The following is a 71,148-nucleotide window of genomic DNA, read 5'->3' as shown; positions in this document are numbered from 1 at the left end:
GGAAGGAGCCACTGAGAAAAGAGCTCCAGAAATCTGTACGGGGGTCTCCCTTAAGTCTTTGTCGAAATACTAATTTATGGCCCTGCCCAGGTAGCTCAGTTTGTTGGTAGCATTGTTCCAAGGCACCAAGGTTGAGGGTTTGATCCCCAGTCAGGGAATGCACAAAAAGCAACCAATGAATGCATAAATAGGTGAAACAACAAATCAATTTCTCTTTCAAATCAGTAAATAAAGATTTATTAAAGAAAAAATACTAAATTGTGTATGTGCATGGTAAAACTCTATGAATGTGGGTGAATAATTACTACCAGGGAGCTATAATTTCCAGAGTTTAGACCTTGCTGGCAGACATTCATATTCATGCTCCAACTGGCTAGAGTGAGAGGACTTGTTTAATACCTGGGGTATTCAGTAGAGACCTCAAAGGGGTCATAGTAGTGGGGCTAAAGTAGCCTTAGAGTAAAGGCTACTCTAAAGCTACCTTCATAAAGGTTAAAAATGGATAACACTGAACCATAAGTAACTTAACTGTCTGCCCGAACAAAACAAACTTCACTATTCTTTAAGAAAGGACACAAAATTTAAACTCTCCGCGATGGAACTTTTACAAAGTACAACACCCAATACAGTCCCCACTTGTGAATGCCCATGTGGAATGATGTTGGGCTTGTTGACTTGGCCAGTCCTGAGAGCTGAGATGAGAGTGCTGGTGCACCTTCCAGAGGAGGAGGGAGGGACCTACAAAGCAGCACCATGGACAGAGGCCTTATTAATTCATTTCTCAGGGTTCAGGCCAAGACAGGAAGATTCATTTGGAATTTTTGGCAGACAAATCCCTGAAGACGAAGATTTTGACACTCCAGGCTTCGGGAACCAAAGGACAGGGAAACTGAAGATCAGGAGGCTATCAGCCCTGATCTAGCTGGAGAGGATGACCATATGATTGCTCTCGCCTCCTCCCTGATCTTAGGGACTCACCCATCCCTAAACTCCATTTTGTCCCCACAGTGCTACCAGAGCACTCTTTCTACATCTTGAATCAGAGACCTTGGGGTTCTGATAAAGGATGGTTTTGGACAGTATATCTTGTTCCACTTTTGTTCAGATCCACGGTGTCATAGTTGTTCTGATGGAGTCTTGCTCTCCAGACAGATGAGAAATGGGGGACCTGCCCTAGTCACTTTCCTATTCCCCACCCCACCCCTATGGTTGAGACTGTTGAATGTGGCTCAGGACCTGCATATTGCCTTAGTCAAATTTCTCATAGTGACCCAGTTCCCTTTCTGATCAGTGGTTACCCTCACAACCTGTATGCCTGAACATTCTGGCCTTGACTTTGACTTTTTCTGAAAAGCCCTTATATACCTCTTTTACCTGGATAAATCCTGGGTGCTCTTCAATGCTCAGCTTAGGTGTTGTTGATTCTGAAAAGTCTTCCCTGATCTCTCCCGTGTTGCTTAGGTGTCTTTTCTTCCTCCTCTTCCTCTTCTGAATTGACACCAGTTGCACAAAATTGGATTATCTGTAATCTTGGCTCATGACACTGTCATCAGTAGTCCTTACACAAACTTCTTTCTCTCCTTCTCCCTTCTCCCTCCTTCTTCCCCTCCCTCCTTCCTTCCTCCCTGTCTCCCTCCCTCGCTTCCCTCTCTCTCTTTCACACACACACAAACTTACAACCTAACCCAAGAAGTAACATCAACAAAAATTACTTTTTTTGCCTAGTAATTTCTTTTTTAATATATTTTATTGATTATGCCATTACAGTTGTTCCATTCCCCCTCTTCATTCCCCTCCACCCTGCACACCCCTCCCCCACTGTTCCCCCCCTTTAGTTTATGACCATGTGTCTCAAGTTCTTTAGATTCTGTATCTCCCCTACTATTCTTGCCCTCCCCCCTATCTATTTTCTACCTACCGTCTATGCTACTTATTTTCTGTACCTTCTCCTTCTCCCACTCCCCTGTTGCTAACCCTCCATGTGATCTTCATTTCTATGGTTCTGCTCCTGATCTAGCTGTCCTCTTAGTTTGCTTTTGTTTTAGGTGTGGTTGTTGATGACTGTGAGTTTGCTGTCCTTTCACTGTTCATCTTTTTTATCTTTTTCTTAGGTAAGTCCCTTTAACATTTCATACAATAAGGGCTTGGTGATGATGAACTCCTTGAATTTGATCTTATCTGAGAAGCACTTTGTCTGCCCTTACATTCTAAATGAAAGCTTTGCTGGATAGATCAATCTTGGATGTAGGTCTTTGGTTTTCATGACTTGGAATACCTCTTTCCAGCCCCTTCTTGCCTGTGAGGTCTCTTTTGAGAAATTGGCTGACAGTCTGACGGGAACTCCTTTGTAGGTGACTGTCCCCTTAGCTCTTGCTGCTTCTAGGATTCTCTCCTTCATTTTAATCTTGGCTAATGTAATGATGATGTGCCTTGGTGTGTTCCTTCTTGGGTCCAACTTCTTTGGGACTCTCTGAGCTTCCTGGATTTTCTGCAAGTCAATTTCCTTTGTCAGATTGGGGAAATTCTCCTTTATTATTTGTTCAAATAAGTTTTCCACTTGTGGCTGTTCCTCTTCCTCTTCTGGCACCCCTATAATTCTGATGTTGGAACATTTAAAGATGTCCTGGAGGTTCCTAAGCCTCTCCTCATTTTTTTTGAATTCTTATTTCTACATTCTTTTCTGTTTGGTCATTTTTTTCTTCTTTCTGGTCCACTCCTTTGATATTATTCCCAGTTTCCTTTTCATTACTATTGGTTTCCTGTGCATTTCCCTTCATTTCAATTAGTTTAGCCTTCATATGTTCCTCTAATTTGTGACTAAAATCAACCAGTTCTGTGAGCATACTGATCACCAGTGTTTTGAACTGTGCATCTGAAAGTTTGGGTATATCTTCATCGCTTAGATTTATGGGCTCTGGGGCTCTAAGTTGTTCTTGAGCCATGTTTTGATCTGTTTGTGCCTGTTAGGTATGAGGAGCAGAGCCTCAGTTGTTCACCAGGCAGGGCCACCCAGGTCGTTGGTTTGTGACGCTGAAGGTGGGGGCGGGTCAGAGAGAGGCCACCCAGGTCACTGGTTTGTGATGCTGTGATGGGGTCAGGCAAAAAAGATCCCCCTACCCAGACGCACAGGCAGCCAAGGGCACAGATCCCAGGTGCGGGGTAGCAACGGGTGGACCCAGGGAAGGCAAGGGGTGGCTGGCTGACCGAGGTCCTGCATTTGCATGTAGATAAACCAGTGAAGAAGTGAGCATTGAGACAGACCATGCAGGCCCCGCCACAGGGCAGTGAGCTGACCATGGTCGCACATTTATGCGCAGATATACAGGAGGGGGGGCGGAGAGGACTGCCATTGATTCCTCTCTGACCCTGACCCCTACATACAGCATCACAAACCAGCGACCTGGGTGGCCCCACCCTGGTGAGCACCTAAGGCTCCTCTCCTCATATGTAACAGGCGTGAACAGATCAAAACATGCCTCAAGAAGAACTCAGAGCCCCAGAGCCCATAAATCTAAGCGATGAAGATATACCCAAACTTTCAGATGCACAGTTCAAAACACTGGTGATCAGTATGCTCACAGAACTGGTTGATTTTAGTCACAAATTAGAGGAACATATGAAGGCTAAACTAATTGAAATGAAGGGAAATGCACAGGAAACCAATAGTAATGAAAAGGAAACTGGGAATAAAATCAAGGGAGAGGACCAGAAGGAAGGAAAAAATGACCAAACAGAAAAGAATGTAGAAATAAGAATTCAAAAAAAATGAGGAGAGGCTTAGGAACCTCCAGGACATCTTTAAATGTTCCAACATCAGAATTATAGGGGTGCCAGAAGAGGAAGAGGAACAGCCACAAGTGGAAAACTTATTTGAACAAATAATAAAGGAGAATTTCCCCAATCTGACAAAGGAAATTGACTTGCAGAAAATCCAGGAAGCTCAGAGAGTCCCAAAGAAGTTGGACCCAAGAAGGAACACACCAAGGCACATCATCATTACATTAGCCAAGATTAAAATGAAGGAGAGAATCCTAGAAGCAGCAAGAGATAAGGGGACAGTCACCTACAAAGGAGTTCCCATCAGACTGTCAGCCGATTTCTCAAAAGAGACCTCATAGGCAAGAAGGGGCTGGAAAGAAGTATTCCAAGTCATGAAAACCAAAGACCTACATCCAAGATTGATCTATCCAGCAAAGCTTTCATTTAGAATGTAAGGGCAGATAAAGTGCTTCTCAGATAAGGTCAAGTTCAAGGAGTTCATCATCCCCAAGCCCTTATTGTATGAAATGTTAAAGGGACTTACCTAAGAAAAAGAAGATAAAAAAGATGAACAGTGAAAGGGCAGCAAACTCACAGTTATTAAGAACCACACCTAAAACAAAAGCAAACTAAGAGGACAGCTAGATCAGGAGCAGAACCATAGAAATGAAGATCACATGGAGGGTTAGCAACAGGGGAGTGGGAGAAGGAGAAGGTACAGAAAATAAGTAGCATAGACGGTAGGTAGAAAATAGATAGGGGAGAGGGTAAGAATAGTAGGGGAAATATAGAATCTAAAGAACTTGAGATACGAGGTCATAAACTAAAGGGGGGGTAGTGGGGGAGGGATGTGCAGGGTGGAGGGGAATGAAGGGGGGAATAGAACAAATGTAATGGCATAATCAATAAAATAAAAAAATATTAAAAAAACCAAATTGTAACATGGGCTGTAGTTCAATTTTGCTGCTATACATAAAATATTTTTTTGTGCAAATATGTCACAATTTATCCATTTTTCTGTCAATGGCATTAGAGTTGTTTCCATTATTTTTCTATTATAAACAGTACTGTTAAAAACATTATTGTATATGCCTCCTGGTGTGTGTCTCCTTGAACACACTCACACTTACACACACAGACATATATATTTTGAAGAGTACTTTCTAGGTTATAGAGTATATAAAAATTCAACTTTACAAACTAATACTAAATTGTTTTTCAGAATGGTTGCGCCAATTACCACTCCCACTGATGTATACTAAAATGAACAACTTACATTTTCTAATATATGTTATTGTTAGACTTTTTAATCTTTGTAAATGAAATAGGGGAAATTGGAATATCATTGTAGTCTTTTTAAAATTGTATTTTATTGATAAGGGTATTACAGTTGTCTCAGTTTTTTCCCCTTTGTTGTCCCTCTACTCAGCACCCCACCTGTAGCCCTTGGGCAAACCCCACACCATTGTTCATGTCCATGGGTCATGCATATAAGTCCTTTGGCTACTCCATTCCTATGCTGTACTTTACCTACCCATGGATATTCTGTAACTACCTATTTGTGATTATTAATTCCTTCACCTTTTTTTTCCATCCCCCTGATGCTCCTCCCATTAGGCAACCATCAAAATGTTCTCTGTATCTATGATTCTGTTTCTATTCTGCTTGTTTATTTTGTTTTTTTTTTAGATTCAATCGTTGATGGATACATATTTGTTTCCATTTTATTGTTCTCCTTTTCCCTTTTCTTCTTCTTCTTCCTCTTCTTCTTCTTCTTCCTCCTCCTCCACTTCTTCTTCTTCTTCTTCTTCTTCTTCTTCTTCTTCTTCTTCTTCTTTCTTCTTTCTTCTTTCTTCTTTCTTCTTTCTTCTTTCTTCTTTCTTCTTTCTTCTTCAAAGGAGAACTTTTAACATTTCATATAATGCTGGTTTGGTGGTGATGGACTCCTTTAGCCTTTTCTTGTCTGAAAAGCTCTTTATCTGTCCTTCAATTCTAAATGATAGTTTTGCTGGGTAGAGTAATCTTGGTTGTAGGTCTTTGCTTTCCATTACTCTGAACATTTTTTTGCCAACCCCTTCTAGCCTGCAAAGTTTCTCTTGAGGAATCAGCTGACAGTCTTGTGGGGGCTCCCTTGTAGGTAACTAACTGCTTTTCTTTTGCTGCTTTTAAGATTCTCTCTTTGTATTTAACCATTGGCATTTTAATTATTTTGTGTCTAGGGGTGGGCCTCTTTGGGTTCATCTTGTCTGGGACCATCTGTGCTTCCTGGACTTGCATGTCTAATTCAAGTCATTGAATTAGAAAATTTTCTGTCATTATTTTTTTAAATAGGTTTCTAATTTCTTGCACTCTTCTTCTACTTTTGGTGCCCTAATGGTATGAATGTTGGTACGCTTGAAGTTGTCCCAGAGGCTCCTTACATTATCCTCATTTTTATGGATTCCTTTTTCTTCTTACTGTTTCCATTGGGTGTTTTTTGCTTTTTTATATTCCAAGTCACTGATTTGATTCTCAGTTTCATCCACTCTACTGTTCATTCCCTGTAACTGTTTCTTAATTTTAATTAGTGTATTCTTCATCTCTGACTGTTCTTTTTTATGGACTCCATGCCTTTTTATTTATGCTGTTGAAATTCTCATTAAGTTCCTTGAGCATTCTTATAACAAGTGTTTTGAACTTGGCATTAGATAGATTACTTACCTCTGTTTTGTTTAGTTCTTTTTTTTTTTTTTTTTTTTTTTAGTTTTGATCTGTTTTTTCACTTGGGCCATGTTTCTTAGTCTGCCCATTTTGGCAGCCTCCCTGTGTTTGTTTCTATGACTGCTATGACTCTCTGTCTTGGTAGTGTGGCCCAATGTCATAGCTGTCCTGAAGGGTCCAGTGGCACTATAACCAGGCAGCCTGGAGTCCAGCTGCTTGCCACCTTGTACCAACATAACACGAAGATCTGTGGGGAAGGAAATAAATGTTTATTAATGGAATTCCCAATTTGAGGGGGCTGGGGATATTTCTTCTTTGAGCTAGTCTCAACCATAAAGCACAGAAAACCAGCCCCCCTATTTCCCAAGTTGGCAGCCACACATCCCCCCAGCTTATCTGACCTTTTGGAGTCCCAAGGTGGTGGTTACATGAATGGCTCTCCACCTCTGCAGCTCCAGGCTCTATCTCTCTCTTTGGTGCCAGAGTCACCATCACCCTGCAGCAGCTTTCTCTCACTCTCCAGGTCTGGGGTACACTGCCAGATCACTCCAAATCATTGTGCAGGGGAAGCTCAATCTGTGGGGCCCCAGCACCTGAGGCTGCCTGTGCTTCTGATGTTGAAGAATGCTCCTGGAGTTGAGCCATGCTCCCAGCTCATGCGTTCCTGGTCTCTGTGTGCTGCTCTCAGCAGGAGAGAATGGAAGCAAGTCCAGGACTCATGAGTTGTGCTGCACAGCATCCCAAAGGCTGGCTTCTGGTGGGTCTTGCATCCCAGCATGGGACCCTGCCCCTGGGAGATGCTTCTGACTCTACAAGGCCTAAGCTCTGAATTGGCTAAGCATCTGCTGGTCCTGCCAGCACTCTTGGATGTGCAGGGCAAAGCAAAAGAGTCCAAGGCTTCCGCTTGCATTCTGTTTTACAGCCTCCTCCCCAAATTCTGCTGGTTATGGGAGTGTCCAGCTTTTCAACCAATGTGGGCCACAACAGCCAAGTTTGTCTTTGCCCCTTTAATGGCTACCATGTTACATAAATGGACAAAGTCTCCAGTCATGCGTAGGATCACTGGATCTCAGTGTGTGTGTGTGGGGTGTCTGGCCCCCATACCTCCCAAGGTGCTGTGCAGCCTGTGCCAGGAGCTGCATTGATTATTTACAGTAGCCCGAGGCAGTAGCCTCCCAGTGCCTCTCCCTTCTGGGAAGGCAGGGCTGCTTGGTTGTCTAGGCAACACATGCTGGCTGGTTTACGTTGCCTTTGGGCAATCTTCCTTCTTTGGAAGATCCTCCCTTTGGAGAAGGTAGGCTGCTTCAATCTGCTGCCTTGGTATCTCTTCTCACCCCTTGCCTTCTCCTGGTGGGAGGGAGGAGCAGCCTCTTGTGCCAGATTGGGGTTCCCCAGATTGCGGTCTCACCTGGTCTCTAGCAATCTGGTCAGACCCCCTGTTATAGCACAGCCCCCCTTATTATCCCAGCTGGGTACTTGAGTTGTGCCTTCTGTGTGGACTGTGTATGTTCTCCTGTTGTAGTTGAGCCTTGATTGCTGCTGGCACATCCAAGGTCAGCCACTGCCTGTGTTCTGTCTGGAGTCACACAGCATAAGCTACAAAATGATCTTCAGATGGCTGCTACTTGTGCTGGGCTTGGAGGTGCCCAGGTGAGATCAAGCTGTGAACAAAAAGGCCAGATGCTGCTTGTTTGAGATAATTTAGGAAAATCTCAACCATGGGCCAAACCAAGCCATTCATAAGGAAAAGCCACTAGAAACAGGTTGGGTGGGCCCACAGTTGAATGGGGAGGGGCCTCAGGGGATCACCAGGGTGGGGTAAACAGTGAGAGCCAGGTTGATGGAGACTCAGATATGGTGCCAGCCTGCTGGCTTTGTGGGAAGAGGGCTCAGAAAAAGAACAATGGCCTCTGCCAGCACTTCTGTCTGAGAGAGTGTCCAACAAAATGTCTGTAGGTTTTGGGGCCTTGGAAAAATTTTCCTGGTAATCTGGGGTATTACCCGGGATACCTCTTATGGTCATATTTTAAAAATATTTTATTTATTTATTTTTAAAGAGAGGGGAAGAGAGGGAGAGAGAGAGAGAGAGAGAGAGAGAAACATCAATGTAAGGGAGAAACTTCAATGTGTGAGAGAAAAACATCAATTGGCTGCTTCTCTCACATGCCCTAACCAGGTACCAAACCCAAAATGTAGGCATGAGCCCTGACCAAGAATCCAACTGGTGACCTTTTGCTCTGCAGGACAACACCCAACCAACTGTGTCACACTGACCTGGGCCAACTTATGGTGGTTGAACAAGGTTAGCAAGGTGAAGCCAAATCAAAGCTTTGGAGGTGAGCACAACTCCCTCAGGTGCTTGTCCAGGAATTCCAGTGAGAGGGCATTAGAAAGTATAGCTAGGGCTTGAGAGTCTTACCTGAATCCAGGTGGGTTTATATTCAGAGACAGTCGTGGGTTTAGCCAGCTGCCTTTAGTGACTTCGTTCCACATTTTCCTGTTCACTGCTTTGGGGGAGATGGGAGTGAGGAGCAGAAAGAAGGATTTTGCAAAGAGATGCAAAGATGAAAGGCCTGCAGGTCATCCTGGACCTGGGTTTAGCCTCTGCCTTTCAGGGCTGAACAGCTGGGTCCTGGGAACAAGCTAATGGTAGCGGCAGGTCTTTCCTTGACTCCTCCAGACACACAGTCCCCATCCCATTCCACCCACATTTGCCTGAAGCGAGACAGTCTCTCCCACCAGAATGGAGCTCCTGAGGGGCAGGGCCAGCTTCTAGTATCTTCCTGGCATCCCCAGCTCCCAACATGGTGAGGAAGGGGCATTGTCCATTAGCTAATTAGTTGTTGGCCATTAACACTTGTGGTGTAGCTCAGGTTTTCTAAAACTTCCACAGATGTGATCTCATTAGGGATTCACAGCAATAGTGCAAAACATGGCAGGGATCATCACCCCATTTTATAGCCAAGGAAACAGGCTGAGAGAGGTGTTGATGTATCCAACCCTCCATGTGTTTGGTGAGTGGCCGTCTACATGCTACACTGTACCTGCAGCTTCTGGAGGGATTCCCACTGAGGCTGGTGTCTTCCCACTGTGGGACGCTCAGTACAGGGTGGTTTCTGCCCTAGGTGGGGAGACAGGGAGCTCTGTCTGGTCTACAATTCTGTGAATCTCTTCCCAGTGGACTCTGCCTATTTTAGCCAGCAGAGGGAAGAATCGAAAACAGAACTTTGTAAAGCCCAGGACTCACTTGGGTTCATCCTCATTTTTTGTCAGAGCCTTAGCAGAGTTCTAAGCAGCTATAATGATGGCCATTTACTGAACACTTAGCATGTGCCACAATTATATATATATATATATAAAATATATAATATCTAATCTTTGAAACAACTATGCATGGAAGCAATAGCCATACATCCCCATTTTCCAGCCAGAGAAACTGGTCATTTTCCTGAGGCCATGGAGTTAGGAAATGGTATACTAGATATTTGAACCAGGTCTGCTTGCTCCAAAGGATTGGTGCATCAACCTTAGCAGGCCCAGGACAAATGTCTGCAGAATGAACTTGCTGAGTGTAGTTAAGGCAGGGTCCTGCCACTCCCAGGGACCCTGCTTCTCCCAGCCCTCTTACTTCTTTGAGTCAATACCACATGGAGCTGAGGGCAGATCGCACTTCAGGAGGAAATCTTCTTGCTCCTGGCTTTTACTTCCTGATCTGTCACTGCCTGATGTCTCCCAGGTGCTTCCTCTCTCTCTCTCTTCTTTCTGACACTGTCTTCAGTCCTTAATTTCCATCATGATGTCACAAAAAATGAGCTGGGGGCTGGAGTCTGGAACATTGGACCAGGCTGGATCCTGACCTCTGGTCTTGCCGATTGTCCTGGCCTTGCTGTTGCTAGTCCTGCATCCAGGGGACCCTCAATGGCCTCAGCCCTATTATAAGCCTCCATCCCCTCTTGTCAGCCCTCCTCACTGCTCTCCCACCCTCCAGCCTTTCCTAGCTCCTCACATTACTCCTCATTACTCCTCACGTCAGAGCCAGAGTAGGCCCCAGTTTCCTTCAAACCTCCCAGTGTTCCCAATGGCCTCTATGGCATGATCTGGGCCTGGCCTCCCTTTACAGCCTCTTCCTTGTCTTCCCCACCCTCATGCCCATGCCCAGGCTTTCACCCATATCTGGCCTGCTGCCCCTGCCTCTGTGCCCTTGGCCTCCCACATTACTTCCTTTGCTAAGGAATACTTATTTGTCTTTCCAGACAAAGCTCTAGTGACACCTCTTCTGGGAAGCTTCCATGACCCCTCTTCTTTTCCACCAGAGCTACAACAAATTCTTCCTCCATTCCCCTTCCTGCAATTCCAACACCAGAAACCCCTGACCATCCCAGTTTGTTTTGTGTCTTTCACTGTCAGTCATCTGTGAGTTCTGGGATGACAGGAACCATGTCAGAGATAGCTCTGTGTCCCAGCCCTCAGCCATGGGCTCAGCACACAGCAGTACCTCAGTGTGTGAACTTGACCTCAGATGGTCTTGCTGCTCAGGCCCATGGCTTCAGGCTCCACTGCTCTGATCTCCTCTGAGGTTACAGGAAAACTGTGCAATATGGTATCAAGAACAAGCAGTGTCCCTGCTCTGGTCAGGTGACCCCTTCTTCCAGATACCCTTCTGTAATTAGGGCACATCTCCCACTGCATCCCACCATGGCCCGATGGAGACCCTGCCTTTGAGTTCTGCCTTGTCATAAGCTTTGAGGCACAGTCCCTGATGTTTTCTTCCCCAGTGACTCTCCTCTCCAAAGGTCTGTTCCCAGTTCTTATAAAGTCCCTGTGCAGTTCCTAGTTTTCCACATTACTCGTCCCCATTTATCAAAAGAGAAAAGAGAAGGTGAGGTTGGAGACAGTAGAGAGTGGTGGTGCAGACAGGGAGGAATACAGTAGTCTGCCTTACCTGTGGGAACATGTTCCGTGACCCCAAGTGGATGCCTGGTGCCATAGTGGTACTGAACCCTGAGATACTCATGCTATTTTCTTATATACATACATATATGGTAAAGTTTAATTTATAAATAGGGCAAGTAAGACATTAACAATAACTCATAACAAAATAGAACAATTATGACAATATACTGTAATAAAAGTGATATAAATATGGCATCTCAAAGAACCTTATTGTACTACACATACAGTGGGAATACACTGGACCCGGGATGGCTCATGTCCTGGACAGGACACAGAGGAGTGGTGCAGAATTTCATCACACTACTCAGAATGACATGCACAGCATGCAATTTAAAACTTATGAATTTGTTTTATGAGAATTTCTCATAAACTTATGAAAATTTCTGGAGTTTTTCATTTAATAGTTTTGGGCCTCGTTTGACCACTGGTAACTGACACCTTGGAAAGCAAAACCGTGGATAAGGGGGGACTGCTGTGCCTTATATTCTAAGGCTTCACTTCTCATGAAGTGACAAGCATGGGTTAAGCGGAAGTAATTCCTCCTGTTCCGGGTGTGCTGCAGGGGAGAGGACCATTGCTTTACTGCCAGAATCCTCAGCATCTTCCTAGGGAGTGCCCTTAGAGACAGCCAGAGAGGGCAAGCCCTCTGCCCTTTTCTTTCTTTCTTTTTTGTCTTCTTTTGGCAGAACCAGCTTCACATCTTAAGCTCATGTCTTGTCCTCTCCACTCACAGACATGTTTGCAATACATGTGGTCTGATTGGTTTATTGTTAGACACTAATCATGGTGTGGAGGGATTCATTTTTCAATTTATCTGGCAATTGTGGTTGCCTGGCTTAGTTTTGGCATTGTAATCATGGAGGAAATATTACCCCCCTCTGGGGTGTCCAGATGAGTCTGTGTCAGTTCCAAGTCAATTCCAGATGCTCCTTCCCAAGTCTGGAAATTGCTGTACCTTCTCTTGTAGTAATGTTTCCTTAAGCATCATAAAGTTGACACATCCATCAGACAAGAAGCAAGTGTGGCCATGCCATGGAACCTGAAACCCTCAACCATTCCAAATGCCCTGGGTACTCACCCAATAATACTATCTGATGCCCAGGGCAGAGGGTGGCAAGTTTACTCTCCACTGATGGAGACAAGTAGATGAAGTGTTGTCGATTCTTTGGTTTCCTCAAAGTCCTCTAACCTCTGAGGTCACCCTGCCCTTTCCTACTCAAATAGAATCATCAGGGACCCACTTCCACACATTATAAGAAAACTACCATGTCCCTCACAGTCAATGTTCCAGAGATTCTCAGAGGCATGCATTTCTCCTGAGGACCTCTTGGTCTTTGTGTTGGTTTTAAACATGTCTGCAGATTTTGTGATACTCTCCCTATCAAGAGGTGGAGTCTAACTCTCCTCCCCTGAACTTATGGGTGGGACTTAGTGATTCATTCCTGGTAAACAGAATGAGGTGGAGGTGATCCTCCTGGGCGCCTGAGGCTGGATCCTATAACATCTTGGCATTTCTCTCAGGCTGTCTCTCTGGAAGCTTGGTTTTGGAAGGGAGCTGCTGTGTTGTGAGGAAGCCCAGGCCCCTCAGAGAGGCCACATGTCATGTTCTGGCCAACAGCCCCAGCTGAAGTCCAGGGGTCATATGAATGGCATGTGAGTGAGGAAGCCCTTAAAAGGACTTGAACCTCACTTACTGCCTGACTGACACCACTCTATGTAACTGGTGGTGCTGTCCTCTTTCTAGGCTGTTAGGTTCTATACACATCATTGACTTTCTTCCTTCAACCTCAAGTAGCATAACAGATGCAAGGCTAATGTGTGTGGTGGGTGATATTGAAGACTAGGGGCTGCAGAGGGGAGCTGTATCAAACCAGACAAATGAGGACTTAAACTTGAGTTGTATTGAACTCACTTTGACCAATTTCACAGGTTGTCCATACCATGGGGTATTTTTGCTGGTCCTGGCCACCCTTGGCCTGAAGCTTTCTGCCATCTTCTTGGGCCTTTCTGTCTGCCCCAACCCCATCCTCCTCTCCCTCTTCATTTATATTAATTCTTGTTTTCATAAAAGCCACCCAGCAAAGAAATAAAATGTTATTTCCCTACATTTAACATTATTTACTGTATCCAACATTCTCCCTATACAGCAGGCAGAAAGGCTCTCACCTCAGTCACTTTAGGGTCTCCTGTTCCCTCTGCCAGGTGTGTGCCAAGGTCTATGAGTCACTGTAATGCTACTGAGGCTGGGTGTGGGGTGTCTGTTCTCACAGCCATACCCAGACCTGTTAGTGGTTCTGTTTCATGCTTACTGTCAGAAGAACATGGGTTTTGCTTCTGCGTCTTCCCTCATTACCAACCATAAGGTCTCCCCAGGTTCAGCTCCTTCCCAGCCACGCCTGAACGCTACCTGGGTGCACAAACACTCATTTGCTCCTGTGCTGTGAGGGTGTTAAGGCCCATCAGCCTAGAAGCATCATGCTGCTCCTTCCTCACCACCTTTCCAGAGCCACATGGGCATTTTTGTTTCCGTGGGCTTGACCCTGGAGAGATGGGTGTCCTTTTCAGTTCTCTGAGTCCTCAGCACAGGTAACACAAGGTCCTTTGTCAGGGACTCATCAGAGTCATCTCTTCCCCATGACTTTGTTCCTCATTCAGTTCAGTTCTGGTCTCAGCTGTGGGAGAGTTGCTCTGGTCGATCATGTGTTTCTCCATAATGATGGTTTATGTTATAGAGTGTGTGCTCCAAATCCTTCAAAGGTTAGGCTTTTGAAGTTTAAAAGCCCTTATTTTTGCAACTCAAGGACTGGGCTTTTGAATCTCCAAATCAAGAAGTTAACTCTGATTGCTAAGAGCTGCAGGTCGAGCTTCCTGAGTGTGGATTGGGAAGGGAGGAGACTTGGAGGGAAAGCAGAGGAGTGCACAGAGATAGCAGACTACTGGGAAGTAGCATCTTACACTGAGATTGAAAGTGTCTTTGTCCACTCAGCTTGCATCTAACCTGTATCCAGGAGAATTTCATCAAGGTATACTTTTTATGTTTTTTCTCCAATCTAAAACATATTCGTTCCCTGAGAACTCTTTTAACTTTTTCCCAAGCCAAGACTGCAGATAACTCTTAAATATAGCACTTTCCCTCTTCCTGTTATATAATTATAAAACTGTGTAACCAGAGCTATGGTGGAAGCCAGCACTGGGGACCTAGGGCAGAGTATAGAAAGAGACTGGTTGCAGTGTGCACCATGGAAGACTTCCTGGAAGAAATGACATGTGAGCTGGCAAGAGCATTCCAAGAAGAGAGAACAACACAGAAGCACTGCAGAGGTTGTCCTGGGGACAATAAGCAGGAGATGTGGAGGGACCTACAGGGTGCAGGCAGGGAGGGAACACCAGAGCGACCTGAATGAATCAGGTTGTGCCAGGTCTGGGTGGCCAATAGTTTGGTTTCCATCCAATCCTTGGGTAAGGGCTGCAATTTCATTGGCAGCTTCTAGACAAGGCAGTGCCATGATTCAAATAGTTTTCTCTGTGTTCCATCTCCTGTTATTTGCTCATTCCACTCTCCCCCTCTGAAGGAGCCAGTGCCATTCTCTTCCTTGTATGGGGAGGGTTTCTGGTCTTGCTCAGTCTCTGCATCTTATCTACTTCCCTTTACTTCAAAACCCTGCCTCTCCTGGCATCTTCATTACACCTACCCTGAATTTGCAACTGTGAATATCACTGTTCTTCTACCTCCAGGTCCCTGCCTTTTGTTCCCTCCCTTGAAATATCCTTCCCCTTTTCTGTGTCTGGTTATCTCTTACTTATCCTTCAAACCTGGGCTCTGTAGCTGCTTCCCCATATTGTGTTAAGCCTTCTGCCCACAGATGTTCCTGATCTGTGTGTTCTCTGGTGCCTCAGAGGGGGTTCTGGCCTAATACTGGGCCTGTAGGCTCAGCCCCAGCCCATGTCTCCCTAGGGGAAGGTGGCTGAGTTGTTTACTGTGGTGGATTTTTTTGGCAGAGGGACCATGGAGGTAGGTAGCTGTGGGCAGTGTTCTCATGCTCTGCATCCTGCTTCTACCGCAAGGTTCAGGGCCATAGTATGCAATAGAATTAATGGGTAAATAATTAGACAACTACAAGTGAGATGTGGCCCCAGGGAGGGGAGCCAAACCTTGGTCTGGGTTCTGGGGCCCTAACTTTGGTCCCACAGTCACAAGATCTAGGCCCCCACTTAGAACTGGGAAGGATTTGCTATGAGACCCTGGCAAGTTGTTTCCTTCTCCTGAGCCTTAGTTTCCTTATTTATAAAATAAAAGGGTCTCACTAGGTGGTCTGTCTCTGGGGCCTTCACAGCGAATATTCCTGAGTACCATGCTGAGTCTGCTGGTGTTCCTGGGATAGACCAGACTCCATTGCTGCCCTCAAGCAGCACACAGTTTTGGTGGGACTGGGGCGGGGGTGGAAGCAGACACACTGCAATGCTCCTAACACAGTGGCAATATGGAAAGAGTGGGCTTTGTGGTCAGACTGAGGTGGGAAAGTCTGGGCTGAGTCATCTCGAGCAACTGTCTTTAATGTTCCTGAGCCTCAGTTTCCCCTTTGGTAAAATGAGGGTGATAATTTCTGTTTATGGGGGTTGTGTTACCAAGGTCACATGAAAAAAAAATCAGCTCTAGCTGGCTGGTTCAGTTGTTTGGAGTGCTGTCCTATGTACAAAAAAATTTTAGGGTTACCCTGCTGATGTGGCTCAGTGGATTGAGCAGCAGCCTGAGAACAGAAAGGCCATTCATTGGGCACATGCCTGGGTTGTGGGTGGGGTCCCCAGTTGGGCGTGTGTGAGAGGCAACCACACATTGACGTTTCTCTCCTTTTCTTTCTCCCTCCTTTCCCCTCTCTCTAAAAATAAATAAATAAAATCTTCAAAAACCTTTTTTTTTTTCACGGTCGATTCCTGGGCAGGGCACATACCTATGTTTTCAGTTTGATTCCCGTTTGGGGCAGGTATGGGAGGCAACCAGTTGGTGTTTCTCTGTCACATCAGTGTTTCTCTCTCTCTCTCTCTCTCTCTCTCAAATCAGTAAACATATCCTCAGGTGAGGATTAAAAAAAAAACCCCCAACATGTCTAAAGAACTTGGCGCTCCTGGCATTATTGCAGGAATTGCAATCATCAAGAGAAGCCTGTGGGGGGGTCTCAGAAGGGAGGGGTTCACTCTGCTAGGGTTGAGCAGGTCCTCCCAGCACACCAGCGCTGGCCACAGGACCCAGTTTTCTATCCTAGCTGGCGTAGTGCTCACTGACTCTGCCCTCCCTGCTCTGGCTGACTCTGCTCTCCTTCAGTTCCCCCAGTATGCTGGGTCCCAGCCCTTCCCTATGTCCTTTATGACTGTTCCCAGGCCTCTCTGGAAGGCCACCATATCCTACTCAACTCTCCTACTTGGGGCCACTGCCCCTCTGCCCGCAAAGTGTCTCCTCCTGCCTGAGAAGGATCCACCAGTGTCCTTCTTGTTCCCCTTTGTATCCCAACCCCACTTCGTGCCCCTTCTCCCCTGGGCACAACCAACCATGCACTGAAGTTCTCCCCTCCTTCATGCTTGGCACCTGGGTCCACCACTTATGACCCCTCTGTCCTGCATTCTTAACCTTGTTTTCTACCAGCAACTTCTCTTTGGCATTAAAAATGCTCAGTCTCCCCACCTTAAGAGTCAAGCACTCTCAGGGGTTTACTGTTGACCTTCACTGTTTACTTTCCTCACCTCCCACTCCCTCCTTCATCCACTGTGTTCTGTGGTCTAGTCTCTGAGTATTTCCCTGACATGTCTCTGGCCCAGGTCAGCAAGGCACTGCCCACCTTTCATCCCTGCTCAATCCACAGGACCTTTGACTGAGCATGTCTCTTTTCGTCAACCCACTTAGCTTCCCATCAGCAGGCCTGAGAGCCCCTCTGTGTTTGTTGGCCCCAGAAATGGAAACGTCCCCAGGGTAGGGCAGGAGGCTGAGCAGGGAGCCAAGGTACTGAGTGAACTCTCCAAAGGTTTTGGAAGCTGTCCTAATCCTAAATAATATTTAATCAGTTGAGTCTACCCACAGGGTGGTGTTAGTGTAACCTGAGCCAGGCCACTTGATCACTTGCCCTGACCTGCTCCTGCCCCAGTGTTCTGCCCCACCTTTGTCTCTGTTGTTCTGCAGACTCACCATGATGTTTTGAGATGTGGTTGTCCTTGCTAGAGATGGGGCCACCCTTAGGCCTATATTTTGTGAAGTGAAGCTCTGTTCCCTGAATTAGAGAGGAAAGAGTTTCTGAGGATATTGATTTAACCCCTTTTCCTATGCCCCAATGTCTGTAACCCCAAGTCTGCTTGCTCACTTCCTGTGTTGGGGAGCTCACCATCTCATAGCTCAGAGGTATCTGCCTGGCAGGCTGGTTGTGTAATAGGCCTGGCATGGTAAGAGCTCTGTAACAGTGAATTCCTATTGTCTTGTTCCTTCCCTCTCTCCAGGCAGTGCTTCCTGCATGTGGGAGAGTTTTTCCCCTGCAGTGGGTCTGATACCATGCCTTTTTGCTGAGTCCCTGCAGTTGGCTTCCCACTTCCATATGGCCCAGGAGAAGCCCAATGAAAGATCCACTCAGCTTCATGGAGCACCTTCTTTCTATGCACATGGAAATGAAATTTGAGTATGTGATGTTCACAGGTACATTGGCTGGAATAGGTAGTATGTTTTGGAGGTTGAGTGGGGATACCTAGAATACTTGTTTTCTGCACTTACATTAGAAGTACTTTGCTTTTCACTTAAATTATACTTTTGAAGGACATGTTTGTGGGTGACTCTTGGAGACTTTTCAGCATTGCAGGTGGGCTAAGATGCCCTAGTTGCTTCTCGGGCACTGTCATCTAAAGTATCTTCAGTGTGCACTGAAGGGTTCCCCACACTGCCCCTTTCAGAGGGTGCAACATTGCCCCCTCCACTGCCCTTTCCCGTGGGGTCATATCATCTTTCTCCCACTTTGTTTAGTATTTTCTCATCTTTATTTCTACAAAAGGTTTTTTTTTTTCAGTTTTTGTATGTTTATTTTGCTTTTCTTTCTTGCTTTCCTTTAGATTAATTGAACATTTCCTCTCATTTCTCAGCTACAAGTTTAAAATTTGTTAAATTAGGTTCTTAAGTGGTTCCCTAGACATTTTAATATGTATACTTTACATATCAAAGTTCACAGTTAAATTAAAGTGAAAACTTTCCCCTGCTGAATAATTCAATGTCCTTTGAACACTCTTACCTTCTCCTCCTTCTGCCCACATATTATTACTATAAATTAGTTTTTTAAAACATGTCAAAGACCTTATGATTATTATTTTATGCAGCCAATGTTTATTTACACTTACTCATGTGTCTGCTGCTCTCACTCATTATGGCTACTCAGACCTTCCTTGTGGGATTTACTTTCCTCAGCTGTGAAGTATATTTTTTCAACTTTTTTCAGGTAGAGTCTGCTGGTGAGAAACTCTCAGCTTTTCCTTGTCTGAAAACATCTTTATTTCCTCCTCATTTTTGGAAGATTATTTGTCAGGGTGTACAAACCTAGGTTGAAAGTTATTTTTTCTTAGGCTTTGAAGATAGTAACCTACATCTTTTGGCTTCAAGGTTGCTGTAGAGTAGAAAGTCTTTAATTGTCTTCCTTTCTTGGTCGTCACCTTCGTCCTTGCTATTCTGCAGACTCACCATGATGTTTTGAGATGTGGATTTTTTCACTTATCCCATGTAGAATTTATTATCTTCTTCATCCTAAAAAGTTATTGTCTTTCATCAGCCCTACAAATTCCCACTCATTAATAACTAAAAAATAATTTCCTCAAATTATCTCTCCTGCGAGCTCTCTCTTTTCCTATTGTAGAATTCTGATCAAGTATAAGTTAGACCATTTCACTAATATCTCCCTGTTTGTATTGCTTATATTTTTAATCTTTAACAAGTTTATTTAAGCTTAATGGAGTCGTGTAGGTAAGGAGCACATAGCAAGGAGATGGCAGGGACCAGGCACCCTAAGCGCCATCTATCCCAGGATGTTGGGAACCATTCTGACTCGTTTCAGGAATTGTAACTAACTCCCATGACTAAGGATGAGCAAGCAACCTCTGGAATGCAAGCCACAGGAGACAAAGCTTGTCTCTGGTAGTGAACGCTGCCTCAGTTTCCTCCCCTTGCCTCCAAAGCATGGTTGATGTTGATGATGGGTACGACCCCTCAGAGTGAGGGGCAACCTAAGCCAGACTTGATCACTTGGGAAGTCATCATGGAAGGACTCAGGGGGCTGCAACAAAGAGGAAACAATGAACCCTTGCCCCCCAGGTATGTGACATAGCCTGAGTCCCCATGTCCTCTGGGAGAAGTGCTTCCTGGCTCTAATCCAGTTAAGCCTGAAAACCTGATGGGGAGTGGGTGCCGCTCCTTTCCTTGCTAGAACAGTATCTGGGGAGAAATAGGACATAAGAAAGAATTCCTAAAAATCCTGTGGAACCTGCTTTGGTAGGAGTGTTTTCATTCATATATTTAGGGTCGAGCAGGAAATGAGTATGTTGCCCAAAGTTTCTACAAACCCCCTTTCCTGACAGACCCTGACTCAGACTAAGCCCTCAGATTTCTTTGAAATGTTATCTACAGTTTCAGCCTTGCTTCCCTTTATTCCTGTGTATTACAACCCAATAAAAGCCCCAGGAGGAAGGGGCTCTAGACCTTTTTCCTCTGAGAAACTGGCCACCTCTCCTCCCCAAGCAGATCATGTCTTGGTAGTGTTTACTTTTCTGTGGAAAATGGCACAACTTGAGGGCAAAGTTACCCCCTCACCAGAGTTAGCCTCCACAATGTTTGCTCTTTGTTTCATTTTATGAGGTGCCAATATTTTTTAAATAGGGTACATGATATAAGAGAAAAATGAGGCTGTCTGTGTAGAATTCCAGAGGTCTGGCAGCCTGGGTTGCAGGGAACTGAGAGAGTGATCATCAGCCATGAAGGTGGGAGTCAGGATGGGGCATTGTTCCCTGTGCTACTGGAGACAGAGCACACTGGTGGAGGGTTCTCCCATGCCAAATAACACTGCCAGGGCTTCATGGCTGAGAGAGCCATTTTTGTTCCTTAGTGCTGGCCTGTCAACTCTAGTCAACAATCCCTCCCCAATAACAAACTGGAACCTTCCCTGCTTTGGGCACTGTGGGTTGCTGGTACTTGTTGAGCTGGCAGCAGTGGGTCAGAAGTCTGGCTTGCCTTCCTGGATATTGCCTAAATGGAGCAAGGTTGGCTTCTGGGCCTCCTGATCCCACTCTGCCCTACCCACATTCCACAGCCAGAGCCTCCTCCGTCCACCTGTACTTACCTAGGCATAGGTACAATACAACCCAGGAGCAGCTGGGATTATGCTAAGGCAACTCTATCTCAGTGAAACAGGTTATCTGGAAGGCAAAGAAACCCCAGAATCTAGGCTAGAGGTTATCTCACCTATTCTTCTCTTATTGATCATTGCTCATCAAAAACAGCTATGTGAATATTTAGTTTAATTATACTGAACACCCCATGTGGAAGGTGGGTGCTTTATACATGATAACTTCTTTAATTTTCCAAAAAACCTTATGAAGTAGATACTAATATAACCTGTGATGCACAGGTTAGCAGCAGAGATTTAGAGAGTTTAAGAAACTCGTCCTGGATTAAGTGTGTATCTCAGGACAGCTATGTCCACTTACCACTTTCTAGGCTGGCCTTACATCCTCTCAAGTGAATCCTCAGTGGTTTTTGACAGGAGCCGGTGGTCCCTCATCAGGTGAGAAACTCTCTCAGGTTCACCCCAAACACTCCATGATTCCATCAGGCTCAGTCCACACTAACAAATAAACTTACCATAAACTATGGAAGTCTACTGATAGACATACTCGGACCTGCATGACTTGCATTTTTTTTACTGATTGTTTTTAGAGAGAAAGAGGAAGGGAGGAAGACAGAGAGAGAGCACCACTGATTTCTTTTTTCCTTTATTTATGCATTCATTGGTTGTTTCTTGCATGTGCCCTGCCTGGGTATCAAAACCCAGACCTTGGTGTGCTGGGATGACCCTCTAAGCACCTGCAGTACTGAACCAGCACCTTGCATGACTTGCACATAAATGGAGCACTCCATGACCTATGCACAGGAATGCATGGAAACACAAATGTGCGATTTCGGAATTCTCTTGGGTTTCCTTTTGTTGTACTGCCACCTTGCTTTCTCTGCCTCTGGGAGAACCGGGTAGGGTGTTTCCCCAGTAGGGGATTTGGAGGCCATGTTGGCATTGTACCACTCTCTGAGTCAGCACCTGAAATCTGAGTTCAGAGACCAGAGTTCCACGTCCGCCTTTTTTCTGGTTTGCCCCCTGGCATCTCCATGCCAGGTCCAACCTCTGCTCTTCTCTGCCCTGCTGGGAGGCTGATTGCTGCATGATGGCTCCCCAGGCTCCCTTTTTCTCTCCCTGTGCTTGAGTTTGGATGAAAGGAGACACCACTAAGAGCTTGGTTGGTGGGAGGGGAATGGGGCTGAGACATTTCTTCTCTGCTTCTTCCCTCTCCAGAATCACTTCTCTGGCAATATTTGCCCCTGCTAGACTTCAGGAATGCTGTCTTCTCCTTTTTTTCCCCTTCAGCTTAGTAATGTCAATGGGTTTTCTGCTGTTGCCAGTCTCTGGAAGCTACACCATACCTTGTTTGATTCCTTAGTTCTGTTATCTCTCTAGAAAGAGCCCTGCATTCGTGTCCTTTCATCTGAAATATCTGCAGTGAATTGTTTCCTGTGGGATCCTGACTGTCACAACCCAGGACAGGAGGGAGAAATAGCAGACTCTCTCCAGGCAAGGTTAGGGCCTGGGAAAACCTTCTTCTTTATCAGACTTTGGGCTGGGCAATTGAGGGTTACACCTGCCTCACTGTGGGGCTTTGGAGAATTCCCTGACCTTCTCTGGGCCCAAGTGGCTTGTTCCATCAATCCAGGAGGGACTGAATTTGATGATCCTCCTCATCACCCTGAAAGTAGTATGGTACATTCTTTCCTGTCAAGTTTGTAGTATGGTCTTGTGATGAAGTTGGCCCTTTTCTGACCCAGAATGTCTCTTCTGGAGCTAGAACCTAGTTTGTGACAGTGCCTCTCAAAAAGGAGACTGAAAGCATCATATGCCTGGCATTTGTGGAAGCCTCCCAGTGGCCCATATTGAAAGGGAAAGTAGAAAGTTTCCTTTGAGCCTCAGGTTCATTACCCAGAACATGGTATAGGGTGAGTATGTATGACTGCTTCATTTGGGTTAAATGAGGCTTCATTGTGTAGAAGCCTCCTGAAACAACAAGGTGCTTATATGAAAAGGCAGTTGTTATGCCAGCGATTTTACCAAGGAACTAAGGCATGATATTCCTTGTGGGATTTCTCTGAAGCCTGCTACGTGGTTTCTCTCCAGCTGTTTTGAGATTAATCAGCCAGGCTGTTTGTGCTGTTGTCTGTGACTTCAGGGGCTGATTTCTCTTCCTTATGAAGCTCCACCCTCTAGAATGTTGCTGCTGGTTTGGCTGGGGGCAGGATCAGGCAAGGTGCCAGCATGTAGAGTATAAGTGAACCAGAAAGGAGCAGGAGGAGCCTGGGTGGCTGCAATTCCAGCTATGGGGCCTGTATTACTCTACCTGAGTTTCTGTCGCCTGTGCCTGTGGGCTTCTGGACTGATCTTGGTCTTAGGCTTCCTCAAGCTCATTCATCTGCTGATGCGGAGGCAGTTTCTCACCAGGGCTCTGGACAGCTTCCCAGGGCCCCCCACTCACTGGCTCTTTGGGCATGCCCTCGAGGTATGTGGACAGTGATATGAAGAGGGAGGGGTAGAAAAAGGAAATGGCCTCTTTTTCTTCAGAGAACTCATCCCAGTCTCCTGGGGGCCAAGGCATGAGACCCTTACTAGGGCAGGGAAATGATATCCTGGGAGCCATGGTTTCCATTCAACTTTGCCACCCAGTCTTCCTCCTCAATCCACCTTCTTTGCTGTCCTTGCAGGGGGCAATTTAAAGTTGGAGCCCAAGAAGGCCACAGACTCCTTTCCATCATTTTGAGATCCAAGGTTGAAACAAAAGTCCTGCTAAGTGCTTGGTGATAACATCGGGGCAAAAATCCTGGACAGTCTGATAAAATTAGGCAATCTTGTTTAAAGCGTAATCAACATTCTCTTTGTTCTGTGCAATGTATAGATTTCAATTTTATGGTAGAGAATTATGAAGTGAAGGCAGAGATGAGTACTGTCACCCAAAGAACACGCAGGACATCTAAGCTGTTAGTGTTATTAAAGGTGGGGTTCTCCTGGCCATGGCTAAGGGCTCACTCAGGAATTGTGACATCTTCTTGGGTTCATAATCTCACTTGCTCTGCCCAGTCACTTCAGGGTGGAAAGGCCACCTTAACACCCATTGTCAGGAACACCTCTTAGCTCCCTACCTTCGTGGGGATCTAGACCAGAGGTTTCTGCACACAGGGAAAGGAATTCGTGCACTGGAACCAACCAGGAGAGTAGATTCCTTGTCCTAAAGTACCTGGAGTACTACTTAGCATATTGCCAGTAGAAGCCTGAATTAACAAACTTCCATGGGGGTATTGCTCCTCTGCCAGGTTTGGGAGCCCAGGTGTGGATGCCAGAGATTAAGGCTCAGAGAGAGGCATAATTACTTCTTCTACCTCCTGAGTACCTTCCCTGATTCAGAGTGTGGGGAATTGCTTCTCTTCCATGATTGATGCTGGAAATGAACTTGATTTTCAGATGAGGATTGCCCAGGCTTGTTCTTGCCCCCACATAATCTCCTCCCTCAGGAAGTCCAGGTAACTTTGGAGACACCCAGGAAAGGAAAGAATGCATGAGAAAGGTGAATCAGACCCAGGCTCTGCTCTGAAGAAGCTTACTGTGTAAAGGGGAAAGCTGAGACCAGAGCCTTCCCTGCCCCAGATTGGGTTAAGTGACTAACCAGGAGTTTGGATGAGCCTCTTGTTCTTGTCTGCATCAGCACTTGTCTCACTGGGGTGTCGTTTTCTGTTTATTTGTTCATCTTTCCCAATATTGACATAGAGATCTGGTCTGATTCACTCCTGTACCCTCAGGGTTTAGCACAAAGCCTGGCACAGAGTAGGCATCATTGCATGAACAAACATTGGATGGTGGAGAGTAGGGAGGGCTATTGGTAGAGGAGAGAGAGTGATGGAGAAGACAAGTGGAGGAACCAGGAGGTGTTTGGGATAGTCTTTGCTAAGTACAAAAGGAGGTGATGGAAAGGTTGAGGTAGGGCCCTAATGCTGCCATAAGAGGCATTTGGGAGACCTTTAATCTCTATTCTCTCACAACCCCTCCACTTTCTCTTGCCTCCAGTGAAGCTGGGTTTTCTAGGATGGGCACCTTGCTCCCCTACCCTCACATCAGAGTTTGCTCTTTTTCACCCCCAAATTCCACCTTCCCACTCTCCTTCCACCCACTATAAGCCACCTTGAGAGTATGTGGCAGGTCTGGAACATGGCTTAGCTCTGGCTATTGCCTCCAGCACAAGTATGTGAAGGGTCTTGGCACCCAGGAAGGGCATGGAGGGGTTGATGATCTCTGACACTTCTGAAGTTACCTGGGGATCTGTGGCCGGCTCAACAAGTCTGCAGTCCCGTTGAACTTAGCACCTCTTCTCTGGTTGGATCCATGATGCAGCTTTAGAAATAAGAAGGAGAGAGGAGTGATTATTTTCCCTAATTTGTATATGTGAAAACTGAGTCTCAGAGAGGGCAAGGAATTTGTCTGTGTTCATGTTGCAGCTCAGGAATTGACTTGAGGGTAGACTCAGAACTCCTGCCTTTTCATTCAGGATAAAATCAGGCCATAAAAAGTGACTGCAGCCCTGGCTCAATTGGGCGAAGCATTGGACCGCACACTGAAAAGTGTTGCAGGTTGGATTCTTCTTTAGGGCACATACCTAGGTTGCAAGTTCAATCTCCAGTCAGGGCATGTATTGGAGGCAGAAAACTGATGATTTTTCTCTCACATCAATGTTCCTCTCTCTCTAAGCATCAGCAAACCTATCCTTGGGTGAGGATAAAACAAAGCGATTCCTAGTCCAAGTGGTAATGGCAGTAGGAAAGGAGGAGAATGCCTTGAGGTAGATGGAAGGTCCTGGGGCAGGGAGGAAGTGTCCATGAAAATTAACTTTTCTCTTCTTGGTCTTAGGTGTAGCCTAGATGTTCAGAAGCATTTAACTGTCATGCTTCTTAATTCTCAAAATGTGTTTCCTGGAGGCTGGTTTATGTCCTGCCCTATTCCTCTAGGGTTTTGCCCATTGCACTCAGGGGGCCTGGGAGGACTTTGCACATAATGAGATCTCAGTTAAATTATTGGCCTGAGGTTTAGACCCCTAGAATGGACCCACAAATCTGACTTGTGTGTTGGGGTTGGGAGAGGGAATGCCAGTTGCCTGCCCAGGAAAGACCATCCCTTGAAACTCCATGGAGACATCCTGACCTCAGCCCAGCAAAGAAGGGCATGAAAGTGGCATCTGGCCATGTTTTCAGGGCAAAGGCACTGGCAATCAAAGAACTGAGGACACAGGTCTTACTTCAAAACCTGCCCGTTCAAGGGGGAGATTGGTCCCCACAGCATCCCATTAGACCTGTGAGGCCAGGGGTGGGGTACTGTGTGGTTGGACCACACTGCACTTTTCTACGAGGGCACAGATATGCAGAGGGATCAGGCTGCCTGTGGGCAGACCAAAGGGTGGGTGACCAGCTGTGTGTCTTAGAAGAGCTGGCCAGGCAGCCAAGTGAACCCCCAGACAGAGGACACCCCAGGGCATTGAATGGGGCTGCAGTTTCAGTAGCGAGGTCAGGTGCTGAGGGCTCCCCTCACTTCAACTAGATTCCTGGGGCAATCAAGAGCATGTAGGAGAAAGCTGGGGTTAGGGAGGCAAGGGCTGGATCAAGCTGTGGACATGGTCAGCATGAGGTCAGGGCCTCCTGTCCTGCGTGGGGATGACACAGAGGGGCAGTCTCATGACTGAGGAGGAAGGGAGTGGGCTGAGATGAAGCAGGTCAGTCCAGGGCTCCTTCCACCCTTGAGATCCTGTGAGTCTGGCTTTTCTGTGACTTAAGCTTGTCTCCGCCCCTGTCCAATAGATCTTCATTGACTGGGGAGGGATGGAGAGGAGACCAGCTGTCATGGTGATTAGATATTAAGTTGGGAAAGAAACCCCAGGAGGTCAGGTGGAAAAATGAGACACTCAGGATGAAGGGGGCATTTCTAAAAATAAGATAAACTTTTTAAGTGTGTGCCCCAGGGCAGTAAGACACTTAACAATGACCTTACCTCAGCCCCCTGGGTTAAACTCAGGATGGAATTCCAAGGCAATGAGTGAGAAGATCAATGGGGAGGTTTCACGTGACTGTCCAGAGGGTCTGGGAGGAGAAGAGCCCCAGAGAAGGCAAAAAGATGGGTGGCTGGAGACAAAAGTAGCCATGTCACATGTCCAGGGCCCTTGGGGAAAATGGCTTGGGTAAGGCATTATCAGATGCTCAGTGTCCTTCAAGGTTGTTTCCTGGCACAAGTGGATTTGTTGCATGGGTAAGGATCATGCAAGGGAACTTTATTGAAGAAAAAGCAGGGCCAGCACTTGCACAGACCTCAACATGATTTGCATATCCTAGGATTTTGCAGCGCACAATTCATGCACCCGAACACAGCAGCCCTGACAAACTTCACTGGCAGTAGGGAACCTGGGGGCATTCACCCGAGAGAGTAATACTAACCTACAAGCAATAAGCAAATCAATTCTCATCTGAACCTCAGTTTTCTCATCTGTAAAATGGGAGCAATTATCCATTCTGCATGAGGCAGTCTGTCAATTTAGTTACATATTACCAGATATATAGGAGATACTGAATGCATATCTGTTCCCTTCCATTTCCTATTTCAAGAGATAGAATGCAGCCCCGACTGGTGAGGCTGAGTTGGTTGGGTGTCTTTTACAAAGCAAAAGGGGACTGTTCCCATTCCCAGGCAGGGGCCCTGCCTGGGTTGGGGGCCGTTTGCATATGATGCATATGATAGGGAACAAACTGATGTTTCTCCCTCACATCAGTGTGTCTTTTTTTCTCTTTCTCTCCCTTTTTTCATCTCTACAACGTAAATAAATCTAATATTTAAAAAAAACAGAGAATGTAGAAATAAGCAGCAAATGTGGATTAGCCAGAGCAGGCATGTAGAGTCAGCTGGGAAAAACAAATAAACGTCTGCAATGCCATTTGAGCAAGACTTCGACCTGGTTTCTCATGAGACTGACTAATCCCAGACCAGTGTCCACATTAGGCAGATGCTTTGTGGACATCTGCCTAATGTGGAGTGCTGTCTCCACTCCTTTCTCGTCTTCCTCTTTTTCAGTTCCTCTATTCAGTGTATTTGTTCCCCACGCACTTTATCAAGTATGTGGTGTTTCTGAGGCTCTGTGCCGATCTCCACAGTGACCCAGACATGCCACAGATGTGATCTGTGCCCTTGAAACTCACAACCCAGAGGGGAGTCAGGGGTCCTGGGTGTGAATCGCACTTTTATTGCTAACTAACCATGTGTCAGAGCTTCCCTGCCTCATCTATGAAGTGAGAATTATGATAGTGTCTGTCTTGTAGGACTTTCTGAGGATTTAATGAAAGAATGTGTATATCAGGATTAGTTCAGTGTCTGACAACTTTAAACACTCAATGAATACCAATATGAACATTTAAAATATTTTTGGTCATGCAAGCAAGGAATTATAACAGCAAGCAGAGCATGGGTAAGGTAGTAACAGTGCTGGAGATGCCCAGAGGAGGCAGATTTCACTCAGTCGAGGATACAGAGGTTCCTGGAGCAGGGCATTCAAGCTGGATGTCAAGGAACAGGCAGTACTCAGCTAGAGGGTATATGTGGAGCAAGGAATGGTATCAGCAAAGACACAGACACGATGCCACACCCTAGGAGACCATCTTAGTTTTAGACATTCAGACACGCAAGGCTGCCCTAGACCCAGTTAGCATCAGACATCTCTGAGGATATGGGCATCTTGCCAGCAAGGGCACTTCAGGCATTCCTCACAACATCCACATCAGCCATCAGCCATCCACCTGCTCCTAAGGGGCTGGCCAGGGGCAGGGAAATGAGACTCACGTTAGGGGGATGTATGTCCACCTTGTCTTAGAATCCGCAAGCCCTGCAAACACTCACTGACTATCCCAGGGTTCCTGCAAGAGCCATGCACTTACTCTCAGGAAAATCTAAAGCCTGTGTTTCTATCAAGTGTCTATTGCTCACTCATGGTTCTTCCTAGTCTGGATCTTATTTACCAAACAAAGTTCATTTTTGTTATAGCCATGTTGCCTCGCAACACAGTTGACATCCTACAGGTATCAAGTGTCCAATAAAACAAAGTTAGAGAGTGTAAACTAAGGTCAGCATCCATGTGACAGGGGACAAGTTTTGGTTAGTCCTTTACCCATAGGTGGAATTAACTTAGGGCAGGTTCAGAGCACATTCTTCAGTGCAGCTGGGTGCATTTGGGAGTAGGAGGTTTTGGGAGATGCTGGGAGAAAGCTTGGAGGAAGAATTTGGGGAGAGGTGGGCTTGAAGGGGAGGTAACTACTTGTTGAGGGCTTGGCTTGTGCAGAATCTCACTCAAGGTCCTTTCATGCATATTTTATCCCTTCATGACTTCTCTAGTGCTGAAGAAATCCTATCAGCTAAGTATCATCACCCCCACTTTCCAGATGAGGAGGGTAAGATTCAGAGAGCCTAAAGAACTTGCCCAAATTAATGCATCTAGACAACAGAGGTACGATTTTCTGAGGATTAAATGAAAGAATTTGAGTACAACCTGGTTGTATTCAAACCAGGTTGTCAAACTCTGATGATTGCTGGCCATGGAGTAAACGTTCCTGGTCTCCATCCCACTTCCCTTACAAGTATGTGATCCTTGGCCAGAAGTCTCAGATCTCTGTACTTTGGGCTTCTCTTCCCTCAAATGGGGCTTCATAGAATTATTGTAACCATTGGATGAGGCCAAGATGTATGGTGCTGAGAAGAAGGCCTGGCACAAGCACTTAATAAGCATTAGGTGTTCTTCCTCCCAAATGATGAAGCTCAGACTTCATTCTGAGACCCATGGGTAGGTCACTGAAGGGTCTGAAAAACCCTGTCAGAATACAGAAAAATGGATAAATACACAATAGTATATTGATATAGTGGAATGGTATGTAATTATATAAAAAAATTGACAGTTAAATGCACTAGTTTCAAAATTAAGACAAAACATGTTAATTTATCATAAGGCAGGTCTGGGAAGGCATTTATATTATACTATATATTTACATGAACACCTCTGGGTGCATAGGTATGGTTAGAAAAACTCCCAGAAGGCACACACCATCCTTGGAATGATCTCTCCCACCTCAACTCAGGCCACTGTGTCACTGTGAGGCAGCTGCTGGAAGATCCACACTTTTTCCCACCCCAGAGCCTCTATACTTGCTGTTGCCTCAACTTGGAACTTCCTTCTCTTTCTCTTCACATGGCCAGCCTCTGATCATACTTCAGGTTTCACCTTAAATGTCATCTGCAAGAAGAAGCCATGTGAATCACTGTAATCTAAGAAGGTTCCCCTGTTAGTCTCTCATAGTACAGTGCTTATTTCCTTCTTAGAAGTTACTATCATCCCCATGATTTTACTTAACTATTTACACGTCTTGTCAGTCTTCCCTACAGAATGAAAGGGCAGGGCCATGTCTGTCTCAGTCTCTTGAGACACCTAGACAATGCCTTGCAGGTAGTAGGTCCTCAATAAAAATGTATCAAATGACTCAACAGGATGCAATCATGGTGGTTTCCCTTTAGAACAACAACCTTGGATTATCTTCCTAATGAAAAGTTTTAATGCTGAAAACAAATCTCTGGCGGCAGTGTAGATAGAGTGTTAGTGGCAGGCACCAGTGGCCATAAGATGGACATATTGGGGTTGCTGAGCCAACCCAAGTGCAATAAGAGAGTGGCTGGACAGAAAGCAGTGGCTCTGTGGCTGAAGAGGAAATGGAACCAGCCAGGGATAGAACTGGGTGACAGGTTGGAAAAGGAAGAGGGATGGATACTCCCTGGGCCTTCCTGTGCAGGCTGAGGGACTCATTGTGGCTGGTAATGCTGGGTTCCTGACTGACCAGCCCTTCTGTCACCATTACAGATCCAGCAGATGGGGAGCCTGGACAAGATAGTGTCCTGGGCCCACGAGTTTCCCTATGCCCACCCACTCTGGTATGGACAGTTCCTTGGCTTCCTGAACATCTATGAGCCTGAATATGCCAAAGCCGTGTACAGTCGAGGGGGTGAGCATTCTTAGGAGAGGGCGGGACATATTGAGAGCAAAGGGATCATGCTGCTATGTGGGGAGAAGTCTTGGCCTGCAACCTACATCTGGGCAACTGAGATTCACATCCTCTTTATCAATTAGTCATTTTTGGAAATCCCCCAGTCCAGTCTTCTCTGTCTCCTACAGACCCTAAGGCCTCAGATGTTTATGACTTTTTGCTCCCTTGGATTGGTGAGTGGTCACCCTCTGTGCCCCTGGTTCTGGGTGATAAGATTCTTTTCTGCCCTGTTCCCACTCAGTCAGTTATCCAGGGAAGTGAGGGCCCAGGTACCTGATCCTTCTGGGTGTATCTCCCACCTAGGACAGGTAGGGCAATGGTGTGGGAAATGTATGAGTGTGGGGAACAGTTTCTTGGAGAAATTGGTTCTAGAGTTGATCCTTGGAGATATTGCAGGTGGTGCTGTCCAAGGCAAGGGCTTGAGGAAAGCCCTTGGGTCATGGAGCCAAGGCTGGTATCACCAGAGCCTGTGTGGCTGGGAGGTAGAGCTGGTTTGGGGTGTGAGGTTGGGTGGGGGAGGACCAGGGTAAGGTTGGGTGAGACAGGTCTGCTTAGCCTTGGACTGCCAGAGATGGAGCAGAGCTGTGTGCACTGACTAGTCCTCCCTCTCCCATCCCTTTCCCAGGGAAAGGCCTGTTGGTCCTCCAGGGGCCCAAGTGGTTCCAGCACCGCAAACTGCTCACACCTGGTTTCCATTATGACGTGCTGAAGCCCTACCTGACAGTGTTTGCTGAATCCACGAACGCCATGCTCGTGAGCTCCGTGTCCCAAGATCTTGGAGGTGGTGGCTGCCAGCCAGCCACTTTGAGCACAGCTTTCCCTGGGGGAGGACAGTGAGGGGAATCACTGAGGCCCTGAGGTCCTTCCTTCTTGTAGCAGTGCAAGCCCCCTGACACCACATGCCTGATGGGAGCTGACTAGGTTTGGAGTCCAAGTGGCCAGGCATCCCTGGCCCTTTTCTGCTCCAGGAGACCCAGGCATTCTCCACAGACCAACGGGCCTCTGAGGGACCCAATGGGGCTCCTACTGGAGCAGATTTGGGGGATGCCTGTTTGGAAATACAAAGAAGGCCATTCATGTCTAAAAAGTGTCTCCTCACTATCTACAACAACTACCTGAGACAGTGCCATCGGCAACTCTTCCTTTAAAAGGGATGTCAGGGGTAAGGGTCAGGCTCCACATCTCAGGCCCAGATAATCTGCAGAGGTTATACAGGGTTTCCTTGCCCTTGTAGAGCACTCGTCTGTCACATTACTGCAGGCCTGACTTATACACACACTGTGTTGGGAAGCTCACTACCTCTTGGCCCATCAATTCCCTTATATACAGGCAGCCTTGACAGGGAAGAAGTGTCTGTGCATCTTGTGGAAGGCCTGCCTCCTGGTCCTGCCCTCTGAGCCTGAAGCCCTGCCTACCCCCACCCCACAGTCCAGCAGGACAGAGGGCAGGCCAGGGACTGGGTGCCTGGGACAGGCTGCCTCATGGCCCCACCACATTACTTACCCTCTCTGGGCTCCAGGACAAGTGGGAAGAAAAGGCTTGTGAGAATAAGAGCTTTGACATTTTTGGTGATGTGGGCCACATGGCGCTGGAAACACTCATGAAGTGCACCTTTGGCAAAGGACACAGCGGGCTGAGCCACAGGTCAGAGGGCACTTGAGGCACCTAGTCCCAACCCTGGCCACCTCAGAGGGGAGACTTGGCAGGATTCCTGGGCCCTGGTCTGTGAGGAGACAGGGTCTTGCCTTAGGGAACCCCTGCTGGGGGGACTGGGACTTGCCCAAGGCAGGGAGACAGATTCTGGCTTAATGGCAGAGAGAGGAAAGCAGAAAGTGCTGACTTGGGGCTGGATTCCTGGTATGAAGCAGTGAGGGGCTGTGCTGTGGATCAGGGTCTGAGCATCCCTCCCCCTCCATCTCTTTGTAGGGACAGTAACTCCTATGAGGCAGTCAAGGATCTCACTCTGCTGATACAGCAGCGCGTCGAGTCCTTCCAGTACCATAATGACTTCATCTACAGGCTTACTGCACATGGTCGTCGCTTCCTGCGGGCCTGCCAGGTGGCCCATGAGCACACAGGTGGGCCTTTCCCTTTTGGCCCACCCATAGGAAGTCAGGACTCTAATGTCACTCCTTTGAGCCAGTCTGGGACACTGCCATTGTAGAACTTCTATTCCCCTGTGGGCAGAGGATGGGTCCAAGGGTAGTGACATCTTGTACTCCTGGCCTAGACCAAGTTATCCAGGAATGGAAGGCAGCCCTGCAAGACAAGAAGGAACAGGAGAAGATCCAGAACCAGAGGCACCTGGATTTCCTGGACATTCTCCTGGGGGCTCGGGTGAGTGCACAGTTCCCACCCCTTCCTGTGAATGGGTTCAACTGGGGTGTTCAGGCCACCCTCAGGGGCAGGGATCACTGCACAGCAGCAGGGTGGTTAAGGATTTTCCTCTTCTTTCTCCAGCAAATATGGCCTATTCTTTGTCCATGACACATCAGGAAAGGCTCATAGGTGGGATGGTGCAGAGTGTGGCTGGCTGTGGCTGTGGGGGGAGATATAGTAGCAGGAATCCTGGTAACAAGCCAGACAGCCCGTTCTTAGACTAATTCCAGATGTCTAAGACTCTGAAGAGTCTCAGTGCCCTAAATTTTAGAATCAAAGACTTTGTTCATTCACCCATTTATTCATTCATTTACTCACACAGTCCATTGACTCACAGAGCCCTTTCCTGGGTTTGTTCCTGTGGTAGAGATGCAGAAGAGGAGAAAGACTTGGCACTTCTCTCCAGATGTTTAGTCTAGTGGACAGGACAGGAGGTGGATGCTGACAAAATGTCTCCCTGTGTCTGGTGGTATTCTGTGTGCTAAAGGAGCAGAGTCAAGAGTCCATGCTGGGAAATGTCACAGGTCACTTGGCCAGAGGATCGGGCATGAGTCCTAAAGTAGGTGGCATGCAAGCTGAGTTTGGGAGATCAGATAGCAATCTGGGAGAAGGTCCTAGCCTCCAATCTGAAACAGAGCTTTCTCTACCTCCCTTGGACCTTCATTTTACAATTGCTGTTATGAGTACTTCTTCATCCCCACCCCAAATGCCTTGTCTATTATGCCTATCCTAACCCAGGATGAAAGTGGGAGCAAGTTGATGGATGCAGAGCTCCGGGCTGAGGTGGACACATTCATGTTTGAAGGACATGACACCACCACCAGTGGCATCTCCTGGTTCCTCTACTGCATGGCCCTATACCCGGAGCACCAGCATCGTTGCCGGGAGGAGGTGTGTCAGATCCTCGAGGACAGGGACACCTTCCAGTGGTGAGTGGCTATGGGTAGCCCAGGCTGTCCTGCTCAGCTCAGGGGAAAGGCTGTGCCGATGTTTTCTGGTGTCATCCCTGATGACACAGTACCATCTTGGACATAGGTGAGAACAGCAACCACTATCCTGTTACCTCCAGTATAAGAGGATGCACTTCTGAGGCCATTCTTTCACAATAGAGCCTTTTTAGATGTCAGTAATGTAGAGAAGGTGATGAACAGATGGCTGATTTCTTGTGTTGACTCTGATGGTAGAACCTGAGTACCCTTCTGGCCTTCTGGACAGAGCAGGGAATGCTGGGAGTCAAAGAGGTAGAAACTGAAGATGAACAGATTTGATAAAGCCAAAGGAGCTAATCTGCCTGTCTTCAAGTGGCCATGTGCAGCCTCCAGACCCACTGGTGAAGGAGGAAAAGCTGTTTTCCAAACTCCATCACTCAGAAACTTCGAATTTTTCTGTCATTTGGTTCACATTTCACTTGTTACCACAACACCACTGATGGTGACCTTTTTTTGCAGCAGGCTCTCTAGGAACCTTCCACAGCTTTGCCCTCACACCTCTGTCTCCCTGCCTTCTCCCTTCTCATCAGAACCTGGGCTAGGTACCTGGTAGGGGTGCAGAAAATGCTCAGTTGGGGAGAGAAAGTTTGGATGCATTTAAGGGAGATCCACATACATCCAGGGTCTAATATTTGGAGGATGAAGTCTCTGTAACTTATTTTTACGGGATGAATGTTGGCAGTCTTCCACAGTGTCCAGCCAGGTGGTAGGTACTTTCAGGTGTGTGGGTGAGAAGAAGAGGAGGAGGAGGAGCCAAATTGCTGTCCTTGGTAGTTTTTAGAGAGATTAAGTCACATAACTGAAATGCGAGAGAAATCTAAAGAATGAGTGACAACATGTTGCAGGCTGACCAATCAGAAGAGGTAAGGCTAAAGTTGGCTTTCTAAGGAGGGGTGAACTCTAATGAAGGGAGAGAGCCAGGAATTCTAAAGTGGGTAACCACATAAACAGGCCTGGAGGGAGGGAGCTGAAATACTGGGTTGGTCAAAATGTGTGTTTGTTTATTTGTTTCCTGTAAGATGCCTCTAGTAACACTTAATTTTCTTTAAATTTGTTTGAACGGATTATGTTAGATTGTATTGTGACAGCTGTCATATGAGCATGCAGTATAAAAACATCAAAATTGGTGAATTTTTTGTGTAGTCATTTTAATATTAAAGATGGAAGAAAATATGCAATGGTGTTTGGCATAGTATGCTTTATTATTTCAAGAAAGGTAAAAATGCAACTGAAATGCAAAAAAAATTGTGCAGTGTACAGAGAAGGTGCTGTGGCTGATCAAACATGTCAAAAGTGGTTTGAGAAGTTTCATGCTGCAGATTTCTCACTGGACAATGCTCCATGGTCAGGTAGACCAGTTGAAGTTGATAGCAATAAAATTGAGAAATTAATTGAGAACAATCCACATTATGCCTCGTGGGAGATAGCCAACATACTCAAAATAGCCAAAGCAATAAAGTTATTGGTGAAAAAATGTGTCTTCTATTTTATGGAAAAGGCTAAAGGGGCTTTTTGGCCAACCCAATATTTATTTTATTTTCACTTCATTCTATCTAGAACTTGAAGCAACTTAATGGATTCAATAAAACAACAAAGCACAAGTGGAAAAAAAAAGGACTTGAAGGGGAAAACCTAGGGGCTACAGAATAAGGTGTTGCCTAGTAGTTATAGTTGGACCTCACATTTGGGTGTGAACTTCCTAGTGGCAAATGGGAACAGAGAAATTATATATATACATACATATACATATATATATATGTATATGTATATATATTTATCTATTTACCTGAGCTTGTCATTGCTCATGTGTTTATTACTGTACTCAGCAATGACTATTAGCCACTTTTCCTTTTCATTCCAGCTCCACAGGGGAAAACTAACAGACACTAAGGGACTGTCTCTTGTGGGGCTTCTCTGGGGCTCTCAGAGACACAGGAGTGACCTTGTCTCTGATGGCTGGGTGCACTCACATGTCTAGGGTCCTGTGCTTTTCCTTCCTAGCAGTGAGGATGGGGGAAGGATGAAGAAAAGTGGAGTCAGAGTCCCTGGCATGAGTGGCCACCCTAGTGCAGTCTCCTGAGCACCTGGTGCATTTGTGTTTCTGTGAGCCTTGGGTGTGTGATAGTGGTGAAGGGGAAGTGGAGGCTGGAGCCTGTCTTCCCGCAGTACCCGGTTGCTGCCCATCTTCAGAAAAGTCTGGTTGTGTTACCAGCAGGGATGATCTTGCCAAGATGACCTACTTGACCCTGTGCATCAAGGAGAGCCTCCGCCTCTACCCGCCTTTGCCTCAGGTGTCCCGCCAGCTCAGCAAGCCTGTCACGTTTGTGGATGGCCGCTCTCTACCTGCAGGTGGGAGAGGATGCATTTGGGGCTGGAACTGGAGTCTTTGAGGATGTTTCTCTGACACTCTCTGTGCCTTTGGCTGAGTCTTTGCGTCCATGGCAAAGAACTCATGCTTGGTGCTGGCCTGGGTCCAATCCTGGCTCTATAACATGGGTAAACCCCTTTACCGCTAAATTCTTTTTCTTCTTTAAAATGGGTCTGAGGCAAATGGTGTTGGGAGAACTGGACAGCTACGTGCAAAAAAATGAAACTTGAGCACCAACTTACACCATACACCAAAATAAATTCAAGGTGGATAAAAGACTTAAATATGACACCATTAAAGTCCTAGAGGAGAACATTGGCAAGAAAATCTCAGATATTCCACGCAGCAACATTTTTACGGATATGTGCCCTAGAGCAAGGAATATAAAGGAAAGAATAAACAAATGGGATCTCATCAAAATAAAAAGCTTCTGCATGGCTAAAGAAAACAGTATTAAATTAAAAAGACAACCAACTGTATGGGAAAACATATTTGCCAATGATACCTCAGACAAAGGTTTAATCTCCAAAATATACAAAGAACTTACACGACTCCACTCTAGGAAGACATCGAACCCAATTAAAAAATGGGAAAAGGACTTGAACAGACACTTCTCTAAAGAGGACATACAGAATATCCAGAGACACATGAAGAGATGCTCAATATCGTTAGCTATCAGAGAGATGCAAATTAAAACCACAATGAGATACCACTTTACACCAGTCAGGATGGCTATAATAGACAAAGCAACAAACAACAAATGTTGGAGAGGGTGTGGGGAAAAGGGGACCTTAGTTCACTGTTGGTGGGATTGTAGACTGGTACAACCATTATGGAAAACAGTATGGAATTTTCTCAGAAAAATAAAAATTGACCTGCCTTTTGACCCAGCAATTCCACTGCTAGGATTATACCCCAAGAATCCTAAAACATCAATTTCAAAGAACCTATGCACCACAATGTTCATAGCAGCACAATTTACAATAGCCAAGAGTTGGAAGCAACCTAGGTGCCCATCAGTAAATGAATGGATCCAAAAATTGTGGTACATATACACCATGGAATTTTATGCAGCAGAGAGAAAGAAGGAACTACTACCTTTTGCAACAACATGGATGGAACTGGAAAGCATTATGCTGAGTGAAATAGGCCAGGCATTGAAGGACAAATACCATATGATCTCACCTTTGACAGGAAGCTAAAGAATAAAACAAACAAGCAAACAGAATAAAAACAAAGACGCTGAAATAGAGAACAAGTGGGCAGCGACCAGAGGGGAGAGGGAAGGGAACTTAAGGGGAAAAAAGGGGGAGGGATTTTGAGGAACAAGTATGAAAGACACAGAGATGAGGACTGGGGGGGGGGAATGGGAGGGAGAGGGGAGACCGGGCGGTGGGGTGGGGTGGGATGGGAGAAATAGATAAAAAAAATGTACTTGAAAAGTAACTAAATAAAATTAAAAAAAAAAGAATTTGAAAAAATAAAAATAAAAATAAAAATAAAATGGGTCTGAGGAAAGACCTGCCTTACAAGGTTGCTTCCTGGAGTAAATTATCAGGGATGTCTTGTATCACCATGCAAGTTGTTCCCTGAACAACTTCAGGAAGCATCATTCACATAGACTATGATGTGTGCAGTGCTAACCTGTGCAACTCCATGAGGGAGCTTCATAAAGAAAGTTCAACTCCATATCTGGCACATGGTCCACATGCAATGACAGGTAGCTGTCACTATTGATAGCATAATGCTATGAATAACTTCTTTTAACAGTCAATTCACTGAGAGCCAAAAGCGTGTAATGGTCCTTGTGTGTCCCGCCTTGTGGTGGGTGTGAGTTCAGTCCCTTTTTGTTCCATTCCACAAATGTCTGTGTCTGATGCTGTGCCCAGTGCTGACCTATAGGAAGTAGGCATGATGATAAGCAAAAGCACTTGATGTGTTGAGAGTTGTCATGAACCTTCTGTCACTAGCTGTGCTAAGGCAGAGGCTGGTGTCCAGTTAGGCAGACATGACGGGACCCGGGCCTTGTAAGGAGGTGGGCCTGGCTTCCCAGGACCACCTGGCTACCTTCGCCCTGCTCTGCCCACAGGAAGCCTGGTCTCTTTGCACATCTATGCCCTCCATAGGAACAGCGCAGTGTGGCCTGACCCTGAGGTATCCCATTCCTGAGGTTGGAGGTCAGAGGGGGAGGGAGGCTGTGGGGAGTCAGCCTCCCTTTGTACCTGGTGTGTATTTAAGCCTGGCCTGTCCCCTCAGGTCTTTGACCCCCTGCGCTTTTCACCTGAGAATGTGGCAGGACGCCACCCCTTTGCCTTCATACCCTTCTCTGCTGGGCCCAGGTAAGGAGAAGCCCCACATGTCCAGCCCCTCGGGACTGAGGAGGTGGGGTGGAGGATGTCTTGGGGGAGGCATCACTTTGGGGAACTGTGTGATGAGGGGGGGCCATGCTGGGTTGTGCTGATTCTAACACAGGGTAAGTTCCAAGGACTTTCTTCTTGCCATTAGCATATTCATGTTGCTAGCAGGGGGAGGGGTGGCTGAGTCATTGCAAGAGAGACCCCAAGCCAGAATCCTCAATGGGAATCTACTTACCAGTAGTCTGGGACCCTACCTTATGATCTGTTTCTAAAGCCCAGGTTGATCAATCTATCAGTCAATCAGTCATGCAAAAATAGTTATTGATTTCTGTTGGCCACTGAGAGCACTGGATTTCACCACTTCAGAACCCCATTCCTGATGCCTCTTTGTGTTGCTCACTGCAGGAACTGCATCGGGCAGCAGTTTGCCATGAACGAGTTGAAGGTGGTCACGGCCCTCTGCTTGCTCCGCTTTGAGTTTGCCCTGGACCCTTTGCGGCCACCCATCAAGAAGCCACAGATGGTCTTGCGCTCCCAGAATGGCATCTACCTTCACCTGAGGCCACTGTGCCCAGGTTCTGGGAAGTAGCTCTGCCAAGAGTAGGGCCCCAGACAGCCCAGGCTGTGGCCTTTCCCTGGGAACTGCCCCCTCCAGGCTCGGTTGTGGAGCAGCTGTGGCTCCCTGTCCTTGGGGGGCTTGTACTGTAGAAGGGGAGCTGGTATCCCCTAGACAGTCACCCTGAGGATGGTGCCAGAAACCAGGTGTGTCTATGAATGCTTACTGTGCCTGTTTCCTGGAGCTGACCCATTCACTCAGCAAACATGTGGTGAGAACCCACTTGCTTCTAGTCTCTTCCTTTTTTTTTTTGTAATAGGCAATCTTTCTAAAATGCAGCAGGAAGTTACATTCCAGTCTGGGTGATACAGTGAACACAATGGAAGCTCTGCCCTGGGATTCCTGGTTATGACCAGGCACTCCCCCAGTCCACGTGACAGAGGGTTGGCTTTGGGGCTTGGCCGTTCACAGAGATGGGTGTCTGTGTTTAACTTTGCATATATGTTTGGAAAGTAGCATAAGGAATATTTGCCTAAAGCAAAAGTATTCAGAACAATGAATTTCTAAAGCACACACCCAGGTAACCACTGTCAAGGTAAAGCAATATGGAATATGAACTCACAGGTATTTTTTCTACCCTCCCGAGATGGGACTCTGTGTCACTACTGCCATTCTCCATCTCTGTGTCAGAGTCACCCGGTGCCCTGGGTGTATGTGCTTTGGCTGGTGAAGGTGGCAGAATGACACTAGACAGCACCTTTAGGGGAGGGTGGTGCCTGAATCAGGCCTTGAGGCAGGGTGTGGTATGAGGTGCAAAGAAGGAGTTTGGGGGTGAACTTCATTTTAGGCCCACATGATGAATCAGGGGTCCTTCCCTGGTTGTCTTCGCAGCATTTCTTTGGTGGGTACATGTACCAGTAGGGTTCAAGGTCTGTGGGAGGAACTGCGTCCTGCAGAATCCTCCAGTCCACCATGGGGGGTGAATACATTGTGCTGGACACAATCTTGCTTTTCTGGTGGGAAAATGGGCAGCAATTCCCTCTAGTGGGGAATGCTCCTAGCCCTTCTCCCAAATGGCTTTATTGGGAATTGTATACAGCATACATGGATAGCTCATAAATCAATGTCAAAAGGCTATTGCCAAAAAAATGGGTATTATCTATAGATAAAGACAGAAGGAACAGAGATCTGTCATAGGTCAGGGTCTATTAGTCATGCTGATGACAGAGGGTCTTTTTAAAAAAATTAATTGATTGATTACTTAATGATTCAAATTTTTGTTGTTTAAATATGGTTTTCTGCTTTTCCCCTGCCAGCCCACCACACCCAGAGGGTCTTTAGGAAGTATTTCATGAGATAAGGAGTTTACTGCTTATGCCTTGAACTTAAACATCTGGTTTGCATCTACAGGGCTATACAAAACAGAATAAGCCTCACAGGATACAATGTATTTATCAGGCCTGAACCCACAGGGACCTTTGGTGTCAGAGTCATGTTGTGTGTGCCACCTGCATTTTTACCTGGTTTTCCAGGGAGACTTACTAGCTCCTTTCAGGGTTTGCTCTCCCATGTGTGCAGTCTTGGAAACCACATAGAGGGGTCCCCAACAAAGGTCTAAGGCCATTAGTGAACTGCAATCCAGGAATGAGACAGGTATGGAGGGAGGGCACCTGACACCAGGGGAGGGACAAAAGAGAATTCAGGCCTCTTATCTAATGGGGACCTTTCTATGTTGCTCTGAGGAGGGACCACCTGCAGACACGTTTTCTTCCTATTGATTCCACAGCCCTGGAAGCTGGGCCCTGAGCCCCTGCTCACTCTTGCAAAGTCCTGTTAAGACCTACAACTCACTGTGCACCTAAGTCTGGGATTCGGAAACCTTAGTCAGAGTGTTCACCATGCCAGCATCATTCTCCTGTGTCCTGGCCCCGGACAGACCTCTCTCTACACAACTGAAGAAAATGGTTCAACAGCTCTTAGCTGGGAACTGGGTCCAGTGGTCACAACTAAGTTTAGTCCATGGGTGGTGTCCCCAAGTCTCCTTTTTGGACTGTCAGGAGGCCTGTGAGTCAGGATAGGATGAGGCCATCATCCCTCTTCAATATTAAGGGAAGGAACCTGCCAAGATGCTCATCAGGGAGGAGCCTGAGTGAGCTCCTGATTCTGGGCCCTTTTGACCAAGGCTCCACAGGTAGTACTGATTCTGTTTGAGGACTCCTGTTGGTGAGAAACAGAGCTGAGAGCTCTGAGGGAAAGGGGAGGCTCCACGTGGGAGGGGAGGGTAGAGGCTGGGGACCTGAGAGCACCAGAGATGAGTCCACCTCATGCTTCCAGCTCTCTAGCACACCCTGCTGTGCTAGAGATCAGGATCAGAGGTGATCCTGAGCTCTGGTGCGTGTGTGTGGTACAGTGTGGTGTTGTTACCCAACTGGTGGCGTGGGTCCTTCTGCTCGCTGCCTGTGAGGCAAAACTCTAAACACAGGGTTTGGTGGAAAAGAAAGAAATTTTTAATTTAACAATCAAGAAAGGCTATTTAAATATTTGTCACAGCAATACCACATACACACAAGAATAAATAACTCAAGAAGAAGCTATGTATGACTAAAGAAGGAATACTAACTTTGTTCTAAGACACGCTAAGAAAAATCTTCTGTCACCCTCTGCCAGCTCAGTTTTTGGTTGTGCCAGGAACCTCTTCCCCATCCGAAAGCATGATAAATGTAGGTGGGTTAGCTGCTGTGTAGTCCCTGTTTCGCTTCAGGCATCTTTTGGAGTGTGTGCACCCAGGTTTCCTACTCCTGGTGTGCCTGTGCTGTTCCTGCCGCCACTGGAAGGGCTTGCACTGGCAACCCTTACCAGGCACTGGTCACCTCCCCACCCACGTCCCCCACCACAGGACTGGTGGTGAGCCTGAGGCCTGTGATAAGGAGGGGGAGCGAGTTGGTTTGGGAGGCTAGGGGTCTGCCCTTAACAGAACTGTGCTGTGTTGTAATGAGTTTTAAATGTTGAAGCTGAGAGTTCAGGGTCCTGCTCCTAACAGGTAGCACCTCATCCCTTCCCCTTCTACAGCCCCTAAGGTCCAGGTCCAGGACTTCCTACTTTTCCAAGAAGGAGGGGATATCAAAGGAGGAGGTTGATTTCTGCATCCTGCCCCTTTATAAAGTGAATCTCCTGCAAACAGCTGCATGTAACTCCCTAGTTGCCAGGGGAAAACAAGGGTCTGCAACTCCACCCCTCCTCTGTTTCTGGAGATGGAGTCCTGGTTTCTCCATTTACCTTGTTACAGTGTACAAGGGCACACACAGGAGTAACTGCCCAGGAGTGTGTCTATGTAAGCGTCAGGCATCTGTGTATGTGAACCTGGACTCAGCCTGGGTTTTTCTTATTGCTGGGAGCCAGTAGGGAATCTCCCTGGTCCTTCTCACTGCCTTGGAATGCTGTGGTTAGAGTACGTCAAATGGCTGAACAACTGGCTACTCTAACCTAGGAATGCTGTGGTTAGAGTATGTCAACGTGGCTGACCACCCAGATTTCCAAGTTCCCATTGTCCTGTGCTCTCTGATCATGGTCACTGAGCCCTTCTGCACCACCTCATGTCAGGGGACCTGCCAAACATCCTACTCAGGATGCTCCCAGCTCCCTTTCCTGCTCTATATCTCTGTCAAGCACTTGGTGCTCACCATGCTCCTCCTTAAAGCAGGGCTGAACTACCCCAGTGACCCAGGAGGCCAGGGGACTGGGGTGGGAGATCCTGGCTGCAGGGACAGGGTCAGAGAGAAGCACTTTGGGGAGGCAGAGTCGGTGCCTCCACCACAGGCAGAGGGTGCCTGGAGAGGTCTGTGTATGCATCCAGGGCCCTAGGTTAGGAATGGCTAGGGTTGGACAGGAGGAGAACCAGTGTTTGGAACCAGCAAGAGAACAGGGCTGGGCTGAGACAGGCTGATGGAGGAACACAAAAGGAACAGAGCCCAGAGTCAGAGAACCATGACCCACTTTGTCACCAAATGTGGCAGGGGTGAAGAAGCCCCTCTGCCTTGAAGGCAGCTGAGCAGAGATGTAGGGCCTGTCCTGGGGGAAAGGCATTGCCAGCTGTTTGCTGGCATCCTCTCTGATAGGACACACATGTCTGCCCACCTGGGCTTCCCCAATCCCTCCTGGACAGCTATCCCCTCTCTGGGCTCTGAGGTGATGGGTTTTGGCACCTCAGAGCAGATATTATCTCCCTGCTTAGTCTTGTCTCTCTCCCCAACCCCATCTTTCTTGCTGCTCTCCATCCAGCTCCTCCCAAGGCATGACAGTGTGAGCTGTATTCTGGGAATGGAGATAGAAGGAGAGGGTATGAGATTGATAAATGGGAGTACAGGAAACACACAGAAGGGAACTGGGAACATGGCTGATGGCAGTCACTAGGGACCCATTAGGCAGAAAGACAGCTCAAAAGATGTCCAGCGTCTAATCCCTACAAGATGTAACTATGTCCTCTTATCTGAGTGAGTCCATGTAGTCACAAGTGTCCTCATAAGAGAGAAGGCAATATGAAGACAGAAGCAGAAAGGACATCGGAGGTGCTGCTGGATTTGTGTACAGAAGAAGGCTCCAGGAGACAAGGGATGTAATAAGGCAGCTCTAGATGCTGGAATGACCAACACAGGGGTTGTCTCCTTGAGCTCTGTAGGTGGTGTGGCCCGAACAACACCTCGAGGTGATCCTGTGAAACACACTTCAGACTTATGAATCCAGATGCTAAGAGAAGATTTGTGGTGTGTTCTGTCACTGAGGTTACGGTAATTTATTATAGCATGTAAAGGAAACTATACAGGGAAGACAAGCAGGAAGAAAGTGAAAATGGCAGATTGGAGGGGCAGACAGAGGACCAGAGGGGGGAGGTGATGGAGAATGGCATGTGAGAAGCAGGACTTGGTTAGAAACCCAGAGGATGGCATCATGTAACAGGGAGACAGGATGGCAGGAAGGAGATCCTCAGAGCTTGCTCTTGTCCCAAAACGGATTAGTGGAGCTTTCTGAGCTGCAGGTGGATTCCATTCTTGGAACTCAGAACAACTTTTGATACTGGGATGGGGACTCTAAATGGATCCACCGCCAGCTCAAAGCGAAGCAGGGTCAATGCCACGGCCACCTTCAGCTCCTTCATGGCAAAATTCTTCCCAATGCAGTTCCTGTGCCAGGGAGGAGAGATGACATGAGAACTGGCCTTAAACCCTGTTTTCAGCTGGGCAGCCATTGGCTGCTGAGTCCTTGCTAAGAAACAGGGCATTTGATGTGACTCAATCCATTCCCCTTTGTTTTTAGGACACGCCCACTTCTATCCCTCTGGTCTTGCTTCACATTCTGTACTTGAACTTTGACAAACCCTATCTCTGTATTAGGCATAGTTTCTAACTCCTACTTCTGTAGGAGGCATGAAATCCTAAGAGGGGAAGGTCATTGCCCTAACCCACCAAGTGAAGTCAAATGAATGATTGAAAAGTTATTAATTTGTTTTCTCCTACCACAACCAGTTTCTATTTTACAATGTGGAGGCCAGGTCAGGGTGTGATATGGAGTAGGGTGGGTCATACTCTTAGGTCCTCACTATATAGGGGGATGTCAGGATCTTCATGCTCACAGAGAAGGAGAGACAGGTTTGTGTAAGGAAATCCAACTGGCAATGAGGAAGCTGCAGGGGCAACCAGGGATTAGCGACATTCAACCAGTTGCACCACCTGCTTCCCAATCCATGGTCCAGACTCCTGCCACTCCGTTGTCTCTTCAGTCCACCAGCTTCTGTAGCCTTTCTGTCCTACTGCAGAAATGTCCCTCCTTGACATTCATCAGTCCCCACACCTGCACTTCTCTGTCTCCTGAATCCCCTCCCCTGTGCACTGAAGTCCCTTCCATGCCCCCATCATAGGGACAACATGTCCAAGTGCTTCATCTGGCATTAATCCTTCATGGACTATTGCTTCACTCACCTCTCACTTGTCCAGCTTCACTTCCTAAGTGAGCTCATGTGGTTGAATCACAGACAGGCCCTCCCTCCACCTCTGCCTGCCACATGCTCAAGGTTAAGTCCAAGGACATAACCCTCACACCTTCACTGCCTGTACCTCTCCTTTTCCAGACCCCCAAGGCACCATTAGTGTTTTATTTGAAGGACACATCACAGTCCAATGCCTAGGATAGTGCAGAAAACAGAACATTCAACACTCTTCTCACTGAGTGAATGAGTGAGTGAAGGAAAGAAGGAATGAATGAAGTGTCTTCAGGAGATGGCTTGTTTCTTGACTGGGAACACCTGGGGGCAGGAACAGTGTCTTTCCCATCTCGTGGCACAAGACTTTGTACACAAAGACAGACTTAAGAAAACATGTATACTTGAATGAAGTTAATTGAATTGTAAAAGTAAATTAAAATTGGAAAAAAGATATAATACAAGTTCTGAACTAGGAATTGAGCTTCCTAGGGCTCGCCTGTCCTCTAGTGGCAGGCATATGACTTGCAGCCATGGTCTAGGAGGAAAAGACTCAATCCTGGGAGAAAGCAAAGGCTAGAGCCAATCAACCCCTGCAAGGATTTGTTTAGAGCCTATTCTGTACAAGTTGATTCAGCATTTGAAGAATTCACAAAAAAGCTTGTTGCTGAGCCAGTACAAAGGTTAAGGACATTACTATATTACAGGAAGTTTTTTTTAGTCTGCAGATTTTCCAACAGCAGCCCTTCTGGGGTGTAATTGTCCAGCTCAACAGCTATTTCAAGGATGCTTTATATTTTACACACCAGGAACCTTTCAAATGTTGTGTGTCATATACCAAATCGTGGGTTTGCTCTCAAAAGAAGTGGTTGTTCTTAGTTTTATGCTTTTTCCTAAACATTGGGAAGTGTAGATGTGGGGGTTCTGGAAATAATCCCATCTGCATAAACAATTCTGTCAACTGGAAAAGCAATCTGGTTATGTGAATGTTAATGTGCAGTTAATCTTTTGTGGGGGCAGATTGCAAAAGCAAGAATGCATACATTGGTGTAAAACACCTCGCTCTGCACCATTTATGAACAGGGCTTGAACCATCAGGAGAGGCAGGTGGCTGGAAATTGGAACACAAGCAAATATTGCAGATAGAGTGAGTGGCATATCAGTGATGTAAGTGAGGCATTGGCTGCCCTGCCCTGTGAGAAGAGAGGGGAAATTCTGTTTTATGTGTACTGGTAGTGAATAAAAGTGAGTGGAAGCTTAATTTTTATGGAAAATTTTACATTTGAGAAGTTGTATTCCTGAAGTGAGAAAGACACCAGAATAACTGAAGTTTAGAAGAACAGCTGACACTGAATTGTGGGTGGGAAATCGGGAAAGGAACTGTTTGAAGAGTTTGAGACCAATACAAGCCTCTCTGTTTTTGCTGCCTATCCCAGCAAAGGCTTTACTGCATAGTAATATTCACATAAGCATAACAGCTTGGTTCAGTTGGAAAGATCCTATGTATGATATGGGATTTATATACCATAGTTCCACTGTCTACATAGTCCAACATTGGCAAAAATCATAAACTTAAGGACAATCAAGTGTTTGGGAGAAAGTCAGTGGGTAAAGTGTGTGTGTGGTGGCCTGATATGTCATGGTTGTTCTGTGCATATAGACGAGTGCCACCTTCACAACACACCAGCATAGAAAGGCATATGTTCGGGCACCACATATGAAAGTAGGAGGTCACAAACTTCGGGGTCCCCATGTGGTGGTGGGCCGTCCCCAAGTACATGATGGCTCACCTGGATCCTCCTGAGAAGGGCAGGAAAGCATGGCTGTGTAGATCAGAACCTGGTGCAAAACGGGAAGGGTCAAACACCTGCAGAGAGAGGACCAGGGTCAGGACAGGGAGGGTCAAGCCCCTCCTTCCAATGCAAGAGGGCACAGGACTCTTGGGGCTGGAAAGAGGAGGAGGTGTTGGCCTAGAGAAATCAAGCCAACCTTCCTCCCATAGCCATCCTACCTCTGGATTGGGCCACACCTTCGGATTGTGGTGAAGACCATACAAAAAAAGGGTGATTTTGATTCCTATATGGCAGGGAGAACAAAGAAGACTGATCATACACATGGCAGCAGAAAACCGGTGAGTTTCCCAAAACTTGGGAACTGTAGTGCGTGTCAGAGTAGAATGATCCTATTGCAATACCAGAGGGTGGATTTGGCAAAGCTCACATGCACACACTAAGAGTACATAACCATGTCCCACAACTGAGAAGCCAGACAGAACTGAAGGCTTACTTTCTGGAGCAACTCAAGATAAATCTCACATTTCTTAGGTGCCCTTAATGGGCCTTTGGGGATTATCTGTTAAATCATTCAGTCTTCATTACATCTCTCCAAGGAGGGCACTCTTGTTCCCATTGTTCAGATAAGGCACCTGAGCTTAGAGAGGCCGAGCACATTGCCTATGGTCATAGTTAGGATGTGTCAGGGTTGGGATTCAGACTAAAGTTGAACCTTGAGGTGGCCTCCACCATGACAGGATCTCAGATCTGATCAACATCTGCTCTCTGCCACCAACATGAGGGCTCCTGGGAGACTGGACCACCTGACTCATGGCAGTGGATTTGCTGGTCTTCCTCCTCTGCCTAGACCCCAGAGGAAAGAAACCACATGTACCCCTTCCCCATGTCTGGTTGTTGAGGCAAATCTCACACTGCAAAAAAGAGTTTTAGAGTGAAATTCTGGAAGTTGCATTTAGAGTCCAACATCTCATTGTGAAGAAAATGCCATGGACTGAGTCATTCTTCTATTATCTGGTATGTCTAGAATGATATGCATTTGTCACAGAGGAATTACGCACACATTACATCAAATACAGAGGATATACAGAGACATGAGAACGCAGACAAAATTGCCTCAGAGTGTTACAACTTGGAGCTGGGACTGGAGAATGGACTGTTGGAATCATAGAACATTAGTGCCATCAAATGGAATTACTGTGGCATCATCAAACCATGGATTCTAAATGCAATAAGATGCTAGACTCGAGAAAGATAGCAGCTTGGGATTCAATTCATGTGAGATGTCAGAATTGAGGTGGAACCCATTGAGGTAAATGTACCAATGTGATTCATTCTCTATGATTAGAAAGGGGAACTGGTAGTTTGGTCAAACCGTGTGACAGGCATTTTATATTCCTAATATAATCTATAAAGGAAATTTATATGTAATGATGAAGAAGCAAGACCAGATAGGTCAGGACCTCATTTGCTATGTGTTGGTGCATAGTACCCAGGTTAGTGAATGTGGTGAAGTTCAGACCTCTGGGTAAGGAGCGTCCATCAGGGAAGGTGATTGGCTTGCTGAGCTCTCTTCCAATAATTGGTACAGGTGGATAGAGTCGCAGTGCCTCCTTGATGCACATGGAGGTATAGGGCATCTGATCCAGCTGATCCCTGAAATAAAGGCAGCCCAATCTGAGGGCAGGCAGGACCCAGGCAGACCTGGGCATCTTGTCTAGCTGAGTGAGTAGGGCTCTCATCTCTCGAGTGCTCACCAGGTGATGGAGGTGCCACCTCCCAGGAGGCTCTGGATCTCCTTGCGGCACCGGTGCTGATGCTCGGGGTGTGCAGCCAGAGAGTAGAGGATCCAGGAGATGCCACTGGCTGTGGTGTCATGGCCCCCGAACATGAATGTGTCCACCTCGGCACGGATGTCCTTGTCAGGCAAGCAGCTCCCATTCTCCATCTGGGAAGGCACGGCGAGAGTGCAGGGTTAGTTCCTTCTTATGCCCTTTGGGTGAAGCCTCTGGCCCCTCCTACAAACACTCACTCTGGCAAAGAGGAGAATGTCCAGGAAGTCCAAGTGCCTCTTTCTTCTGACCTCCTCCATTTCTCCCTCCTCTTGCAGATGTGCCTTCCTCAACTTGATCACTCGCTCTGTCACAGAACAGTGGTCCCCGGGCAGGGCTCAGGGCTTTAGATGTCCAGAAGGAGCAGCTAACAGAAGACCTACATGCCCTTGCCCTGTTCTAGTCTGGGTGCCATGAGTCAGAATGAGTGTGGGAGTGGGGGTACACATCAGGTGGGAGAGGTCCATCACCACCTGATTGGAAGTCAGGCCTCTGCTCAACAGCACACCCATGGAGTAGGGTCTGCTTGAATGCCACTTGCAGGGGGTGACATCACCAGTATGGTGATACGGGTCAATCCCAGCACAAGCCCTGGCACCCTAATACCTTGGCTCCCAAGCCCTGCACCAGGAGAGTACCCAGTGTGGGTATTTGCATTTCCTGAAGAGCACCAGTGGGCACTTTCTGAGGGTCAGGGCCAGTCCCTTTGGGATGTGCCTGATGAGGGACAGGAGCAGCCCAGGAAGTGAATCTAACCTGTGTGCTGATGGGCGAGCTGGCAGGCCCTGTGGTTCCAGCGGCCCTCAGGAGTCAGCCTATAGATGATGTCATTCTGGTAGAAGAAACTTCTCACTCGAGAAAAAAAGAGGTTTTTCATATCCCCAATGGTCTGGAGGTAGGACTGGGAGTTCCTGAAGGAGAAGATAGAGAAAAGACTAGGGTATTAGGAGGCCTCTGTCCTTGGGGTTCTAGGTGGGAGTTTCTGTAAACAATGGGGACAGGTGGCACTGAGGCATTCACTGCTTCTGTCTTCTTGCCCTTGGGACCCTCAGTCCTTTAGAAGTGATATGAACAAGGAGGGAAGATGGTGGTGAGTTAGGTGGGAGCAGAGTCCACTTCCCCTGTGCACAGATGGAAAACCTGGCTGATCTTCTGAGGAGCAGACTGAACAGCCAATGGTATGCCAGCAGAGAGGAAGATTGGAGGCTAATCTATAGAGGACATTGAAAAAACAGATGCTAAGGAGAGTGTTTTGGGTGTTAAAGTTTCTGGTACCAGCTCGGGGAACAAGGCAACTGCAGGCCCAGACCTGGCACCCATTGGGTCTGATGCAGGATTCTTTGGAGAGAGTCAGTCAATATCCTCCTCCCCGACTAAACAAGGTTTGAGCAGCACCAGGATGGACCTGGGTGCTTTAAGTCACTAGGGGGAATAGGGACGAAGCGGCAAACACACAGAGGCAGTGTGCACGCACTGAAACTGTGGACGGTGGCAGGGAAGAGTTGGTCTGTGATGGCCCCTGACTCAGATAGTCCTCAGTCTGGTTGGAGAGTTGGGCTGTGTGGGAGGCCAGGTGCTTGTTTAGAGTGGCAGAGTTGAATAGGAGGAATTATTCCAAAAGAAAAGAAGAAAAGATGCACTCAGTGCCTACTTAGGGAATTATCCCACAGCAGCAGCTAGCGACTCCCCAGGCTGTACCCCTGTGGCCTCTGCAGCCTCACCTGTGGGCCCACCTCTGCTATCAGGATGCCAACTATATTCCTAGCCCCAGCTGCAGTGGTGAATGGCACCCAGCTGAATTTGTGAGCCCAGTGGTGCACCACCAACCCAGCCACCCCCCATGCCATTGCAGCTGCCATATTAGTATTGGAGGCTGGCATGTGCCCAACACCACCACCAGCAATCCCACTGGAGCAGCAGAGGCTGAGACCTCATGCTTGAAGCCCAGGAATGAGCGTGGCTCACCCTGCTGCCCAGAGGCACCTTGTGCCCCACCCCATCACCCTGTACCAGCATCCTTAATGGCAGCCATGGCCAGAGCCTCCACCCTGAAGGGTTGACTGGCTCTAAGAGGAAGGTGGAGACACCTTTGCAGAGGGGAGCAGCAGGACTCAGGGAGTCAGCTATCCCCAGAGAGACTTAATCTAGTGTGGGGAGTTTCTGAGAGTCCCTAGCATTTAGAAAGCAAAGAGTGAGAAGCTGGTATGTGAGGTGCCCCTAATTGATACACCTCAGGGATAGCACAACTGGTGGACTTAAGGCATAAGCCAGGCTCAGAGGGGAACTGGGGGCCCTGGCAGTGAACTGAGGAACTGGGCTGGAGCTGGACAACTGCAGAACGTGGCTCAGGACTGGCCCCCATCCCTGCAAAACCACGGGAAGGGAGAAAAAGGAAACCAATTCCCTCTCGACCTGATGCAGCCAGGAATACCAGCAGACCTGGCTTGGCTTGTTTAAAGCCAGCAGGAGGCTTTAAAAAAAAATTCCTTCTCCTTTCTTCTTCAGAATTGTTCCTTTCTTCCTTTTTTCTTCTTTCCTTCCTTCTTTCCTTGGTTCCTTCCTTCCTTCCTTCCTCCCTTCCTTCCTTCCTCCCTTCCTTCCTCCTTCCTCCTTTCCTTTTTTTTTATTCTGACAAGTGAGATGATAAAACTTGGATCTGTGAAAGAACCAGAGTTAGACCGAAAGAGGGGACATGGAAACATCTGAGACAGTGAGACAAATTTGACTGTGCTGCTCCAGAAAAGTTGCAAGTTATTGTATATTTGCATTATAATTTTTCTGATATATACATGTTTTATCAGTATTTTTAATATCTCTTATTTCTGTTTAGTTTGCTTCACCTGGTCTTTTTAATTGCATGGTTTGACTGGTCTGCCTTGTTTTCTCTTTCATAGAGTATTTTAAATTATTTTTGCTTTACTTCACTTGTGTTTTAATAGCACACTACTCTAGGTCTTGTAGTTTCTATTTTTGTTATCCAGATCACATTGATTCTGTCATAGGATTGTTGCTCCATTACTATTGTAAATAACTGCTGTTCCATACAATTGTAAATACTACACAGCAACCCTCCTGGATCTTAACCCACTTCATAGTTACCTGAATTCTATTACCGTAGTGGCTAACTATTTTCTCTCACACACTACACCTATTATCTATCTTTACTCTCACTTTACCTCATAATCTGACCTTCCACAAGCTCACTGAATTCTAGATCCAGCTCACAATTCTCCCCTCACCCACTAACAAGAGTCTCATATTTTTTCCATCCTTTCTAAAAAGTGGCTAATTGGGGGAAATTTCATGGTTAACACTATACATATCGAAACGATCTCCTATATGTTCTCTATGGGCTGGTAGTTTAAATACCATACAATACACTCCACTGTCTTAAACCATTTTGCCTGCCCACTCCAACTGACCACAAAAAGGAGTAGGCTGGAGATATGAACACCAGGATACCTGCTGGAAGAGCAAACACACCAACAAAAGAATCACCAACAGATAACAATGAAAGAAAGTGAGGGAGACAGTAGAAGACACACTAACCTCAACCCAGAACCTATGTGGAAATACAACTAAATGGTGGAGAAATTCCCCAGAACAAACAACTGAACAAGAGCGAGAGAGAGGCCTCAAAACCTTGTACACAGAGAAGAACCAGTTTCAACACAACCTGTCCACACCTGCAAAACAGAATACAAAATGTGGTGGATGGAGTGACCCTCAGTTCACCAGTTGGAGGGAGGGACCCATCAAAGACACACCCAACAACAATCAAAATGCAAAGATATACAGAGAGCCAACATAAAGAACAGCCCAACACCAGAAGCTCAGGAGATCAAGGAGACTGCACTGCTGAATCTCACAGGTCTTCTACCATGGAAATTTACACCAGAAACCCGAGGACTCAGAACAGATCAATTTAAGAAGGAGAGGCTAAAAGAAGAGTCTCACAAACAATGAGAAAACAAAGAAACAATCACAAATGAAAGAAAAGGAGGAAGCCTCAGAAAGAATGTGAAATAAAATAGAGGCAACTCAACTATCTGATATTGACCTCAAAGGAATGGTTATCAGGAAGCTCAAGAAGCTCACAGAGAATTATCAAAAACTATAGAGAAATTACAATGAACTCACTGCAAACTATAGTAACATGACAAAGAAAATGGAAACTATCAACAAGGACCAAGAGGAAATGAAGAATACAATTTCCAAAATGAAGAACACAGTAGAAGCAATCTAAAGCAGGTTCAGTGAAGCAGAGGATCTGATCAGCAAGCTGGAGGATAAGGTAGAAAAAAGCACCCAGAAAAAAGCAAGAAAAGGAAAAGAGACTCAGAAAGAATGAGGAGGGGTTAAAGGAAATGTAAGACAACATGAAAAATAATGATATCCCTATAATAGGGATACCAGAAGGAGAAGAAGAAAAGCAAAGGATAGAAAACCTGTTCAGAAAAGTAATGCTGGAAAACTTCCCTGATTTGATGAGAGAAAAAGTCACACAAATCCAGGAAACACAGAGAATCCCAGTCAAGATGAACCCAAAGAGGCCCACTTCAAGACATATCATAATTAAAATGAAAAAATCTCAAGACAGAAAGAGAATCTGAAAGGCAGCAATAAAGAAACAGGAAGTAACATACAAGGGAGCCCTGATAAGACTAGCAACTGACTTCTGGAAAGCTTCAAGCAAGAAGAGAATGGCAAGAAATATTCCAAGTAATGAAAACCAAGGGTCTGCAACCGAGACTACTTTTTCTAGCAAAGCGCTCAATTTAAATGGAAGGCCAAATAAGAAGCTTCCCAGACAAAAGAAGCCTCAAAGAACATACCTTCTCCAAACCAGCTCTGCAAGAGATGCTACAAAGTCTGCTTGAAGACCAGGCAGGAAAACAGTGACAGAGAGAGGAGGACAGGTATGAAAAAATGGCAATGAATAAGTACCTATCAATAACAACCTTAAACAAAATAGATTAAATGCCCCAATCAAAAAACAGAGAATAGTTAAATGGATAAAAAATCATGACCCACACATATGCTGTCTACAAGACACCCACCTCAGAACACAGGACATACATAGACTGAAGTGAAGGGCTGGAAACAAATATTCCAAGCAAATGGACAGGGAAAAGAAGCTGGGGTAGCAATACTCATATCAGACAAAATAGACTTAAAAAAAAAGCCATAAAAGGAGATGCAGAAGGTCACTTCATAATACTCAAGGGAAGAATCCATCAAGAAGACATAAACATTATAAATATATATGCACCCAACATAGGAGCACCCAAATATATAAAGAAAGTCTTAGAGGACTTCAAGAAAGATATTGACAGCAACACAATTATAGTGGGAAATTTTAACACCCCACTGTCAAAAATAAATATTCTCCCATGCAAAATATCAACAAAGATATAGTGGCATTGAATAAAGGCCTAGATGATGTGAACTTTACTGATATATATATATATAGCTTTTCCTCTCAAAGAAGCAAAATATGCATTCTTTTCAAATGCACATGGTATATTTTCAAAGATAGACCACATGACAGGACACCATACAAGCCTCAACAAATTCAAGAAAATTAAAATCATATGAAGGATTTACTCCAACCACAAGGGACTGGAAGTAGAAACCAACCTCAAAGGAAAAAAATCCCAAAACACTCAAACTCATGGACATAGAGTAGCATGCTATTAAACAATGAATGAGTCAAGGATGAGATTCAGAAAGGAATCAAAAAGATTCTGGAAACAAATGAAAATGAACTCACAATAATCTAAAACTGATGGGACACAGTGAAGGCAGTCCTGAGAGGGAAGTTCATAGCGATACAGGCCTGCCTAAAAATGATTTAAAAAATTTCAAACAAATGACCTAACTCAATGCATACAAGAACTCGAGGATCAATGACAAAGACAGCCCAGAGCAGGCAGCAGGTAAGAAATAACCAAGACTGGAGCAAAATTAAATGACATAGAGAGTAAAAGCACAATTCTAAGAATCAATGAATCCAGAAGCTGGTTCTTGTAGAAGATAAACAAAATTGACAAGCTTTAAGCAGACTCATCAAGAGAAAAAGAGAGAGGACCCAAATAAACACAATCAGACATGAAAGAGGAAAGATTACAACTGACACCACAGAAATACAAAGCATTGTAAGAAAGTACTATGAAGAACTATATACCAAAAATTTAAAACCTAGGTGAAATGGGCAAATTTCTAGAAAAATATAATCTTCCAAAAGTGAATGAAGAAGAAGCAGAAAGCCTGAACAACCAATAACAGTTGATGAAATTGAAGCAGTAATCAAAAAGCTTCCAACATAGCAAAGTCCTGGATAGGACCATTTCACAGGAGAACTTTATAAAGTATTTAAGGAAGAACTAACCCCTGTTTTTCACAGATTATTTCAAAAAATTCAAGAAGATGGAACACCCAAATTTGTTTTTGAAGCCAGCATCATCTTAATCCCAAAACCAGATAAAGACACAACAAAGAAAGAAAACTTCAGGCAAATATCACTTATGAACATAGACACTAAAATCCTCAACAACATACTGGCAAACTGTATCCAGGAATATGTTATAAAGATCATATGTCATGATCAAGTGGGATTCATCCCAGGGATGCAAGGATGGTACAATATTCGCAAACCAATACATGTAATACATCACACAAACAAAATGAAAGACAAAAATCACACGATAATATCAATAGATGTGGAGAAAGTATTTGATAAGGTACAGCACCTATTTATGTTAAAAAGCACTTAGCAAAGTGGGAATAGAGTGAGCATACAGGCCTTATATGAGAGACTTACAGCCAACATCAAACTCAATGGGCAAAAACTTAGAGCTTTCTCACTAAGATCAGGAACAAGACAAGGATGCCTGCTTTCACTACTCCTTTTCAACATAGTATTGGAAGTCCTGGCTACAGCAATCTGACAACAATGAGAAATAAAAGGCATTCAAATTAGACAGGAGGAAGCAAAACTTTCCTTGTTTGCAAATGACATCATAGTGTACATAGAAAATCTTATAGACTCCACCCAAGAACCTACTCGACCTAATAAGTGAATTTGGCAAAACGGTGGGATACAAAGTCAATATTCAGAAATCAAAGGCATTTCTGTACACCAACAATGAAATATCAGAAACAGAAAACAGGAAAAAAATTCTTTTTGATATAGGAAAAGGAAACATAAAGTACCTAAGAATAAACCTAACTGAGAAGGTAAAAGACCTGTACTCAGAAAACTATACAACACTGAAGAAAGAAATTTAGGAAGACACAAGCAAATGGAAGCATGTACCATGCTCATGGATTAGAAGAATTAACATCATCAAAATGTCCATAGTACCCAAAGCGATTTATAGATTCAATGCAATCCCTATGCATTGAAGTGCCAATGCACAGTATTAAAGTGCCAATGACATATTTCACAGATATAGAACAAACATTTCAGAAATTCATATGGAACAACCAATGACCTTGAATAGATGCAGCAATTTTGAGAAAAGAGCAAAGTAGGAGGCATCACAATACCTGGTACCAAAGTGTAGTCCAAGGCCACTGTAATCAAAACAGGCAGGTACTGGCATAAGAACACAAACATAGATCAATGGAACAGAACAGAGAGCCCAGATATAAACCCAAGTGTCTATGGTCAATTAATATTTGACAGGGGAAAAGAAGCATAAAGTGGAGTAAAAATATCCTCTTCAACAAATGGTGTTGGGAGATCTGGACAGATACCTGCGGAAAAATAAACTCAATCACAAACTTACACCATACAGAAATATAAATTCAAGGTGGGTAAAAGATGAAAACCTTGACAGGAAAATCTCAGACATTCAACGCAGCAACATCTTCACTGATGTGTTTCTTTTTTTTTTTTTAAATTTTATTGATTATGTCATTACAGTTGTTCTATTTCCCCCCTTCATTCCCCTCCACCCTACCTCCCCGTCCCCATTCCCCCCCTTTAGTTTATGACCATGCGTCTCAAGTTTTTTAGATTCTATATTTCCCATACTATTCTTGCCCCCCCATCTATTTTCTATCTACTGTCTATGCTACTTATTTTCTGTATCTTCTCCCCCCTTCTCCTCCTCTCACTCCCCTGTTGCTAAGCCTCCTTGAGATCTTCATTTCTATGTTTCCACTCCTGATCTAGCTGTCCTTTTAGTTTGCTTTCGTTTTAGGTGTGGTTGTTAATAACTGTGAGTTTGTTGTCCTTTCACTGTTCATGTTTTTTAACTTCTTTTTCTTAGATAAGTCCCTTTAACATTTCATATCATAAGGGCTTGGTGATGATGAACTCCTTGAATTTGATCTTATCTGAGAAGCACTTTATCTGTCCTTCCATTCTAAATGAAAGTTTTGCTGGATAGAGCAATATTGGTTGTAGGTCTTTGGATTTCATGATTTGGAATACCTCTTTCCAGCCCCTTCTTGCCTGTGAGGTCTCTTTTGAGAAATCCGCTGACAGTCTGATGGGAACTCCTTTGTAGGTTGACTGTCCCCTTATCTCTTGCTGCTTCTAGGATTCTCTCCTTCATTTTAATATTGGCTAATATAATGATGATGTGCCTTGGTGTGTTCCTTCTTGGGTCCAACTTCTTTGGGACTCTGTGAGCTTCCTGGATTTCTTGGAAGTCTATTTCCATTGCCAGATTGGGGAAATTCTCCTTTATTATTTGTTCAAATAAGTTTTCCACTGGTGGCTGTGCCTTTCCCCCTTCTGGTACCCCTATAATTCAGATGTTGGAGCATTTAAAGATGTCCTGGAGGTTCCTAAGACTCTCCTCATTTCTTTGAATTCTTGCTTCTTGACTCTTTTCTGTTTGGCCATTATTTGCTTTCTTCTGGTCCAACCCATTGATTTGAGTCCCAGTTTCCTTTTCATCGCTATTGGTTTCCTGTGCAATTCCATTCATTTCAATCAGTTTTGCCTTCATATATTTGTCTAATTTGTGGCTATAATCAACCAGTTCTGCGAGGATCCTGATGACCAGTGTTTTAAACTGTGCATCTGAGAGTTTTGCTATTTCTTCATGGCTTAGATTTATAGGCTGTGGGGCTTTGAGATCTTCTTGAGCCATTTTTGGTCTGTTCTGACCCTTTAAGTGTGAGGAGCGGCGCCTTAAACTCCCAGGTCGCTGGGTTGTGATGCTGTATGTGGGGGTGTGGTCAGAGCGGGGAAATGGTGGCACCCTCTGTTGTTTTGTGCAGCTGGGTGAGGAGCAGCACCTTAGGTGGTTCACCAGGGCCGGGCCACTCAGAGTCGCTGGGTTATGATGCTGTATGTGGAGGTGGGGTCAGAGCAGGGAAATGGCGGCGCCCTCCCTGCCGCTTGCTGTGGGGACCCGCTGGTTCCTGGTCCACTCGCCCACTCCCTCGCTTGTCTATCCGCGCACAAATGCGTGACCACAGTCAACCCGCAGCCCTGTTCCCTCACTGTTTTCCCGCGGTCGCTCGCTTGGTCGGTCACTAGGTCCAACTCTGCGCCTGGATTCTGCTTGCCTGAGTCCATCTGACTGAGTTTTCCTGGGCAACCCACTCCACCTGCTGCTGGTTTCGCTCCTTACTGGTCAGGCTGAAGAATTTGTTGTTAACAGACTTCTGAAAAGTTCCATTTTCTGTAATCTGGCTATGTTTTCTGTTGCTAATACTTAGTTGTCTCTAAACTTGGTTGTGTGAGAAGGTACGGCATATCCACCTATGCTTCCATCTTGGCAGAAGTCCCTCCTGTGCATTTTTAAAATTTCAATTAGTTTAGCTTTCATATGTTTCTCTAATTTGTGTGACTAAAATCAACCAGTTCTGTGAGCATCCTGATCACCAGTGTTTTGAACTGTGCATCTGAAACTTTGGCTATTTCTCGATTGTTTAGAGTTATGGACTCTGGGGCTTTGAGTTCTTCTTTAGCCATGTTTGGTTTGTTCGCGCCCCTTACATATGAGGAGGGGAGCTTTAGGTGTTCACAAGGGCAGGGACACCCAGGTCACTGGTTTGTGAAGCTGTATGTGGGGGCAGGGTCAGAGCGGGGCCATGGCGGTCCTCCCTGCTGCTTCCCACCACTGGGGCCTGCGCAATCTGTCTCTCTGCTCACTCCTTCAGTGTTTTATCTGCACGCGAATGTGTTACCGCGATCAGCCTGCTGCCTTGTGCCCTCACTGGGTTTACCCTTCGCAGCACCATGCCTGGGATCTGCCAACCGCCAACTGCCTGCCTGGGTTGGTCTGGCTGAGTTTTCCTGCCCAACCCAGATCCACCAGCCACTGGCTCTACCCCTCTTACTGCTCTAGCTGAAGGGTTCCTTGTTGTCAGATTTCAATAGTTTAATTTTCTGTGTTACGGCTGCATATTTGTTTTCCTAAAACTTTGTTATCTTTAAACATGGTTGTGTATAAGGCACAATGTTTCCACCTACACCTCCATCTTGGCAGAAGTGTGATGTGTTTCTTAAAGCAAGGAACATAAAGGAAAGAGTAAACAAGTGGGACCTCATCAAATTAAAAAGCTTCTGCATGGCTAAAGAAAAATATTAAAAGAGAACCAAGTATATGGAGATACATATCTGCCAATGATGCCTCGGAAAAGGATTTGATCTCCAAAATATATAAAGAACTCATATGACTCCATTCAGGAAGACAAAAAACCCAATTATAAAGTGGGCAAGAGAATTGAACAGACACTTCCCCAAGAAGGACATACAGAGGGCCCAGAGACATAGAAAAAGGTACTCGGCATCACTAGTTATCAGAGAGATGAAAATTAAAACTCCAATGAGATACCAGTTCACACAGGTCAGAATGACCATTGTCAACAAATCAACAAACAAGTGCTAGAGAGCATGAGGAGAAAAGAGAACCCTAGTGCACTCTTGGTGGGAATGTAGACTGGTACAACCACTGTGAAAAACAGCATGGAATTTCCTCAGAAAACTAAAAATGGAACTGTCTTTTGACCCAGCAATTCCACGGCGGGGATTAGATCCTAAGAACCCTGAAACACCAATCCAAAAGAACCTTTGCACCCCAATGTTCATAGCAACAGAATTTATAATAGCCAAGTGCTGGAAGCAACCTAACTGCCCATTGATAAATGAATAAATCGAAAAATCATGCTATATTTACACAATGGAATATTAGGCACCAGAGAGGAAGATGGAGTTCCTACCTCCTGCAACAGCATGGATAGAACAGGAGAGCATTATGCTCACTGAAATAAGCCAAGCCTTGAGGGATACATACCATATGATCTCACCTGTAACTGGAACATTGTCAACAAAAGAGGAAACAAGCAAAATATAACCAGAGACATTAAAATTAAGAACAATATGACAGTAACCAGAGGGGAGGGGAAAGGGTCTAGTGGGGGGAAGGGGTTTCAGGAACTATTATAAAAGACACATGGACAAAACCAAAGGGAGGGTGTAGGAAGAGAGGGAGTTGGATTTGGCTGGGATGATGGGGAGTGGTGGTGGGGAAATGCAGACAACTGTAATGGAACAAAAATAATATAATTTAAAAAAACAAACAAAGAAGTGATATGAACCAACAGGAATGAGCCTATGCCAGGGAATAGGAATCTGTGGGTGAGTCAAGCTTTGGTCTGGACTGCAATTTGTTCATGGTCAGCAGCTCTGGACAGATTCTTGCTTTTTGAGTTGGTGAGCCTCACTCCTGCCTGAACTGCCTCTCCACTGAGTCCATATCAGTTGATAGAAACAAAAAGCCTGCAGCTGCAGGATCATCACAGACCTGTCTGTCTGGATGCTGCCTTGCTGGCTGAAGGCGCACTTCATGATGGTGTCCAGGGTCATCAAGGAGACATGTTCAAAGATCTCCAGATGGGAGTCCTGGCTGATGAGCTCCTCCCATTTGTCCTGTAGTGGGAGGGAGACATTGACCCAAGTCTACTGCTCCAGAGGGCAGTAGCTGACAAAGCCATTTTGTCTCTTTCTCTCCAGACACCTGTTTGGCATCCCTCACTTTCCAGAGCAGAGGCATTATAGCACATTTAGACAGTAAGGCAAATAATAAATTTTGAGCTATATTCTCACAACCTTTGATTATAAAATTGAAGACATTTGCTGGTAATGGCTTGAAATACTTTTGAAATTTAGAAATCAGTTATGGTAATCACATTTAAGCAGACCAGAAAAATTGTTTCTCAGGGGACAAAGAGGGACTTTTGTGTGGGGTTAAGCTAGAACTGAGGGACACCTGCTGCCCTCTAACTCTAGGTAGCAAATATGTCAAGGCAAGAGGAAACATAAGTGACCAGTACTAGGGCCACTAAGGAAGGGACACCAGAGACTTTAACTCTTTTACTCATCAAATGAGCATAGTTGTGGAGATCGGAGACCAGGTAACAGGTGATGCGATGGCAAGACCTAGCTCTGTGAGTGAGGATGTAATCTCCATTCCCTTCCACACAATGACTCAGTTTCATGTTGAAGCCTGTGCTCCAAGCCAGAGTCCACCTGAATGTCATCCTGGAATGTCCATCGTGTCACTGAAGCTGTCACTGCTCAGGTGTGCTAGTGGTGATTTGTCTTATTGTGAAGAGGAAGGAGTGTCCTCTAGCCCATTGTGCTGAAGATGTGGAGGTGAGAGGTGAGTGGACCTGTTCCTTCCACGGCCCTCCTTTCCCTTGGCAATGGCCAAATTCATGTGAACTCAAGCTGGTGCCTAGGTACCTCCTGTCCTATCCTCTTTGGGAAGCTCTGTCACATGGTAAGTTCTGACTGGCTGAGTTGTTTTGGTTAGCTCTGTCTGATGGATGTCCCAGGGTTCCATATATCCTAGAATGGACCATGTGAGTTGTGCCATGAGTGGGTGTGTGCAGATGAGAGAGGGATGGACTTACCAGCATCACTCGGACAGAGTCAGCCATGATCCCCAGGTAGGGCTTCAGGATGTCATAGTGGAAGGCTGGGGTCAGCATTCGCCGGTGCTGGAACCAGGCCTGTCCATTCAACAGGAGCAAACCATACCCTGGCCACAGATAGGTGTGTGGGGGTGGGGAGATGGAATCAGAAGGATGACTGGGGACAATTTGGAAGGAACCAGGGATGTCAGAAAAAGGTACATCATGGGCAGAGGAAGGAAAGGCCAGTATATTTCAGGAATGTGAATTTCCCAAAGTGGAAGGTACATGGCATATTACTATGACAACTGTGAGTTAAAGGGTGAGATGGAGTTGGGGGCTGGTAATAGAAGTTTGTAAGTAAGTGCCACTCTGAAAACATTGGGGAGCACTGAGAGGTGATGGGAAGAAGCTGGGTTTCAGAGGGGCTCTCACCATGACCTGGAAGCAGTGAGGTTTTATTAGAAGAGAAATAAGGCTTGATTCAGAGATGAGGGTAGTGATATGGTGCTGGTTACCTGTTCTCTGTGAGTCGGAGATAGCTCTTGGTAAGGCAGGTGGACCCCACAGGACTGGCTAGACATACTTACCAATCCATGGAGCCAGGAATCTGTACGCAGCCTGATCCTTCGGATCTGAAAAGTAATAAAAAGGCATTAGAGGAAACTGGAGGATTTCAAACAAGGCAGGGAACCCCCAGGAGGCAGCTGTGGTTCAGACCATGGGCTGTCATCCTCAGCTGGCAGTTTGTCTCCCACCTGCCTCTCATCTCCAAGTCTCTCTGTTCCAATAGTTGCTGTGAGCTCAGGAAGGCAGACTTAGTGTCCCAGAAGCAGAATGCCCACAGGATTAGGATGGTCAATCAGCCAGAAACATAGGCACCATATTCAGTGCCACAGAAAACATAGAGGTCTATCATCTTCCTGCAGTCTCTGGAAGCTTCATGTCTTTAGGACAGGCAACAATTAGAAGTGTGAAACCAAAGTCAGGGTTGATAGAAATTGTCTTTCAGATCTGGGGAATTTATATAACAGATAATCGCAAATCTGATTAAAGGAGAAAGGAAGAAACAGAAGGAAGGAAGGAAGGAAGGAAGGAAGGAAGGAAGGAAGGAAGGAAGGAAGGAAGGAAACAACAAAAAATAAAGAACATGGAAGAGATATTGGCCCAGCAGGCTGTTTAAGCATCCAGTTAGAGCAGATATTGTTGATCTTAAGCTGGCTTGTGGTCTGGAAGGGTGGTTGGTAGAGGGTTCAGAGAATTCTGGCAGAACTGAAATCTCCAGTGGAATTTCACAAGACAGAGGGAAGAGCTGCTCCAGACACAATTCAGGTTTCACTCTCACCTGATCTTCCTAGGATCACCTTCATGTAGTCAGGGTCATAAACCAGAAGTGTGACCTCGCTCCCCCACAACCAGCGAGGACAGGCATGTGGAAATTTCTCTACCCTTTTTAGAAGCTGTGGTAACTCCTGGTCATTCTGGAACTATAAGCAAGGGAAAGACAAATCAACAAAACCTTTCTCTTTAGGTCTAGTGCTTGGAGTGCTGGTGAAGGGTAAAACAGCTAGAGGGATAAAATTCTGGATGTATTAGCTGTGATTAGGAGCTTGGAACTGGCTCTAATGACCAGGTTGTGATCTGGATTCTTGCTCTTCATCAAGACTTGATCTAAGGTCAGATACTGGCTTGCGATTGAGCCCTCACTCAGAACTGCCCTTAGACACTTACACATAGTATGTGTTTGATAAATGTTCAGTTATGGACTGAATGATGCACATGCCTTTTACCCAGACTTATGTTTGAGTTATTTGTTGAATTTTGTCCCTTTCAAATTCATATCTTGAAAGGTTTAATCCCTAGTATCTCAGAATGTGACTTTCTTTCAAGATACCACCTTTATAGTAGTAATTAGGTTAAAATGAGGTCATTAAAGTGAGCCCTGATCCACTATAAATGTGTTTATGAAAAAGGGGAAGTATAGACAGAGGAACTGTCACTAAGAGAAAAGATGATATGAAGAGACTCGTGGAGAAGATTGTGGTTTACTAACCAAGGAGAGAGCCCTTGAGCACATGGTTCGTTCACAGTCTTCAGAAGGTACCAACCCTACAAACATCTTGATCTTAAACTTCTAGTCTCCAGAACTACGAGACACTCAATTTTGCTGCTTTAGCCACCCTATTTGTTAAGCTCCGTAACAAAGCAGTACGATTGTGTGATGATCAAGGCACACCTGTGAGTGTGGACAGATTACATTCTCCTGTTTCACTTAAGAATGAGGAAACCTTGAAGGCTATGCCCAGCTGAGCCCATTTACACCCAAGCCTGCTGACCCCAGTGTTCCCACAATAACCTGGATGTCTGTACTATCATATCTCAACCCAGTGTTCAAATTGCTGGGCCCCATGTTTGCAAATTTACCTTTAATATCTGTAATCTCTGTATTCGTAGAGTATGGCTTTTAGGAATTATGGCTTATTTTTACAAGAATAAAAAAGTCTGAGGAGAAATGAATGAGCCTGTGCAGGAGAATGAATGAGTGAGTCTCGTTTAAAATTCTTATTGCAAGTGATAGATATAATCTTGAGCAATATAAGAAAGAGAAAAGGAATAAAGAGAAGGCTGAGGGCTCCATGGTGTTTCACAGGGCATAAGGCAGGGGGCAGGCAGCCATGGTGTGGAAAGGGCAGAACTGGGAACTGGAGAGCGGCCAGGACTGAGTCTCTCATTCCTCTCTGTGCACACATGCTTTCATTCTCTTACCAAGTGTCTACTGGGGTCTACGTGACAATTTCTAGAAGCTGGCAGTATGGTCACAGATAAACAGACAACAATCCCAGTCTTCATGGAGCTGAGGGCACGGGGAGGAAAGAGCACTTGTATTCTTCCCGATTGGCACCATTCTACCATATGTCATGTCTGAGGGACACTGGGAATCCTATTAAAGATAGGATTGTAATACGGCCAAGGCATTTACCTACTACAATCAAGTGTGGCTGGGGTTGTATAGGGTATTCAGGGGCCCACCCTTTTTGGGGAAAAATCTCAGAGCAGGTGGGCTGCGAAGACTTCCCAAAAGGTTTTCTCTATAGTGATGAACAAACACACAAGTGAATAGATGAATAGATGGATTCACTCACTCACTTATTTTATAACTATGTATCGAGCACTTTGGGTTAATCATCATCCTAGTTGCTGGAGGTCTGTGCTCTCATGAAGCTTATGTTCGAGTGTTGGTGCAGGTGGGGAGAAAATCCTTCCACACAGTAGCATGTCTTTCTAATTGCTTGGTGCTCAAGGTCCCCCCAAATTCTGTTCCTGGGCACTCTCCTTAGATCCCTTTGGGAACCGAGAGGAGCTACACTTTGTTCTGCCTTTCCATTCTTCTCTCTAGCCCATTTAGGTATACACTGGTCTGTCTGCCTTCCTGTCCACCAGTTGGGACTCCCATGTGTCCCTGAGTGTCTGTGTCCAGAGCCAGTAGAGACTCTTGTAGAGGGGATGGTGCCCATGGTGGCAGGGGTCAGAAACCTGTAGGCAAATACCCAGTGTCCCTCTGGCCGTCACGCTTCAGCCTCTCCACACAGGTGGTGGTGCCCTTTAGTTGTCCTTATCTGGCTGATCTTAGGAACTAGAGCCACAAATCAATTTTTCCAAAGGGAGATACAAAGAGTGTAGATGGACAGATTATAGTTTGGCCACACAAGCTATAGTCAGATGTGGGCTCTGCTGTCATGGCAGGTATGCATGTGTTGGTGGGAGGACATGGATGGAAATGGGGCAGTTTGGATTGTTTGAATCCCAGAGACATTAATTTCCTTTTCTATGGTCCCTATTAGATTCTATTTAAAGCAGAGAGTTTGCACCTTCAGCATGGTTGTCCTTCTTAGGCATTAAGAAGGTTGTCTCTCTTAGGAGAGAGTGCAGTGATGGCCTTTGGTCTATGCCATGCACAATACCAACATTTTAATAACTCGTTTGTGTGCTATAAATATCATTATCATCCACAAGTTACAGATTAGAAGTGATAGAGAAGGCATTTGAAGTATGTGGTAGAGCTGGGATATGAATCTAGGTATCTTGGCAACAGGGCCCGTATGGTAACTGCCCACCTTGTCAGACATCATCTAGTCTGAAAGATTAGCTTCAGTGTGGATGGAACATCTGGCATTCTATTCATGACTTAGCCAATAGCCAGAGGTATTGAATATATGAAAATCTCAGGCAGTATTATAAAGCAAGGAAAATGTGGCTGCATGAAATGTGTTTGTTATATAAATATATAAATATTCTCTTTCTGAGTCTATATGTCATCTAAGATGCTCAGTGTCATTGGGAAGTCACAGGAGGAAAGTGTAGTAGTGCCCTCCATCAGATCCTATCTCAGAAAGGTGAGAACTGCATCAACACAAATCACAGTTTCTCCAAATCAACAAACAATCTGGAAGTCATTAGTACCACATTTGCATGAACAAACTGGGCTTTGGCTGTGTCTCCGTGGTTGACATGAAGAGTTCCCATTTTTGGCTTCGCTCTGCTGATAATCACTTGTCCTCTTTTTCTCGTCAGGCTTGTTCAATGCACAAACCCTGGGTTAGTCTCCCTCCATGCCGGCCCCTCACCTTGCTCTGCACCCTTCCCCCAGGGACTAGTGCAAACAGAACTGGCTGGGTAGCACTGTCTGTCACCCAGCCTGCAAGCTGCTTCTTTCCTGTTAGTCCCTGAGTCAAGCCTCCCTTGGTGTCAGGCACTGTGCTGGGTCTGAGGGTTCAGAAAGAGGTACAATATCCTTAGCCAAAAGGAGCTCATAGGGCAGGCATTTGGGGAATGAGAGCTGAGAGGAAAAGAGATTCTTTTTACTGGTGCAACTCAAATGCCAGTACTCCTACCTTGGGCCATTCTGGAAGCCCTCCTGCTCATATGTGCCATTAACTTGTCAGGGTTTTAGCACTGCCATCACCAGTCTGAAAAGCCTCAGTGTTGCAGGCCAACCAAGCTGGTGGGTTCCCTACTCCTGATCTTACCTGCAGCCACCCTGTGGGTGAGCCTCTCTTCCTGTGACCTGACACCTTTAAATCCCTGTCTATTGTCTCCACAGACTGTGAACCCTCACAGGCAGGGATCCATGAGATCCATGTTTATGTCCCAGGAAACTTAGGGCCTGGCAGAGGGGATGGAAATGAGCGAATACAGGAAGGAAAGCATCTAGAAGTTCTGTTCTGTGATCCTGTAGCAGAGAGACTAAGGAACAGCCATTGTCCTCAAAGTGCTGGGCTGCCAAAATAGCCTGAAGGTCTACCTAAGGAAGGGAGATGTGACAGACTGAGCACAGCAGCACATGGTATGAGGAGCCATCACCGGAGGGGTAAACTGGGTTTTGCCCCCATGACCATGTACTTCTCATACAATAAGACTTTGTCCCACAGACTTGCTGACCATGGTTGTGCTTGGCAATCCCCTGCCCTCCTTGCCTTCCCACACTCCTGTCCCTCTTGCATTTACCTCCTGCTGGTGCCCAAACAGCCAGTGGGAAGGAGGGCACGGGAACTGCTGGAGGGCTTTGAGTAGCCACTGTCTGTGCAGGTAGACCTGGGCTGTCTTGAGCAGCAGCAGAACCAGACCCAGTAGGAAGGTCACCTGCAGAAGCACACAGATGCCGCCCATGGCTCTGGTGAGGCTCAGCACAGACACACTCGTGGTGCAGTGGCTTCTGGATGGCTGACTGTCTCTGACTACATGAGGCCAGTCTGCAAGTATTGTCCCTCCCACCAGTGGGGAGGTGGAGGGTGGAGGGGGAGGGCAGAACTTAGAGTCACTAGAGTTGATTAACTGTGCTGGCTCCACCTTGGGGAATAGGAAGAAAAGCTTTTTCAGCTGACACTGACCATGGTTTCGCACACTTCAACTTTCTACTCATTACTTTCCTAAAAAATGTACAAAGAGCACCTATTATGTGCCAGCCAGTATGCTGGGTATCATGACACAGCTGCAAGCAAAACACACATGAAAGCTGAGTTCCAGAAATCACAGTCAGTTCGCCAAATGTTCTATAGGTGTTGTTATTTCCTTATTATTTGTATTCTAGAGATACAAAGTAGTTACAGATAGGGAAAGTAGTTACTGAGAGTTTGGGTTGGGGTTAGGATCCTTCTGTGTTGTCTCCGAAACTGCCTGCCTACCTACATCAGAAGTGTTCCCCATACTTGTCCTAGTCCACCTTTCAGTTATGACACAAGGTGAATGTGCTGGTCAGTCTTGTCCTCAGGATGTTCAGCCCCAGGTCTGGCCCACTGCATATGAAGTCAGCAACTGATACTCACTTAGCCTCAGTTTCTCCTTTTGTAGGTGGAAAAATAATCTTTTCCCCAACCATGTCATGGGAATGATAATTCATTAATTCATTCATTCATTCATTCATTCAGTGAGTCACTTGACAGATATTTCTTAGAGTATGCATCTAGTACATAAGGTCAGAAAACAATACAATGAAATAGAATAAGGCCTTTACTGGAGAAATGAAAGGCAGCGTAGGTCTACCCAGAGGAGGAGAAAACTAAAGGAAGTGAATGGGGTCTTCAGGAATGAATAGGAGTTTGTGATGTGGAGAGCACAAGAGAGCAGGATGGGCACTGAAACCGTCATGGAGATCATCTCTACAAGAGAAAGGCATGGGAAAGTTAATGTGTTTCCCTCACTCTTTTTTACAATTCTCTCCCCCAATATCAAATCCAAGGCCCATAATTTGGGTACTAAAACAAAATATATTTGGAAAAATTCCCTGACAGCCAGCCTTCCAAGGTGCCCCATTTGCTCCTGACCTGCTCCTTCACCTGTCTACACTCTTACTCTGCAAAACCATCCTTCCATGCCCTACCTCGTCACAAGTGACCACCCACACAAAACAAGTTGCTTACTTTCTGCCTTAAATCCTGGGCTCTTGTCCAGACCAAAACCAAACCATGTAACTTTTCACACTAATTCCTCTCAACCTCTCCCCAGTTCTGTCGTTATTTTCCACCCCTCTGTCTCTAACCCCAGGGACCCTTGGACCCTGACTCTTTCTTACCTGGCTCAGCACCAACTTTTAACCATCAGAGTGAGGGAAAGTAGTGGACTTTGGAATCAAAAAGTCTGGATCTAAATTTTGGTTGTAACTCTTTCGTTCTCAGTCCAGTCCTCTGTTTCTTCTATGTAGGTGGGCTCATAATGCTTGGTGATAGCTAACATTTACTGAGCAGAGCACTTACTATGTTCTTGGCACTGAGCAAAGAATTTATGCTTTCTCCTGTAACAATTCCATAAAATAGTTTTTAAATCCCACAACTCTAGGTGAGCAAACAAGGGCACAGAGAGGTCATCTGCCTGCCCAAGATCACCCATTTGTAAGGGGTAGAGATAGGATTGACAGCCAGGCAGCCTGGCTTCAGAGATTTGTTGTCTCTGAAGACAACAAATCATCTGGTAAATCATCTCTTTACCATTAATGTAAAGAGATGATTTGTGGGTTTGAGAATGGAGACCACACTTGGCAGTCCCAAAACTCCCCAGGTTGCATGTCACATTTGATGTGCTTTATCCAGTGTTTCTGAGTAGCAGGTGAGTATTTCATGAACTCCACATATTGGTGTGAATGCCAGCCTTACTATCCAGGGCAACTTTTGTGGGAAAGGGTTGGGCAAACCATGGGGCTAGATGTAGATATCTCTGAAATGGTGTTCATGAAGGATTTATTAAAATATATTTTATTGATTATGCTATTACACTTGTCCCATTTCCCCCTTTATTCCCTCCCACCCTCAACCCCCTCCCATCCACATTCCCCCACTTTACTTCATGTCCATGGGTCATAACTTCATTAGCTACTACATTTCCCACACTATTCTTGCCCCCCGTCTATTTTCTACCTACTGTTTATGCTACTTATTTTCTGTATTATTCTCCCCTCTCTCCTACTCCCACTCCCCTGTTGCTAACCCTCCATGTGTTCTCCATTTCTGTGGTTCTGTTCCTATTCTAATTGTTTGCTTAGTTTCTTTAGTTTTAGGTGTGGTTCTTAATAAATGTGAGTTTGGTGTCTTCTTATTGTTGATATTTTTTTATCTTCCTTTTCTTAGGGAAGTCCCTTTAACATTTCATATAATAAGAGCTTGGTGATGATGAACTTCTTGAATTTGATCTTATCTGAAAAGCACTTTATCTGCCCTTCCATTCTAAATGGAAGCTTTGCTGGATAGAGCAATCTTGGATGAACGTCCTTGTCTTTCATGACTTGGAATACTTCTTTCCAACCCCTTCTTGCCTGTAGGGTGTCTTGTGAGAAATCAACTGATAGTCTTATGGGAACTTCTTTGTAGGTGACTGTTCCCTTATATCTTTCTGCTTCTAGATTTCTCTCCTTCATTTTAATCTTGGGTGATGTAATTATGATGTGCCTTGGTGTGTTCCTCCTTGGATCCAACTTCTTTGGTACTCTCTGAGCTTCCTGGAGTTTTGAAAGTCTATTTTCCTTGCCAGATTGAGGAAGTTCTCCTTCATTATTTGTTCAAATAACTTTTCCACTTGATGCTCTTCCTCTTCCACTCTGATACCCCAATAATTTGGATGTTGAAGCATTTAAAGATGTCCTGGAGGTTCCTAAGGCTCTCCTCATTTTTTGAATTCTTGTTTCTTTATTCTTTTCTGTTTGGTTGTTTCTTTCTTCCTTCTGGTCCACTCCATTAATTTGAGTTCCAGTTTTCTTCCCATCACTGTTGATTCCCTGTGCATCTTCCTTCATTTCTCTTAGTGTAGCCTTCATTTTTTCATCTAATTTGTGACCAAAATCAACTAGTTCTGTGAGCATCCTTATCACCAGTGTTTTAAACTGTGCATCTGATAGATTGGCTATCTCTTGGTCACTTAGGTGTATTGGCTCTGGGGCTTTGATCTGTTCTTCCCTTTGAGCCATTTTTTCTCTTGTTGGGCCTGTTACTAGTAAGGGGAGGAGTTTTAGGAGCTTTAGGGGTTGGAAAGCTCCTGGGTTGTGGTGCTGTATGTGGGGGCAGGGTCAGAGAGGGAGCAATGGCACTTGTTTGCGCTCTCCGGGATTTCAATCCCTTCTCCCACTTCCCACAAGCAAACTGGGCCCTTCTGGTGCTGCTTCCTGGGGGGGGGGAGTGGGCTTGTGTACATTCTTTTTTTTCT

At 45.8% G+C, this 71,148-nt stretch overlaps 2 protein-coding genes across 3 annotated transcripts; one reads left to right on the top strand and one right to left on the bottom strand.

Annotated features, from left to right (window-relative positions):
• The first annotated feature begins 23,024 nt into the window (after positions 1–23,024).
• On the top strand, positions 23,025–39,794 carry LOC119037793 (cytochrome P450 4B1-like). 2 transcript variants are annotated; one of them, XM_053660724.1, is made up of 12 exons: positions 23,025–23,235; positions 30,652–30,793; positions 30,964–31,008; positions 31,461–31,588; positions 32,355–32,479; positions 32,855–32,913; positions 33,066–33,172; positions 33,953–34,143; positions 36,419–36,552; positions 38,661–38,725; positions 38,828–38,910; positions 39,334–39,794. In XM_053660724.1, the coding sequence occupies exons 1-12, from the start codon at positions 23,056–23,058 to the stop codon at positions 39,515–39,517; spliced, it is 1,443 nt and encodes a 480-aa protein (XP_053516699.1). In that variant the 5' UTR covers positions 23,025–23,055; the 3' UTR covers positions 39,518–39,794. The 2 variants fall into 2 exon arrangements, with proteins under 2 accessions (XP_053516699.1, XP_053516698.1); XM_053660723.1 differs by having other exon boundaries at positions 32,762–32,913.
• A 4,047-nt stretch (positions 39,795–43,841) lies between these two features.
• Positions 43,842–67,809, bottom strand: LOC119037796 (cytochrome P450 4A6-like; the record flags this gene model as incomplete). Its single annotated transcript, XM_053660669.1, has 12 exons — positions 43,842–44,661; positions 47,246–47,322; positions 47,467–47,531; positions 48,768–48,901; positions 49,003–49,193; positions 49,278–49,384; positions 49,834–49,988; positions 60,852–60,976; positions 61,963–62,090; positions 62,553–62,597; positions 63,308–63,449; positions 67,468–67,809. Coding segments are annotated over 12 exons (1,680 nt in total), but the record flags the coding sequence as incomplete, so codon positions are not given.
• Positions 67,810–71,148: the final 3,339 nt, after the last annotated feature.

Source organism: Artibeus jamaicensis, unplaced genomic scaffold (genome assembly GCF_021234435.1).
Source record: "Artibeus jamaicensis isolate MK-2021 breed Jamaican fruit bat unplaced genomic scaffold, CSHL_Jam_final scaffold_847, whole genome shotgun sequence".
In the NCBI taxonomy this organism is placed as follows: domain Eukaryota; kingdom Metazoa; phylum Chordata; class Mammalia; order Chiroptera; family Phyllostomidae; genus Artibeus; species Artibeus jamaicensis.
The sequence above is the reverse complement of the archived record's forward strand: the minus strand, read 5'-3'. Positions and strand labels throughout refer to the sequence as shown.

Excerpts from the sequence above, each read along its gene's own strand:
- LOC119037793 (XM_053660723.1), top strand. The coding sequence starts at position 23,056 with ATGGGGCCTGTATTACTCTACCTGAGTTTCTGTCGCCTGTGCCTGTGG. Across the intron at positions 32,480-32,761 it reads CACAGCGGGCTGAGCCACAG|GGACAGTAACTCCTATGAGG; the intron begins GTCAGAGGGCAC and ends ATCTCTTTGTAG. Across the intron at positions 32,914-33,065 it reads GGTGGCCCATGAGCACACAG|ACCAAGTTATCCAGGAATGG; the intron begins GTGGGCCTTTCC and ends CTCCTGGCCTAG.